This window comes from Varanus komodoensis, unplaced genomic scaffold (genome assembly GCF_004798865.1).
Source record: "Varanus komodoensis strain SLA01 unplaced genomic scaffold, ASM479886v1 scaffold2, whole genome shotgun sequence".
Lineage (NCBI taxonomy): Eukaryota > Metazoa > Chordata > Lepidosauria > Squamata > Varanidae > Varanus > Varanus komodoensis.
The window spans coordinates 39,039,819-39,111,907 of NW_025335568.1; the positions used below are offsets into that span (position 1 = coordinate 39,039,819).

Here is a 72,089-nt window from a genome sequence, read left to right on the forward strand (position 1 = left end):
ATAGTGATGTCCCCCACAACATGATCAGTTAGTGTGTTTTCTGCACTTTATTGCATGGAGTGGAGAAAGTGAGAGAAATATGCTTCCCCATCCCTTTTCTCAGAGCACCAGGATGTGGGCTCATCTAGCAGTATGCTTGGAAGAGGCAAAAGACATGGGAAAAATCAGCTTACGTAATTTACTGTGAGAGATGCCTGGGATCAGGCCCCAACAAAATGACCTGCTGTTGTGTTGGACTAGAGCCCCCATCATTCGAAACCAGCATGAAGATTGGTAGTTGCAGTATCACAGCTAGAAGGTACTAGGTTGGGAAAAGCTGGCCTAGATGGGTCAGTGTAGACTAGGCCTGTCAGTGATTCCTGGCCATGATGGCTCAATAAAATTGCCATACTCCAAGGCAGCTACCAGTGGCCAGAGGGCAACCAGGGGTGAGAGGGCTTTTACCTTCGAGCTATGCCTGTGGGCTGCCTAGGGGCTTGTAACTGGCCACTATGGGATACAGGATGCTGGAAGAGATGGGCCTTGACCTGATGCAACAGGGTACCTCATACTTTCTTATGACCTTCTTGCGATATGTTGACCTCCAGCTGTGGCCTTGACCACAGTTTTCTTTGTTAGAAAGCCTGCCTTCATTCTAAGTGTAGCCTGAGCTTACCTCAATGGCAAGAAGAACAACAACAGAAATGCAGTCTAACAGAGGGAAATAAATAGCCCTATATAATGGTTGTAGTGATGGAATGACACAATATCCCATTTCTAGGTAGAATTCCTATCCTCTTATGGGTAACATTTTCCTCAGACCACATCATTAGCTGCCACTGCTGGGGGTGTGGAAACGCATAATATCCAATGCAGGAACATGGGGAAGAGCATGACCTGGGACAAAAACAAGTGAAGAACAATATAGACAGAGGTGATGGTTTAAAAAGATGGCTTGTCCCCCTCAGAACCTTCCAGAAACCTTCACTTACTAGGCAGTGTAGAAACTTAATAAATGCATTAATAAGTGTCGACTGTAATTCTGCAGCAAACCTGTCCAAATTTTACATCAGCCTTTCCCAATCTGGATTCCTTCACGTTTTGGACTTCAACTCCCATCAACCCCAACCAACATGGCCAATGGGCAGGAATGTTGGGTGTTGTAGCCAAAACATCTGGAGGTACCATGCTGGGCAATGTGGCCTCTCTGGCAGGTGTTGAGTAAGGAGTGAAATTGCTTTAGGCCACAGTGCCTTCAAGTTGTTTTGGACTACAACTGCCAGCGTTATTGGCCATGCCAGCTGGGACTGATTGGTATTGAAGCCCAGAATGTTTGGAGGATGTTAAACTGGGGAAGCTGGAGCAGGGGGCTGAATCAAATGACCTCCAGACTTTCAGCTCCAAAATGCAATTATGCAGATAGTCTAAAGGCCAGACATTTCCTTTTGACCATAAATGATTTGGGAGTTATTGAATGAATGGTAGCAAATATGCTTAAACTTATGGTCTCATAACTGGAAAGGTGTTATTTTTAAAATGTCTGTTTGTTCTCCAGAAATAAATCCCAGAACTTTCAGCATTCCCCAACCAGCCATGCGGGCTATAGAGTGCCAGGCATTATAACATTTCTTTCTGCTTAAACATGCATAGGATCGCACCCAAAAAGTTATGAACCTGATCAGGTGAGAGTAGAAGGGGAAGACAGAATGCTGGCATAAGGAAGCTCCAAGACGCAGCCTCATTATTCTCTTTTTCGTTTCCAGTAGCAGCATTAAAATGACTCAGGTTTATTGCTACTACTTTGTACACAGATGATGGCCACTACAACAAGGGTTGGGGTTTTTTTTGGTAATCCCTAAATGGTCTAGACCCCGCCTCTCCTTCACTGGCTTCCATCCCACAGTGTCAAGATCTATTAGAACACCTTCACTATAAAAAGACCCCAAGCTGCTTGGAACTCTCTCAGCTTAGAATCTGGATCCTTTCACTCTGGATTAATTCACTTTCCAGGTAAAGGGTAATACTAACCTTTTCGCGGGATGGTCAGCAGAGGGGCAAGTGAATGAGCCAAGACAGAAGGGATGCAATGAGTATGTTAAACTTCATGTTTATTTTTAATATGTCTCTTGAATAAGGGGCATGACAGGTGGTTGCTAGGGCAAGCAAGATGTGTAGCAGACCAGAAGCGTATTGCTCACAGCAGCGAGCTTAAGTTTGAAGGGGAGATACTTCAGAGTCTGAAGGAGGCATGAACCGTAAGATTTATAGGGAACAGAGGCGTCTCAGCAGTGGGATCCAGGACTATGGACAAAGCAAACAAGTGCGGAAATGGCCATACGAGGACTCTAAAGATGAGAGGAGGGACACAAAGGAACTGTATTCAGGATTCATGAGCCTATGAGCTATGGGTGCCATGCTCCATCTATCGCCTTTTAAATGCAGTCCTGAGGCAGCCTCCACCAAACCCGTGCCCTTCAGAGCTGCTGGGCTGCAGCTCGGTCGTTGTAGTCCAGCGCATCTGGAAGGTGCCAAACTGGGGAAGGCTGGCTTAAGCGGGTCTTGCTCATTTCTGTGGGGCTTGCCCAGAGGAACATTTCCAGCGAACGTGGCAGGCTTCCCTAGAACATTGCACCACTTGCCCTCATTGGTTTGAGATGCTGCACTGGTAGCCAGGGAAAGCAGGAAGGTGGTTTCTCAACTAGCCCATTTATCCGTAGCATAGCAGTCTTGGCCAAGGGTTTTTCAGTTCTTGCTGTAGCCAAAGGAGGAAGTTCCTCCCATCTACCCTTTGGATAAAGGAATGTAGGAATCTGCTTTTTACTGAAACAGAGAATTGGTCTATCAAGTCCACTTCTGTTAACACTGACTGGCAGCAATTGCTCTCCAGGCAGGATCCCTTCCTAGCTCTTCCTGGAGATACCAAGGGTTGAATGTGGGACCTTCTTCATGCAAAACACCTGCTCCACTACTGAGCTACATTTTAAGGTTCTCCTGAGCAGAACTGTTAATAACTCTAACAAACTCTTTTGCAGCCTTTGGTTTCAAGAAAGGACATATATAACATTACAAAAATGCCAAAAGAAAATGTGTTTCAGTCTAGATAATGATTTGACTACTAAGGAATCTAGGAAAGTATGGAAGCTTCTTTGATTTATTGCATCAGAGGGAAAGTCTTGCTAATACACTGTTTTGGGGCACTTAAAAGATTAATAAACTTTATTGTGCAACATCTATGTGCAACAACATTGAGGACATCTAGTGGTCACCATATAAAATAAATTCAAGATGTTTGGATGTTTTAAAAATGGGGGCAGGGAGCCGCATGGGGATTATCAGTACAATCATGGAGTACAAGGTACTCACTAGAGGACAGTCTAACAAATGCAATTTAAGAAGGACTTCAACATGCTCATGAATAATTTCAGAAAAAAACTAAACATATCATTCTGAACTATTAGGTGAAGGAATCTTGCTCTCGCTGTCTTTTTGGCAAAAGGCTGTCCAGAAGGCAGATGGGCTCCTTCTTGCTCCACAACATTGCAGAATTCCCTGCAAAATGCTTCCCCACCTCTCCACCACCACCATTATCACTATTCCAAAGAGTTTAAAAGATGCCTCATGTAATTTCTTGGAAATCTTAGTTCTGGACTTAATATATGCTTGCTACTTTTGTTTTGCCATTCAAGTGAACCGTGCTTTCACAGGAGGGAGGGCTGCCTGCACAGAAAGGCTGGTTCTGGTTGGAGGTAGAGGGGAAAGGGTCTGATCAAGCATTCTTCTCTAGCAGCCTCACAAAATCCGGTGGCCTCCTGTTGTGTTGGACAGCAACTCCTGTGTTTCTCAGCAACGTGGCAGCATCAAGCCTTGAGCTTAAGCACAAGCACATCTCACTCTTAAGATGTCAGTGAAATAAACGCAGCAATATTGCCAACTTCTGCTTCTCCACCATTCTTGCTGCTACTGGTTCTCATGGCCAAGGCAGACATGAAATTAAATTTACACCTTTGCACTTCACATCAGGCTTTTAAAAATGCAAACAACATCAGCTGGGCATGCGCATGATAATTATAGCCTTCACAGCAGGAATGAATGTGTTATTTAAACCCTTTCTGAAGATGATGTTTGCTGTTTGGGACCCGGACACACCCTGGCCAACGTCAGTGGAACATTTCCTATGAAACTGGCAAAGACTAGTCTCATCGGAAAGGTTTTCCTCAGGACCACAACAGCGGACAAAAAGGTTCAATTTTCCTTTGGCACCTGTTGTGATCAAATAATGATCAACCCCTCAGCTGATGCTGTTTGCACTTTGAAAGCCTGAACTTTAAAAGCAGAGACACATTGACTGTCACACGTAATCTGGCCCTCATACTTCTAGACAAGGCACAGACTCTGAGCCTGTTGTTGAGTTTCCTCTTCTTCCTCCTCCTCCTCCTCCTCATCATCATAATCACATGCCCTACATGTCAGATGAACGCTCTGGTGAACATGGGTGCATTTCAAATCTACAAAATTGCATAGGGGTGGAGGTGAGAAGGTTCTGATCTGACAGTTTTCTCTTTGTAACTCACCCTTCAAGTGCTAATTAACATTTGAATTCTTTTTGGCTGTAGAAACAAAGTTTATTTCCCCTTGATATAATTTTCATGCCCATACAAATACAGAAATGCAGAAAAACATTTTAAGAACTAATATGACACTGCAGTATATGAGCGCAAGCAGCAAAAGTCCAATGTATGTGCAGAGAGTAAGAGGAAATTTTCAACGAAAGAGCTAGTACAAGGAACACAATAGAGCTTGTCTTGGAAAGTTACCAGGGGCAAGTGATATTCTGAACAAAATTAAGTCACCAGGCAGAACCTATAAAGTCCATCGTGTCTTAGAAGAGCACAAAATTTTTCTACTGTAATTCAAGGCAATTATTTCCTAGACTGTCTTTTTGACAGCAGGATGTCAAGCTACCCTGCTCAACGTGGGGTTACAGTATCTTTTAGACTGCCCACTGTGGAGTTCAAATCCTGACTCATAATCACTGAGATAATATGAAGCCATGTGAGCTACGCTGAACTCTTCGGAGGAAAAGCAAAGCCACAGAGTTCATAGAGAATATCATAGGATTGGTCTGTCATCAGGGATGGAAAGACCTTCGCTCTGCTTCTTACCTAGAGCTCAAAGTTTGTGTTTTAAAAATGTGCCATATTCTCAGTGTCAGTATCTGCATTTTCCACATGGGGTAAATGAAGGAGGATGCCAGAGAGTGGAATGATAAAGCCTCCTTTAAATAGACAGAATACCTCATGGTTTGGCTCTTCCTTCTGCAGCATTCCTGTAATGATTTCCACACAGCACCACTTGTACCCCAAAGCAGATCAGACAATAATGGAAGAGAAAGAACTGGCTGAAGAGGAAGAGGAGTTTGCAGACAGCCATGACTGTTCTTCAGCATCTGCCTCAGGTTGCTTTTTGATTCACACTCTCTCTGTGTGAAACACCCCCCTCCCCCACAGGTTCTTTCTAAAACATTTGCTACTTAATAGCCCAACTTTATCAGTTCCTAGGTATAAAAAAGCAGTTTTGTGGTTGCATGTGTCCAACTGTAAAATCGGCTTTCTTTCATTTTTAAAATCATTACAGCCTGTTAATGTATTGTGTTAGTCGCGGCCCCATCCAAGGCCTGCTTACTCTGTAAAGCAGCTCACAAGATCTTCCTACTTTACCCCCTTATCTTGGAGTAAATCACACTGACCCTAATGCAATGCATTTCTGAAAAGAGTTGTATAGTATTGCACTATTGAGCACTTCCCCTGGAATCAGCCCCCTGGGGCTGAATCTGGTAAGGGACCCGTCCTTGAAAAAGGCAAAAACCCACTGGAAGAGAGTGTTTGCATGTGTGCATGGGAGCAAACCCAACAGCAGGGCTGGGCAAAGCAGTTCCTGCCACCCCCACACAGGCACCACAGGAATGAAAATTAATGTTGACCGCAAGCCATTCTAGAGGCCGTTCTTCCACCACCGCATATTCCTGACTAGACTTAGGATAAGATTTGTTTTGCTAATAGTGCAGCAGTAGCAAGTGAAGGAATGCAGCACCCCTAAAGCTGCCCACCCTTGCTCGTCATAAGCTCTATTTGTTGGAATCTGGGGAATGTGCAGACACTAATGAAAACTTCCAGGAAATGGTTTTTTGTACATATGAAAGCGCTCAGTTGTGTTGTACGTGCTAGTAAGATTCTCTTACATTTCCTCCATGTCTTTTGATCTTTCCCTGCTCAGGGCCACCTGTGTTTCAAATACTGCAGAAATGGGTTCCAGCAGCCTCTCACTATTTTGACAAAGACCATTATTCTTATGCTGGCCATCAGATCACCATTCAAGAGTCCATTGAACACTTTGGAGCTGTAGTATGGCCTGGTGTAAGTTTTACACAGGGGAAAATAACTCCCACCTAACAAGTATGCTTCTCTAACACATGAAGCATTGAAGCATTTCATTAGCTTTGATGCCTTCTTTTCTTCCTCAGTATTTCTTTCCCTATCTCCTCAGTACATCAGAGGCATAAGGAGCACCTGTTTCATTTTCCACCTGATAACTGGGTATGTTAACTGAGTAAGGCGTATTCTATGACCCAATCCAGTAGCCTCCGAACGATTTGAACTTCAGCTCCTATCAGCCCCAGCCAGCAAGGACAAAAAATAAGAAAGTTGGGTGCTGTGGTCTCAAATATCTGGAGGACTCAAGGTTGGGGAAGGCAGCTATACAATGGTGGCTCCACTGGCCTTTTAAAAGCTGAAGCATCCGCAGTGTCCCTAAAAGCAGTGCCCTTGTGTAAGTCATAACTTCTGATACCATAGAAATCAATGAAGGGGTAGCCTTCCAGTCAAGGTCAGCCTTTGTGAAGTCAGATGCTGAGCCTGATGCTTTGCTGCCCTTTAATTAATATTAAATATATCCATCTTTGTAAAACAATGGTAATTAAAATAATTTGAAAGGCAACAACACACAATCTCTCCAGTACTGTGGAAAGCCAACTGAAATTCCATTTGGAGGTTATAGTGAAAAAGCAATGATTTATCATTTCAATGAATGCTGGTTCATCTAGAAGCAGGTTAGATTCTCTAACATAATTTTTTCAGAATTTTAGCATATCTTGGATTGGGGTAGATCAGAAACTACTGGTAGATCCTGGGGTGATTCGCAATGGATTAATAAAGGTTTGACTTCCAGCAGCTCAGCAACAAAGCAGCTCACCTCCAACTTCCAACAATTCTTGTGGTGTGGTACTGGAAACACCTATTTTGCCTGACTCTGTGCTTAGAGACATTCTGGCCCTTAATTCTGAGCGGAGGCAAGAACTCCTTTCGTACCTGGTTCTAATTGTGGATCTTGAGCTTCTAATAAAAATGCTTACCAAGAGATTTGTCAAACCCAGCATCAGCAAACGTGTATAGCATAGATATACTATAGCAAAATAGGAACAATCCAATTCACTCTTCATGGAAGAATGAGATACTCGTTTCTAAAATAACTTTTTTACTCTAAAATATTAAAACAGTGTCTATACCACTGTATACATTACATCCTCTATGGCTTCACATTGCTGGTCTGCATTGCCTTGGGTTATCTCATTTCTTCCAATGCATAGATGTTTTTGCTTTGCCATAGCTCTTTTGTTTGGAAGGCAGAGTGGCTTTGTCACGTTCCACTGAAATTACTTTTAAAGAAATGTACATTCTCACAAAGTAATGAAATGTGTAGATAATTTGTTTTTGTAAAAATCAGCTGACTCAAACAAGTATCATCATAGGACCTATGCTATTTATTTTAGGCCCTTGCTTTGTGTCAATACTTGGAATCAGATCAGCAAGAAATCAACCTGAAAGATAAGAAAGTAATTGAAATTGGAGCTGGAACTGGGCTGGTGACCATTGTGGCAAGTATACTAGGTTGGTAATTTGTGACTTCTTCCAGGGTGTTGAAAATGCCTACTGTGTCTATGGTATCTTCACTCACACTTTACATGCATATATGCACAATTTATGTTTCAATACTCAGGACAATACCCTCTTCCAGATACGTTTACCCCACTTAAATATTTTAAGGGACATTCTGGGCCCATCTCTGTAAATCTCCTTCAGGAAAGTACATGATATGATATGACATGCTATGTCTGAATAGGTCAAGTGTCATCAACATTCTGAGCTGCTGAGGTTAATTAGGAGCACTGATTTATGATCAACTGAAACTAATGGTTGCAGGGGTTGCAAACACTAACCACTCCTACAAGCCACATTTTGACGTATTTGGAAAATACACATTTTTGGTCTGAAAAATGGTTTGCATTGTGGTTTCCTGTGGATACTCCATTCACCTGTCTAACTATACCAAGTACAACAGAATACAAGTTTTTTTATTTTCAGTGTTCAATTGACAAAGGCTGCATTTATTGACCACCAGGTGTTACCCAAACAAAAACTTAGTTTGCTATGCTTAAATGATTGATGAATGGTACTCAGATACAAAACTGCCAGCTGCCCTCACTTGCATTAAATACATGTTAGAAGGTTCAGTGTGAAGAGAGCCATTCTCTTATGCGGATTACAAACAAGTGATTGCCTCAGCTAGAGGCATTCTGCAGAATTTCATCCAGCAGTTATCGTGTGTGTTCCTACAAAGAATACTTGGGGAAAGCCTCCTTGCAAATGGGCAGAGGTAAGACATGCTGCTGAAGCAGACCATAAAACAAACATTGTTCCATTCTCTTTCAGGTGCCTTTGTTACAGCTACTGACTTGCCTGAGGTTCTTGAAAATATGGCATTCAATATTTCAAAAAACACATGCAATGTGGATGTTCACAAGCCTGAAGTAAGAAAGCTGGTTTGGGGGGAGAATCTCAATGAAGATTTCCCTAAATCAACTCACCGTTACGATTTTGTTGTGGCTACTGACGTTGTGTATCATCACACAGCTCTGGATCCTCTGCTAGACACAATGACCTACTTATGTCAGCCTGGTACAATCTTGCTATGGGCAAACAAATTCAGATTCAGCACTGATTATGAATTTTTGAACAGAATCAGCAACATTTTCAATGTCACACAACTAGCAGATTTTCCAGAGCCCAATGTTAAGTTGTTCAAAGGCACAATAAGAGAGAATTAAATGCTGGAGACATTTCCAGAATCCCTATTCAATTGTAGCAGTCTAAGTGTTTACAGAGAAGCCATTTTTAACAGCCTCCACTTCACTAAGGCCTGGCTCATTCAATACAGAAGCCTCAACGCTATCCTCTTGACTTTGAGGAGGTGGGGGGTAGGAAGTAACACAGAAACGGTTAGTTATCCCCACCTTCCCCAAAGTAAGGACGTTGCATGTTTGTGCAATAGGTACCAAATTAGTACATGCTAGGAGTGAATGGTTTCCTTTGCCCATGTCATTCCCAGTCCCCAGATGATTAGCAAGATATACACACCTAACTGCATCCTTCTGTGCCTAGCTACATTCTGTTATGCCTCCACCCTCTGGACGGTTCTTTTCAAGCTGGTTGGACTCAGGCTTGAAACTTGAGCTCCACTGTTATGGCTGTAGCTGCATCCTGTAGCTAACAAGAGGGAGAGGACCACATGTATTCTTGAAGAAGTCTCCATTTGAGTGAAGATGTGAAACTCATTAACATGACCTGAGAGTTGTGGAACTGGGGAAACTGCAACATTTCATATTAGAAGTACGTGAATATTTTCACAGAACTACATGGATAAACTAATTCCAGATAATTGGATACTATTATCTGTGGAGAGATAAATAAGGAGCCTGTAGCTATAGCTACTAGATGAATAATATATAATAACACATGCAACTTACACAAGATGATTTTCCTATACCTGTGATCATCTGTATGATATAAATCTATTGAAGAAGCTTTTAAAGTCACTATTGAACTGTTCATAAGCAGGCTTCTGAAAAACTACCATATGAAATACAGGCACAGACCATTATCATTTGCAACAGTGCTAAAAGCATCTAACCTTTTCTCAGCCTTAGTATTTGCACTGATTTTTCTCCGTTTGCTGTAAAATTAACAATAAATTCCTAATGACTTTCCCTTTGTGTACTTGTGAAAAGTTAGAAGCCCCAAAGTCATTGTTTTATTTTAACAAAATTAAACCATGAATGCTTAGTTTTTGATACTGAAATTTGCACATTTATTTTGCAGTTTTACATTTTTCAAACATTATTAACATATATGTATAAGTTTTACAATACCTGATTGTTAACTGACTGACAATTTATAGATGTTATCAGTTTATCCTGATACTCTGTATCACATGGATATTTAAGAGTATCTTCAAGTTGAAGATATTCAAGAGCACCTTTGCACCAGCAATTCAGAATATATTTGCAATGAGTGTGAAAGTGTTGTTTTTAAAAAATTTAAAATGTAAACTCTTGTGGGTGATACTGATAATTAAATTCCATTACTGTTAAATCTAATAAATAATGTTTTAGCTACTCTTGATGTAGCTTCATCTTTTTAAGGCTTTCATACAATTGAGAACTTATGTTTGAACATGTTAAAACCCTGCTCATTGTAAAAAGAAGAGCTTGTACAGGCTTGTGGTTAAAATTACAAACAGTTAAGAACCACATACACATGCAAGAAACTTTCCCAACTTCCTAATCCTTGTGCTGGCCATTCTGAAACATCCATTGCCAGCAATGTGATGTATGCTTAAGCTTTTGTTCGTATGTTTTCATTCCTAGGGCAACCAGGGGCTACCACAAGAATCTCAAGCTAAAAGACTCCTCAATGACAGGAGCCAGGCTAGCACACATACACATTGCAATTCCATGTCCTCAGATTAATACACACAATTTAAGCATTCAATAAAGGATGAAAACATGCATTCCAGTAAGATCACATTTGTATATCAGGTCAATGTAACAAGATCTCAAATTTACAACTGCAGGATTTTTTTAAAACACACAATAATCAGGTGGATACATGATAGGAAGCCAGTTTTTAGTGAAAGATGCACAGTGAGTCCATCCAAGTAACCTCATTAGCTAACAAAAGAAAAAAGAAAATATTAAAGGCAAGATGTAAATTTTTGTTCACTTCTACATCTTGTGTTATTAACCCAAACCAACTAAAAAGTAGAAATTTAATGCTCTACTGAATTTTTAATGAACAGCAGAAATAAATATTTAACTTGCATCCATCACAGTCACTGCAGTTTCTGGAGCTCTAATCTATTAATAAATTATGCTCTTATAGTTCCTAAGCTGTCAGTGAAGTTTGCATACATCTTTAAGTTAACTGGAGACACAATGATGATCACTTACCTGTATGCAGGTCTTCAAATTTTCTTTGGTGGGCTTCTCCTCTGCAAGTTTGGTTGCAAATTTGAGACCTCTGCCATACATTTTATTTACCAGTGCATGTTTATAGGCAAACAGTAAAACCTATGCAAATAAAAATAAAAAAGGCGAGTTTTGTAAGTTGAATGTGCACCTTTGGGCTGCGAGAGTTACCTGCCCGAATTTTCTTTTGGACATGACAGCAACAATGCAAGAACTGTAAGCGCAAGACACTATTATATTTGGGTGGAGGAATAACTGAAGCTGCTCTAAGCTTATCCATGAACAGTATTAAATCAAGCTTTAGCAGCTACTGGATTCCTTCTAGCTGAATTATTCTAAATACCTTATAAAGCTGCACTTAGATTCAAAGACTCTTAAGAACATATGTGATGATATAGTTACAAGCTGCATAGCACAGACACATGATTTTCCCTCAAAATAATGCACAGCAGCTGTATGCCAAGGACAAACAGAAGAACGCCAGTCATCATGCCCTACTTTCAGACTTACTTTCTGCCACCAGACCTCCACTTGATCTGACGCAGCCAGGTGCTTATGTCCAGACATATGTTTAAGATTCTAAAATCAGACTAGCAATACGGAATATTTGACTGAATGCTTTCAGGATCTACATTACAAAAAATTTAAAAATTGTATAAGACTAGTATTTTAGATCAGGAACCAATGTAAATATAGGTTTGGATGCCAACTCTCAGCATTCCTGATCACTAGCTATGCCAGTAGTGTCTTCTGAGAGCTGAAATCTAAAACACCTGGACATCGAGACACACCTATGCCTGCCTCAGGGTGTGCCCAAGCTAATACTGGTTACATTTCATGTTTACTCATTTTATTTATGCTAGGAGTCATCATCCAGTGTTCTTCCTTCCCTTGAAGTAATGCTGAATTGGCATTAACTGTTTCCAAACAAGAAAAAAATAGGGGGTGAAGACTGATTGATGACTAGGTTTTGCTTCTGCCAGTAAGTTTAACAATTTGACTGATGAGAGTAGGTGAAATAGCAAAATTCAGATAAAAAATGAAAGACTTCAGTACCAGAGAAAGAATAAGAGGGAGAATTTAAGATTTATTTTCTCAGATGATTGCTGACTACATGTTATAAAAGATTTCAAAGCCTATTTTAAGATCCTATTATGTGGGTAAATATATTTGCATTGTTTCGGTGTAAATCACTGGTTTACTCCTGGGCTGAGACCAGATAAAAATCTGATTTGTATGAGCAACAAACTAAGGATGATTCCTCCCTTTAGCTGTATGAACCTAATTCTGCTCTCCCAACCGACTCACGCACCTTGCTGTCAAACAGGTCCGTCCATTTTGTTGCTTCCCAGAATGTTTCTGTCAGAGCATCTAGTGCACTCTCTTGGATTTCATCTTTACATTCTTCATCACTTGACACAGCCCCTTCCTGGGCCTGCAACTGCAAAAGCTGATCAGCCAGTGCACACCCTTTCCGACAAAGAGCATCTACCAGGGTGGATTTCTGTTTGTCCATCTCACTAAGTCAGAGACAAAGGAGAGGGTCATGCATTTATAGTAAAACACGGCAGTTTTCTAAATCGTCATTTGTCATGTGTGCATGCACTTTTACAATTATTCCCCAATATTTATTTATAGTTACAAATAAACACACAGTTTCTGTTTGGAAGCACACTGCATTACAAACAAACTCCAAATATTTCCAAAGAAGCTGGCCACTTCTCACTATCTTAGGATGAACCATAGTGCAGACATCATGGCTCTTACCAGAACTTCCCCATGGGGCTGGGTCAATGAAGCAACCACCAGCAAGGGCTTGCCAATGAGAGCTCAGGAAGGGAGATCTTCTCAACCTTTTGGTCATGCCCCTACTTGTAGGATACTGCAAACTATTATCTCTTGAACAGTGCGGGTGAGCAGAAATACTTTTATTTTAGCTTGCATTCTGAAATCTGAGAAAATCAAGTACTTCCAACTACAACATTGGTTCCCACCTCACAAATTACTGGGTCTGTGTGCTACAATACAAAAGCACACAGACACCTGTTCTTACTCTTGCCATCCCAGTAAATTAGGAAGTTTCAACATCCTGTAGCAATAGTTTAAAAGATGCCTCATGTAATTTCTTGGAAATCTTAGTTCTGAACTTAATATATGCTTGCTACTTTTGTTTTGCCATTCAAGTAGAGAAATATTAGTGCAATAGTATAGCTAGCCAAACTTGCACATTTTCATAAATTGACATTTATAAATACACATCAACTGATAATTATCATTTTTAGATAGAGAGGCATGTGACATTGCACAAGTGCCGCTAACAAAATGACACAAAACACATCAACTCATAGCAATTGTGCACTTTTTCAGAAGAACAAATTTAAATTGTGGGTAATATACACTTATGGTTTCCTTGGAGAACACTTGTACACAACCATTATTTCAACTGGTTCCAAATGTGCAAATATGCATAGTACTACATGCCCACTATCTGATGATTATTATTGTATTAGTCCAGAAGTGGCACGAATTGTGCTTTAATTAAAAGGTGTGCTATGCTACCATACTGCTTTCACTCTTCCATCAAACCCAACCGCACCCACTGCAGTCCAATGTTTGGTTAGAAGGTGTGAACTGAAGTATTGTCTCTAGCCACAATCCAGCACACCGTTAAATGTGCTTCACTAACTATAATGACTTAAATACATTCATTCCGTGTTGCTTTGTAGCCAATGTGTTATTCTATCTGAAATATGAAAATTAATTTTAAGCTCCAAGAGAAGACAATTTTAGGGCAGGCTGCTGAAATAAAATGCAAGAAAAAAGTATTTACTGGTTAGGTACTTTTTTATAGTAGCAGCATCAGGCCTGGGATCGGTCTTCATGGCAAGGTAAATTGCAAGAGCAGTTTGATCAATATGAGAGATGACGATATTGGCAGCCTCAATAACTTCATTCAATCTTTTCATTCGTTCCTGGTTGGAACAAACACAGCATGACATTGTCTTATCACACACAGAAAAGGACTGTCATGTAATAACAAGCTAATGCATACATTCATTTGACCTCTTTGATGTGCTAGTATTCTCCTATATATTGGGGTAAAAACACAGCTCCAGGCTCAGAATCCAGTAGGGTAATTGTGCCCCCAATCCTTTCCACCCTTCTCATTCCCCTCCACAAGCGGTAGGTTTTGCTGGTTCTGGGACCAACAGCTCACATACAGGAGATTTCGTGCTTCCTAGGAAGAAGGCCCTAAATGAGTAGAAATGTTTGTTTCAGGTTATCCGGGAAGTGCTAAAGTACCAGTGCACAAGTGGCAGGGACTGTTTCTGGAATGGAATTACCAGAACCTAAGTGAGACCCAGAATACAATATAAGCCTTTCCTGTACGTATTTAAGTCCAGACTGCTCAGAGCACTAAGTTCAAAGGAGATATCTGATTCAGTAAGCCTAAGACTAAATGACTTGCTTTTTGAAAATGGATTGTACCTTTTCTGAATCCAACTGATGAAGTCTTGCAACATACAAGGGGAGATGATTAGGGAAAGCCTCTTTCAATTCATTATACATATCACTTGTGTCAAGCCTAAAGAGAAAATATGTCAATGAATGTGCTGATCTAACAGATCCTTATTTTAACATATCACTGCTTTCAAGCATGCATTTAACATTAGGAGAAATGCTGAACATACTTAGTCATCCATTGTATCTTCAGGTCTCTTAAAGCTTCAGCAAATTCATCCTTTGCATCTTTTTCTTTTTCTGGATCCTTTTCCTTCTCCTTGCTGCCATTCTTATTTTTTATTGGGGATGGGATCAGATGATAGTGAACTGCAATTATATCCTGGGGATAGGAGGATATAATTAGTGACTTGGTCAAAGGCCACAACAGTCTTCCTTTTCTTATAGGACAAACAAACAATCTGCAGCAATTACAGGTGCTGTTATAAAGGCTTTCAGTCCCTTCTGAAGCTTCAGAGCAAAAGATGAGCTTTTAGTCCAATGATAAAATAATTCAAATGATCAGATACCTTCCTCTCAATTTTGATCTAAAGACATTTCAGACAGAAGACTTCCACATAAATTGCACAAGAGACTTCAGTACACTTGCTTAAGATTTGCTTTATCTTACTTAATCTGTGGATCTCATGCACCTATCTTTGTAACTCCCCTTGCCCCTGAAAAAAATGCACCAGACGCAGCTACCTAACAGAACAAAATCATACAAATCCGCAGTAGCATTAACACAGAGGAAAAAATCCCTATTTTAGAAAAGCCTATACACTTTTATCACAGGCTTCTACAATCATAGCTCACCATAGCAATTAAAATGATGCTGCATACCCGCTTGATGCGCTTGTACAAGTGGGATCCAGTGCTTGCACAACAGAAAGCTAGCAGTTCAAAAAGCAACCTTGGAAATTCTTGTTTCTGGACTGGGGACAAATCACTGGACCTTCATCTGCAAATTCTGCTAATGTATCCTCTTTTGGAAGTAAGTTTCCTGCTTGTTTCCAGGCTCTTCCTGAACCCATTTATGTTACAAATAGCTACGATTATGGAAGACGATACAGACTGACTCAAGGGTTAAACAGAATTTTTAGAACACTTTTATTCAGACAGAGGGCAGTTCAATCCAATCCAATTTATTCACTCTTCTCACATTTAAGCACTCTGTCTATTACAGCCACAGAATTTACTGACCAGCTAGATCATACACTTAGAAGCAGGAGATGTTCCAGTCTACTATGGAGTTAGGAGCATCTTAAATACGGGTCTTTCCTAAGTCTGCCTGATATGCAAAAATACACCTGCCGACTCTATGGCCTGGTTGTACACAGACTGGGTTTATTTTATCGAAGCTAAAGGACATCGTCTTCAGCAGTCTTGACTAGAAGTGCATGAGAGATCCAGTTAGGTGGGGGTGGGGTGGAGGGATCCATTGGACTTCTTTGGCCCAGCTCTCTGGACTCCAACCTGCTTTCTTTCTGAGTCCACCTTGGGGTAAATGCTTGCACATGCATCTGGCAGGAAGGGAGACTAAGTGAGTTTGCAAAGCCACCTCCTGTGCATCCTTTGTGCAAGTGGAGTCCTGACTTTCACGCTTTGCACAAAGAACTGCATATTTGTGTATTTTGTGCAAACAAGGGGTTTGGCTAGCATTCCTGGCCTTGATCTTGGCTTGGTTCACCTCCTGGCCAGGGCCAAGCATAGGAAAGAAGTCCTGTAAGCACAAGAGAGAAATTCCAGCCAGATCTTAACAACCCTAGTCTTGAGCACTACTTCAGCATACCTTTGTCTAAGTTTCCAGGTTTATCTTTGATCAATTGTTTTCCTCTTCCTGAGTCTGCTGACCCATTGCATCTTCTTTATGTTTCCAAGTCAGCTTTACAAAACACACATCTTGTTCTTCCCAGTTCTTTGGGAAAAGTTAATTGACCACTACTGGTTTTGCACATTTCTTCTGCTAACTTTCCTTCACTAAGAACGCAAAAACCCATTCACTGAATAAAGTGGGCCATAAATGCAACACTAGCTTCCTGTTTTACTAGCAGTGGGTCTCACTAGCACATGAAGATTAGATAATGCCCAGTTATACCCCAACATAGTGAAAAGTCTTGTTAAACAACACAATGTCTACTTGATATTGTTGCAAAGGATAAGACAGGTGTTCACCACTCTTTTCAGAAACACCATCCTGTAATTTGTGAGTATAGTAGTATTTTGGAGCTCAGATACCATCCCTGTGTACTGGCATCCCTATCCTATAAATAGTATTTTAGTTTTTTAAACATTAAATTGAAATCATTATCAAAACAATTTCATTTTAAAAAACCAAATAAAAAGGCTGAGACACAACTGTGTGTGTCTATATTATTATCATTACACTTTTATACCGCCCCATAGTGATTCGGGCTCTCTGGGTAGTTTACAGATTTAAAAATACACAATGGAATGACAAAATCAGGTATCTTCGATAAGACTGCTACAAGGATTAGCTCCTCACTACAATACAATACAGGACACTGTGCCAGCCCTGTCAACAGACCAGGACTTTCTACTGAACTCCAGTCTGGTTCACAAAGTACCCCAGAAAGCAGGATTTCCTTGCAAGTGCTCACCTACGCTTCCTGCCTGCCTATCAAAGGAGCAGCAACTGATGGTAGGATAGCCATGCTCAAGCCTTATGAAGCCATATCCGCTGCACAATTTTAACAAGTGCTCATGAAACGTCATTCCATCCTTCAGTTGACTACTCATCCAAGAAATACTGATTCATCACACACCTACTGATGTCCGATCAGACAGATAGAAAAGGATGTTCTTCACTATACAGCTAATGCAAGATCTCCACACTATGGATACTTCGAGACATGGTACAACCTGGGTTGTACAAATTCCATATAAATCAGGGAAGAAGATTTCAATACATCATGGGTAGCTTTAAATGCATCTTTCCTAGCCAGTGTTCTGCAAGTGGGGTTTCTCCTCACAGAGGGGCTTAAATGGGAGAAAAAGAGCTGGGGAGAAGCACCGGTGGAAAAGTAGTTTGTATCTCTCGTCTTTACAATGCATCAAAATTCCTTCTTTTTTGTAGTTTATTTTTGGCAACTAAACCCAAGAGCATAAGTCTGCCCCAATAAGTTTGTGGTGTGGGCCTGTAGGCTCCAGCTGGAGCGCACTGCACGATGACGGCAGAAGTTAGCTCAATGCACAGGGCTCAGCCCCCAGCTCTGTTCTACAGCTCAAAATTTAGCTAATAAAAGCTAAATTGTCCAAGCACTGCAATTATTTTCAGTACAAGTGAGAGCTGACAAGACTACCTCCAGTTGATACTGGAGAAGAATCCTGAGCATACAACAAAATACTTGCTTGACTGTAGTACACATAGCACAGAAGAACATTTTCATATTGTTTGTCATCAGCCCCAACCAGATATTGCATGAGTGTATCTTAAATCAAGGGTTAGTGTATACTATTTCCAGAAAGTGTGACATGCCAACTTCTTTTGTTTACTCGTCTTGTTTAACTAAGCCAATATGTGAATAAGTCTTTTCCCCCTGTATTCAGCACCATAGCAACTCTATGAATCACTCCGCAGAAGCAATTCATCCCAACAAGGAAATTATGGTTCCCAGCTTCAGAAATTATGTTTCGAAGCCAGTGTACTAAACCATGGTTTCAAGTTGGTTTAGGATTGTGGCTTCTTCTGGAACTGGCAAGCATACTCGTAGTTCTCAGGTCTGTATGAAATGAGAAATCAGGATTAATTGAAGACTTTTACACTTCATTCAATTGTGCTGAAGACTATTATTGTTACTACACTGCATTTATATCTCAACTTTCTTGCTTTTGCCGAAACCGAAGGCAGCTTTCTAAGTTCTCATCCTCTCATTTTATCCTCAGAACAACCCTGTGAGGCAGGTTAGGCTTAGAGAATGTGACTGGCCCAAGGCCCAAGTCACCCAGTGAACAGATCCCTGAGTCCCTGTTCAGCACTCTTAGTCACTACACCACATTGGATCTATCTTACTTTTTAAAATTAGCACTTTACAGTACAGCTTTTGGCAAACTATACAGGCTACTATAACCCATACCAATGGGCTATTTTAAAAGCAACATGGCTGCTTTGAAAAAAAATGGGAGAGGAAAAACTGCTGCTTCACAGGCACTTGTGAGGCTTCTCCCTGCTTCAAAAAAAACCCAAACCCTCAGCAACAAATGTGTGCTTTATGAGATTGGATAATGACATCAATCAAAGCCACTGAGGACAGTGACCAGATCTAGATCTAGCCATGAAAAACCCAAATTCAAATCCTTACTTTGAAGCAAACTAGATGAGATAGTCTACTTCTGAAACTTCCAAAAGCAGCAAGAGGGTACAATTCCAATGCAGTGATATGGAAAGAAGGCTAAATGCTTACCTTAATCATCGCCCACAAATCCCTACCCTGCTAAAGCCATTTCCCCCCATCTGGTTCTACACGATAAACAAAAAAGCTGGGATGGAAAAGCATGGATAAGCAATGTGATCGCAGCACTTTCTGCCTGCCTGCCTGCCTGCCTGCCTGCCATGTACTCTGTCCACACGTGCATTCAAACAGTACAGGTATTTGGCACAACCCAAATGTGTTGCCATTGCACTTACTTTTACCTCTTACTATAAACTTTACTGGTGATCTTAATCATATTCCTGTTGCTTAACCTACCTTACCCAAGTTGTTAGGCTAAGCCACTTGGAAGAAGGTAGATGAAACTAATTCAATGACTAATTTCTAACACACTTGGAAAAACACTATATAAATGAGTAGAGTGTTGCTTGCTGTAGTCTAACTGTAACAACAACAGCACCAGGAACATCATTATTTTATTTCTATCAGTATGTCTCAACCTTCACAATTCTTTTCATAAGTATTACCGAGCGATCAAATCCTATAGGTAAGAAGGTAATATAGGTCAAAACATTATGTTACATTTGGAGTGGGGAGACCATGCTCAAGAGATGCAAGATGCCTTCAGCCTAATCGTAAACAACCTTCACTGTAAGCTGGCTCTCCAGACTGTCTCTCTAGGATTCACATGTGGACACTGAGAGGCAGAGGAAAGATGGGAATGACATATGAAAAGTTCACAAACCTGCAAGGTTCAATATTTGGCATCTTCAGTTAAAAGGACTAGGTAAAGAGGTGATACAGAAGAATCTGGAGAGTGGCCACAAATTGGAAGAGGCAGCACTGAGTTAGATGGGAAACTGTCTGCCTGAGGTAGCTTCCCATACATGCTGACTTTGCTGAAAAGGCTTGTGGGATTCATCCACAGAGGTATCAGAACTAGTGAAATTCAGTCACTGGGGTAGGAACCAATGACATGAAATTAAGCTTTCTTCAACAAAGACATGGAGGTGAAAGAATGATGGCTTTTCCCATAATTTAGTTCTGCCCTCTAAAAGGTGACTTCCAAATGCAACACCAGAAAAAAAAAAGTATGTAGTTCATCTTGCTTTAAGCTTAAAGCAGGGTTCTGTTGGAGGGGTTGTATTGGAGTCTGTATAAATGAAGTAAGAATTTCAAAGAAAACACACACATACGTGTTTGTGTGTGTGTGTGTTTGTGGGAGGGAGGGTGGGAGGGAGGGAGGGAGGACTCTGTAGGATAAGGTACTACTGTAATGATTCTAAATACAAAATTATCTGTACCTCCACACTATCGCTATGTTATAAGGCTAAACCAGTAATAATGCTTTACTACTCTAACAATAGTGTTGCTCAAAGATATGATTTATTTAGGGTGCAGGACTCTTTTCTGTCCAATCATGCATAGGTTTGTGCCTTAGCTGTATAAAAGGCAACTAAAGATACAAAGAAATAATTTGGTATACTACTTTAAGTCATATGCAAAAAAGACTTAAGTACATCTTCCAAAAACTGACATTCAGTACCTTTTTAAACTTTGCTTGTCGCTTTGCTGCAGACTGCCCCTGGGAGTTAGAACAACATACTGTAAGAAAACATCACAAACTCTAGAGAATGGAGACACCACCTTCTATTATGCTCTTGTTCCCTACTTGTTCCTTGTTCCCTATTTCTAACTTAGCATCTCGTTTCTATCCTTATCAAACACAGTATGCTAGGTTTCAAAAATATAATCATGTAACGATTCCTTGTGTATACAGCTGAGTACATGTTTTTTAAAGGAAGCAGACAAATTTTACATTACTTAGCATACAAATCCTAGCCATGTTTGGATGGAAGGTTCAACAATTCCTAGCCATGGCTGGCTGGGGAATGCTGGGAGATGTAGGACTTTTTCCTTCTAAACATGCATAGGATTGCACTTTCAGGGGACTAATTAAACTGAGCTTCTGACTTAATAGCTTCCAAAAAGTTAATGTGGCAAAGTCAGTCTTTGACAGCAAGTTAACTGATTTTACAACTGCTTTCTATTGCTCCCCAGCTCCCACTATAATAAAATGAAGCTGAATACGTTGGTGGTTATAGCAAGAACACAACACTATTGATGTCATTCCTTTCAGTATGCTATGTCCAAACATGCTATATTATGGCCCATCTCTGATCCAGTCTTCAAACCCACTTGAATTCCTCTTTCTCTTCAAATTAATTCATAGAAGCAGATCTGCTCATAGCTAACTACAATTTACCTAACTTTTCTGTGTAGGGAAATTGCTGAATTCCTTTGGCAAAAAGACATATATCATAGATCAGACAAAACTTAAGGCAAGTCAGTTAAGCTGCTTTAAGCACAACTGTGCTCATCAAATTAAATCCCTTTGAAAAAACATGTGTCGCTTAGGTGCCACCTTGCGGCTAACTTGCCTCTTCATTTGGTATGATCAGAGATTGCTCCTTGGCAAGTGGCTTGTTGCAAATGGTCTTGCAACCACCTTCAAAAATATGTAAGGCGCTGACCCATTTTCTTCAGGGCTCCATTACTCCCAAATCAGCTTATTGTAGACAAAATACATAGAAGAAGGAAAATACAAGAAGCTCTGAAAAGGTATCTGCTATAACCCCTATCAACAGCTACCATCATCTTCTGCATCTACAGATGCACATAGACGGAAGAAGCTGCAAGATAATGAATGCAACAGTGTTCTATGGGCAGTGGCAGTTCAGATAAAAAGAGCTTAACAGTGTGCAAAAAAACCCACTGCTGTTTTAGCCATGGCTAATACTGTCTGCTTCCCGCTTTAGCCCCATGCCATGTGCCATCTTTTTGACCCTGTGTGCCCAGATGGACAGCATGAACAATTGTTAAGCAGCTTCTTAATCGTGTTCCCTACAAAGACTCTGACCTTTACAGCAAAACTGCAAGTCCTATAAGAAATGTCTCAGTGACCTTTCCAATACTTGGCTTGACAAGCTGTTCAAGCAAAATATAGGAAGAATTTCTGAAAAGCAGATACATATTTAAAAGGAACTAAATGGCTGTTGAATGAATGCCTACATCCATTATAGTTAAGCAAATGTCTTGTGGAAACGCATGGTTCAGTCATACTCCCTGCAGTCCTATAACTGAAGATGCATTTGGCTGATTTTTTTTTTGAAGTAACTGAACCAAGAACATCCATTAAAATGTGGAATTTAATAAGAAAAAATGAGGTTGTATCGAAGGGTGTCCAGGGTACTTTTCCAAAATGCAGATATCTCCATGGCCTAAAAAAGTTTTTTTTAATAGCATTTACTGTTTTAATGGAAGCTGCATGCTTAAAAGTAGAAAATTTCATGCAAGCTGAAATGCAGCAACATGCATAGCATAAAAGAAAGTGGTCAATAATAATAATAATAATAATAATAATTATTATTATTATTTATATACTGCCCAATAGCCAAAGTTCTCTGGGAGTGTACAACAACTGATAAAGTACAATAAAATAGAACATTAAGTATAAAATATAAATGATGGGAAAAAAATTTAAAACAAGATATATAGAACTAAATTTTAGCAACTTAAATGGTGATATTTCAAAGCCCATAAACATATGTGAATTCAAGTAAATCTTTATACTCTGAAACTACTCTTTTCTACAGCAAAAAAGTGTTGGACATTCTTGCAAAGGTAACAAAAATATAAGTCTAAAATGAAATGGTAAATAAAGCTGCTCCAATGTTAAACAAGCACTACTATTTGCATTAGAACAGCTTTTAAAGCGTCTACCTTCCAAACCCTAAAAAATCTATACTATATAGTAAAAACATTTTAACAAAAAGTTAGCCATTTAAAATACAGTTCCCTTTGTGGAAAATATAAGCTTTTGCATTAATGATCACTGTACTCACCGCTTTCTTTCCAAGTTCTGTCTTTGAAAGTGTTAGTGACCCTACAAGGTAACAGCCTGGACTTGCTCCTTTAGGAACTCTAACAAAGGAAAATATAGAATGCAATGATGGTTATATCCTGAGATTCCCAGTACATGTAATGGTGAAAAATGCTAATGCACTAGTGAAATGGGCAGCTGGAAAATATGGCAGGCCACAGTCAACTGTGTGGCACATGCTGATGCAAGAGCAGTGAAGCTAAGCCAAACACACCAACACACCCTCATATTTCCTTTACTGCCTGGGGTTGGCTGAAATGGGGCAGACAGAACTGTTTCATTCCTCTTAGGCACTATTACCAGTTCCAAAGCCCAGGCATGGTTTTAAATTTATTGTAACTCAGTTATTCTTTCTTCTTCCTCCCAACAGCCAGATATACAAATGTTGAGCAAGCCCAGAAATCTACCATCAGCTCATGGTGGAGAGAGAGAAAAGACTGGCTGTTCTGAGGGAATGAAAGATGCCTCTTGGTGCAGGGCCCTGGCCAGGTACCAGTGAAAAAGCTGCCTCCCAGTAGACAGAGTGGGAGAACACCCAACTGGACAGCAGTAAGGATGGACAAATAACCATTTCTATTGCCTAGTCTTGGAGGGTCAGATGGTTGACAACATTTAAACTGTTATACACCATATGCTGCAAAGCAGGATATAACTTACTTGTCATCTGGCAAAGATGTAACGAAAAAGGGCTGGCTGTGTTTTGGCGGAAGAGACATACTATTTGCCTTTTTCTTCCCTAAAAGAGCCTGGTTGTGGTTTTCATAAATATCTAAAGGCAGGGCACTAGACAGTCTGTGTGAGACAATAAATGGAAGGTCTTTGATACGATCCAGCTCACTGTTCTGCTCATGACGTATTTGTAGGCGAACGGTATAATCTCCTTTCTCCAATTTTACAGAATACTAAGGAAAAAACATTTGTTTAGTACCAAGAACCATAAATATTTACAGAGTTACTGAACAATAAACATTTCCTTCTGAAATATGAGAGTTTAACACTTCCACTTAAGCTCTAATTTTTCTTTTCCCCTCCAAGTTTATGAGATATTCCACTGATAAATACTAGAAAACAAGAATGTACAGTGAATTTATATAATTAAAAGGGCTAAAAAGCCAGAGGAGATAATAATTCCTTGGAAAAGAAAAGAACATTTAATTTAAAAAGGCAATACCAATTACAGAATAGAAATACTTTCGGTTTTAAATGTGCCTTCTAGGATACATTACTCCAATGTAATTTTTCCAGTGCTTTTAAAATGGTAGCTCTGCATTATCCTGGTCTCCTTGAACCAGAATAATGGCTGTTTATGGCAAAATTGCATAAAATCCTAGATCTTTATAAAGCTTTCATCAAGTGAAGGTATTGTTGAGATTTTCCACGATGCAGCAAACATATGGTCAACCTGTCACTTTAAATTAGGTTGGAGAAAGAGCATGAGCAATTCTTTATTGCCTTGATCTTCCTGTATTAAAGATAAATGTTAACGTATAGTGTATATTATTCTAATTATTCAGCATGCTCATTATAGTTCCCATTAATAATGGATGTGGTTTTACTGCAGTGATAATTCTTTGTTCCCTTCCTGTATTAACTATTAAGGTTTGAACAGTGCAAGAATTACATAGTCTGGATCGAGAGTATTTCTTAGGCAAAAGGAAGGAACCCTTCATTCAGAGATGCAGCAAAAGCTCCTGCTGAAGGAAGGAAGGGAGTCAATTTTTGACAGTCATCTCTTCCCTCTGTAGTCCCCCATATCACACCTCCCATATTCCTTCAAGTCTCTGCAGCAGCTTTTCCAAGGAGCATAGAAGGCTCCAGGGGGAAGGAGAAATGGATGAAAATCTTTCCCAGCAAGAGCATGCCATTATTATGGATCCATGTCATCCTTATTCTGTGCACTGGAGAAGATTTATGTCGGGAATGGAAAACTTAAAAGATCCAGGGGAAATTTTTCTACCCTGTGGAACTGCAACCCACAGGCTACACTCTGCAGGCCCTAGGGCACAGACTGCCGTTCTGGGGCAAAAAACTATTAGGGAAGCCTAAATTGGCCAACTGCCCCTTGTTCTGTCACTTCAGGCTTCCTTAGAAGTTCGCCACTAAGATCAGCAACAATGTTTTTGCCACCATTGCTGATTTCAAAAGTTAGAGGGGACAGTGATAGCTGCATGCAGCTTGAGCACAGCCCATCCCTGAATTCAGTCACTACTAGGATGACAAATTTTAATCACTGACATTACACTGATACAGAAAACAAACTAACAAACATACTGTTTAGGTCCTACAAGGAAGCTCAGATACTAAGATCTGAAGCTCCTGCACTTTTGCCAGCCATGAATCATTCTGAAAGATTTCTTGTGAATCTATTATAAATTTCAATCATATGTATGTGCATACAATTTCTTGTAACTGCAAGACAGCCCACTTTGTGTTGCTCACTTGCATCCCCTTTGCCAGCCATGAGACAGGATTGCCTTTGAAGGACATGGGATTCCCCAGTGCCCATCGTTTATACTGTGGCCTGTGTCCTACTCCACTCACTCCTTTCTTTAGGAGGATACTGCTGCCTGTTAACTGGTGGCAGAGGTAAGTAGCGGCTGTAGTGGCCTACTTTTAAAAGGAGCCATTCAGCCCCTGACATGACACATTAAGACATATGGCCCGGGAATCACTGCACTGAATGAATATGTCAGTTTTAAGCCTATGCTCAACCCATTCATACACAGAAATGAATGACAGAGCTTAGTGAATATCACTTATATATCTACTGCAAGTGAAATAATGCAGACTCCACTCATTTATTGATGGAAAGAAGGAACGTACAAAGTTTATAGTGGAGGTAAACTTTCACTGTAACATACTAACAGCTGCTTAGTTTCTGAGGTCAAACTGCCTCTCCAAGTATGCAGTTTTATTTACCTGAACAGGAAAATTACTTTCCATAAGAATATTGATGCACACCACTGTACGAGAGAAATAGAAGACAATATGCAAATAACAGAGCTTTCAACTAAAATCAGATTGGGTTGTTTGGCCTTTGCTTATGTCAGCTTGAAAATAAACTTAGCAAAGACTGCAGAAGTAAATAAATAAATTTATAAAAGCAGTAAATAAATCAATGTTGTACAGATATCCTTGCGTACCTGGTGAGGATAGGCATCCCCTGACCCCATTGGCTTTTTATTCTGATCAAAGATAATCCACAACTGGCTGTCAAATTCCGATTCATATAACAGTTCACACAGCAAGGGGCAACTTGGAGTTACTTCTCCACTCTTAGGCTGAAGAAAAGTGAGAATGTTTTAAGGGTGTTCAATAATTTTAAAGCCTTTTTAATACACAGATAGCTTAGGATTAAGTCTATATTTTAGCACATAGCAGCACTTAATCAAATCTATGTATTACTCGCCTATCAGTGAATTAAATTCAGAACTTTTACTGGTGTAAGCAGATTAAAGTTATACCTAGATATTATATTATGGGATATTCTTTCTTTGGGAACTTCAGTTGAACAATTCAAACTTACTTGATGGAAGTTGTATGTCAAAATCATCTCATATAATTGTCGATTATTTGGCAAAACATCTCGGGATCCTAATGGTTTTATTTTAGCACTCAGAGGTCTGTAATTCAGTAATACAATGGTATGCATTAAGAAATGATTCAGGTTTCAATTTTAACACAAAATGCAGAAAACATTACTTTAGATCAATTTTCTGGGGGAAAAAACTCATATAAAGTGGCCACTGTAAATTACATAAAATACAATAAAAATAAAGTTTGAAAGTCTAAAAATACTATCAGATAGCAACATAAAAATAATTTCAAAGCAAGCAACAAGAAATAAAACCTTAAAAAGAAATAGGAGTTTTAAAGGTATACTGTAAAGTCTGTTGAAAAAAAAAAAGAACAGTTTCTAAACGAGGCCTAAATATGAAGAATAAGGGAGACTGGCAGACCACCAAGGGGAAGAGTTCTACAACAAAAAGGCATTTTTCTGATACATTCCTGACCAATATGCCATACTAAGTAGGACTTCTGAACTTTTATTTGTGTGTTTCATTTCTATACCACCCAACACCTTCATTTTTATGTAGATAATAATACACAAAAACACAAACTAAAAATACAATAAAAGGCTGTATAGAATGTCTCCATAATCTTCAATTCATCTGTCATTGTGAGACATAACCTGCTCCCAGAACAGTTTAAACAGACCTGAGAACTTTATAGGGAACTAATAAAATGGGAGTGAAAGTGGATAAATATAACATGTTATACAATTACTGCATCACTTAATCTAGATAGTTGACAATGTGGTTTCCAATGCCAAACAAGTTACCGCATCTGCCTTAATGCAAAACGTATGTTGAAAGGTAAAGTTGAACTATCCACTGTTGAACTCTCATAATGTACTACTTCTAGATAATGATAGAATACAAACGGCTTTTCAAATAAATACTGCAAGTAAACATGTATGCATTTGTTGACTAAAATATTTTGGCAGTTTGTAAGAGGATCAATTCCTTATACAGCTATGAAAAATACATTTATATAAAAACTCATGGCAAAATTGTAAGCCATCCTGAGGCTTTTTGCAACAGGACTGTGTATATTTTAAATAAATAAAATAAATAAAGGAAGACACAAGGTACATTTCCTTTTTGTTTTTATTTATTTTCATATTTCACCTGAAGAAGAGCTGTGTCGTAGGAACTTATGAATCTTAACAAGGAGACTGACACTCAGATGACCTGGGTTCTAGTCTCCACTCATCCATGCAGTGAACTGGATAACTTTGGGCCAGTCACAGAGTCTCAGGCTAACCTACGTCACAGGCTTGTTGTTGTGGGGATAAAACCGAGAGTAGGAAGAGAATAATGTAAACCACTTTAGGTTCATAAGAAAAAAGGGGGATCTATCAAATAAATAAACAAACAGTGCTATTATTTTCTCTAATCCAGTGAATTTTATTCATGCAGCTGCCTGGTTTTTGATTTGACTGTACCTTAGTGTTTGAACCCAGCTTTTGAGATTAATGCAAGGAGAAATGTCTTCATATTTTAGTGCTGACTGAACATCAAAGCGTGCTATGCCTTCTGATGCATGCTAAAAGGAAAAACAGGTGTTTGTTATTATCAGCTTTGTAGTTCTAGCAGTGTATGTGCATATATATACATGGAAAATGCATTTTAGATTAATATTTTAAAAATGAGTACATTTCATTAGATATTAACTAATTAGTATGCTTTAAAAAGTTTAAATGTGAAATGGCATATGCTTTTTTACATTTCATATAGTAAGTGTGTAAGGAACCAATATTCTGAACTGTTGACTTCAGAACAGGTCTTTAGTTTTTTTGTCTTTAATATCAACAAGAATAAAAGGGGTAGGAATAAGATGCAAGAAAAAGAAAAGCCATTTATATTCCTTTATGAATAGGAGCTGATAATACTCATTCAGCCTACATAAAAGTTTGAGGAGGAGAAAGGTCAGTTTGATGGTCAGACTGATTCAACCTACATCAGTCAAACACATGTTGACTCAAGCACAAGGTGCAAAAAAAGTTTTCGAGAACAGTCCTTAATTGCCTGTTTAATACAGCAACAGAACAAGCTTCCACACTAAAGTGATGGAGATGCCTTTGCAGGCCTAAGACAACAGGTATGCTGCACCAAAACAGGAAGTTGGACCTGCTAACATCTTTAAATTCCTTCAGTGCACAGAATGTCTACATTGACTGCATAACTGTATATCAGAAAACCATGTATCTCCAAGTCATCTATTCTATTCTATTCTATTCTATTCTATTCTATTCTATTCTATTCTATTCTTCATTCATTCATTCAGGAAGCTTCAATGTCGACCCATTCACTGAAGCCTCGGGGCGGCTCACAACAATAAATAAACATAATATAAAAACAATATAATTTGAGACAACCTGGCCAGAAATATAAAATAAATAAATATTAACAATTAAAATGACATTTAAATAAAAAGGTCTTTGCCTGGCGCCGAAAAACAAATAACGACGGTGCCAGACGGACCTCTCTGGGGAGCACATTCCATAGGTTGGGCGCCACTGCGGAGAAAGTCCTCCTCTGAGTACTTACCCTCCTAATATCCTTCATGGAGGGTTCCCAGAGAAGGGCCTCTCCTGCAGATCTCAAGGGGCAGGCGGGCAGGCATATATGGATGTAAGCACTCCTTCAGGTAACCAGGACCCAAGCTGTTAAGGGCTTTATAGGTCATATCTAAAGGAACGCTTGCGTCCATATATGCCCTCCCGCCCCTTGAGATCTGTGACCAAGGCAGATTCAGTACTGTACCCGGGTCTGAAGCCGGACTGAAATGGGTCCAGATAATCAGTTTCATCCAAGAGTGCTTGGAGTTGTCCCGCCACCACCCACTCCAACCCCTTGCCCAGAAACGGATGTTGGCTACTGGTCTATAATTAGTGTCCATCTCTGGATCCAGTGACGCCTTCTTCAGGACCGGTCGGACTACCGCCTCCTTTAAAGGGGCAGGTACCCGGCCCTCCCTCAGAGAGGTGTTAACCGCTTTTGGCAAGATTTACCAAAACATAATAAAAGGCATCAAATGATACTCACAATGTTTAATGGAGAAGGGGAGCACACTATACCATGGAATGAAATGCTGTAGTCAATGCTGACATCACTGAGGCTTGCCCACCAACGAGCAATGCAGAATTCAATTGTTCTTCCACCCTTTGTGTGGGAGGGAGAAAGGTTGTGATTTATACATAGGTTCTCACATTCCATTAACTCACCCTGTCTCCAAAAGTCAAGGAAATCAGTCAAGCTGCTTAAATGGCACATAATAGTGGGTGGGTTCACGTGATCTCCTTGCCCTGTTGTTTTATCTATGTACTGTGAGTAAAATGCCCCTGTGCCTAACAGATAATCAGGCACAGCAGCAATCGGGTTCTCCACTCTGTCATCCCACTGGTATCCCACAGGAGATTGTGGGAACACTGAGCGGAGCACAGATGACTTCACTTCCCCACTCCCATGTTCCTGCCAATGCTAGGAGGGCGGGATTCCTTGTGCAAACCCAGTCACTCCTGAACTACCAACTTTGGTCTATGTGTTTTATAATATATAATGTTTACCTTTCTAATTAAGAATAGAAATACTAAAAAAGCTGTTAAGCAAATAAGTGCTATATAATGAGGAATGATGGCATTGACGTTTTTGTTTTAGTATGCTGAAACAGTCTGCTAAATTTTAATTCAAGTAGCTACAAAGGTAATTACCATATTGAATCATTGAATCAATAAACCAAAATCATCTGCAGAAAAAGATAACTTGCACTAAAGCCACTGTTTTGGACATGGTAAGCTTTCAAGTGAAGCAAGAATGAAGAAGTGTTTTATCAAACTCAAGAGCTGTTTAACCTATTGTGCCAAAGCTAATACACAAGAAAGCCTTTGCTAAACATTGACCCACAGTCTCATACCCGAAATCAGAATGTGAATCATCAGCACAACCAGCACAGGAAATCTCCCATGAGTGCACCTGAAGTTTAACGGGATGTGCATGAGCGACAGTTATACTTTTGTGCAAGCTTCAGTCATATTTAAACCAGCTACAGTCGATGGCTTCAGAATGAACCCAAGAGGGTTTCATTAGTTTCAGCAGAGCTATTGTTTTATGCAAAGATGCACCTCACATATTCCCTCCTGCATCTGCTTCTCACTGTGCAGAGTCAACATTGCAGAGAAAAAGAAGAATATACCTGAGCCTACAATTGGCACAATCAGTGCCCACCAAATCCAGTTTCAATCCTGGTATATTTAAATAAACCTGAAGTAATGAATATGCAGTATTCTAAATCTTGGCAAGAACATTGTTTTATATTATAACACTAAACCAACCATTTTATGAATCTGAGAGTCTCTGCATGAGTAACAGAGCTCATTTTTTAAAAAAAGATACTGCCTTATAGGCCTTATTTTGTTTTATCTACCCAATCAACCTGTGTGGCAGGTCATGATTGTTATTCACATTATTCAAATAGGACACTAAAGGTAAAAGGAAGAATGAACCCACAGCCATCTGAACATTGAAGGTCCAAGTCCAATGTGAGAGATACTCTGGAAATCATACTTGCTTTCAACTATTATATCCCTGTATGCAGTAACACTTAGCTCTTTCGATTTTGGACTTACTAAGACCGGAAATGCTTCAGTAATGGATCCTTTTTCTGGAATCGAAGAGAATTTGTAGAACTCATGACTTCGGTATGCTTTTTGCTTTACTAACTGAACCGCATGGAGAACGAACTTGGCAGTTACATCAGATGATGATGAGCACACTGTTACTTCTAGGTAAGAGAAAAGGGTGCTGCTTCAGTTCTAGTGCATGCATCCAAGGAGTAAGCCAAAGTCCAGGAGAAAGAATTATAACTACTGGCAAGTCTGCTTTAGAAAATAATGCATGATAATCCCCTTGATAATGGCTATACTGATCATCCATAAAAGTTAAATGCAAGTATCAAATAGACACCAAATTAATGAACTCCACTTTTAATCTAGACACTCAAAGTGACATGCAGCTATAGAAAATACCGCACAGATCTTAAACTGTTCAAGAACTGTTTACCAATAAACATTCATCAAGTTCTTCTAGTGAGTTCCCAATTTGCTATATTACTTGACTTACCAGCCCATGTTGCTCCCGAAGGAACTTCAACGAAGTGTCTTTGGACTTGACCAGGTTTAAAATGAACATCAGTAAATTTAAGATCATAGTGTGAAGCTTCATCTATCCTGTAAACATAATCACAGTGTTTTACAAAATGCAGAATGCACATGTATGGAAAGAAAGACTAAATATTTATTTTACAAAACATCCAGCATACAGGTTGGAATGTGCATGCTATTTTAAAGATATCCAAAATGATCAGTTCCTGTAACTGGTTTAAAGAGGTTTAAATGGCTACAGGAATACCCTTGACCAAGAAACAGAGATCTTTCAATAATGCTAACTTCTGACACCTTTCCAAAGATGCCATGGAATTTCTTTCTTGAAGCCCTGGTCTCCTCAAAATATATGTGTTCTTATGTTCTTAATATGAAACAAGAATAACTCAAAGATGTATACAACAGTGATCCTCAAGTTCTAGAAGCATCCCACAAATATGTTTGTCCATAGTTGGAACTTGATTGTCCACTGGTACAATTCAACAAAAGCCTCCTTTTTTTTACTCCTGTTACAGATTTATATGGAATTGTCTTACTCTGAGGTGAGTTATTCCCATTTCACAGATGAGAATTTTTGTAGTCTCCCAGTGTGCTCAAACCAGGGCTTAAAACTTATTTATCCAAGCCCAGCTCTCTAGCCCGGGGACCACACTGGTTCGGACTCTTGTACTGTGACTTTTGCAATACACAAAAAGGCTTGAGTTGGATTTGAATTCTGCCCACCATTCAGTGCTGGGGCTTCATACAGATAAGCAGAGATAGAGGCCAGATATACCAATCAAGATTGCTTAGAAAGGTTTCACATTAAAAAGCAAGCAGTAAAAACTCATTTACCTTGCTGGTATAACAACAGTTACTGGAACTCTAAACAAAGGACCTGCATTAGGCATTGATATTTCATAACCACACACCTAGAAAATTGAATGCAATAAAATTAGCCACCATGTTTTAACAGCTTGTTTCCTTACCCAAGCTTCATCTGGCAGATGATCAAACAAAATAGCGCTTGTCTTCTGAATGTCTGGGTTGTTTATTATCCCCCTACTTGATCCTGTGTACCAAATGCCTCTGTACTACATACTGGTATGCAGAATGGCTTTTTAAAACCACTCTTGACTGTCCATTCTGTTGCTTCACATAACAAACCATGTAGAACTCACAATTCTGATGTAATGTGTAGAAACCAGAATTCAGAACCCCACAAACCACAAGCTCTTTTTCTGGGTTGTTCCTGCTTAACGAAGCATAATTTGTGAAGACAGCTGGTTTTGCAAAATGTGACAATCTAGAATTTAAGAACCCATATCATAGGTTAGCATTATGTGCAAATTCACTCATCTCTTCCTTAATGCACTTTTTAAATTATTTCCTGTTGATCTCATTTGTGGAAAGCTCAAGGAATCAACTCCTTCCAGCCCTACCTCTACACACATCACTTCGAAATGGCTGAAAGTTACAGACAATTATATCAGGCACTGCTGTATTGTGGTTCTTACCAGATCTAATTTTAATAGAATGGGAAGGACATAGCTCCCATTGAAGACTGTAAGACTGGACTGTCCTATCTGTAATACCTAGATAACTTTTAGAAAGCTGGGGATGAAGCCCACACCGGTTTGAAAAGAAAAACACTCTAACACTAAAGAGGTCAGAAGACCATACCTCTGTATAGTGAACTCCTTCCCGTAGGCCACGTGGATCCACACGAATGTTAATGTGCCTGCACTGATTCATGAGCTCCAGATGAGTAGGGCACTGAACCCAGCATGCATTTGAAGTCAGTGCTAAATGAAGCTGGAGGGATATCCTGTCACTATTTTCTGAAACAATGTGCAAATACAGAATTTTGTTCCATCAGTTCATATCCTAAAGACTGTTTTAAGTAGAACAGAAAACAACAGTGTTCCTTTAAATTCCACAATACATTTTTCTAATGTTTTATGGTCCATACCCATTATATACCCCTTAAAATAATGGGTCCATACCCACCCACACCCCTTAATACAAGCAGCTCCTTTCCTACCTGTATTTTCAGGAAAGAATGGTTCTATGCCAACTCCATGGTCCGAAGGTGCAGCTACCTGAACAGGTTCCCTGAGGTAGATTCCACGGTTGTTGCCACAGGTAACAGTAAAACCGATGTTGTTTGCAAAGGATGAATTCTGAGTGAGGTAGTCATAGGCTTTATCAACCTGTAGAAGAAAATAAACAAAAATTAACTCTAAAATGTGGAAATATAATTCCATTCATGTCCATGTCTGTAACTGAAAATATTGCAGAACTGGCCTGCCTGAGCTGCTGTTCAACAGTAGCAGAACCAGCTATGCATATTTTAATATTTTTGATGCCAACAGTATATATGCAAATTTTAGCAATGCCTTAAGGCATATTGTATATTATAACATACTTAAGCAAGAAACAATACTTAACAATTCGAGCACAAGACAAAAATTACTTGCAATCTCTAACTGGGAACAGCTTTTGGCATGACTGGAGGACACTAGGGCCAAGCCATTCACTACTGCTGCAACTCTTGGAATGAACCCTCTTGGAAACTCATTCAGTAATCACAGAGTTTTAGAAGGGGCTGAAGACTTCCTTGTAGAAGGGATTAGACTGGCACTACAGTGGTTGTTTTAACTGCAGTGATTTTACCCTCTGCTCCTGTTTCACTGATTCTTTCAAGAGCAGTTAAAGTTTCAGCTGTTTTATTCCAATTTTATTTTTGTTTTTAATTGTGTTTTAAAAGTAGGGTATACATATAAAAAAATAGTCAAACCACTTGACATGAAATAGAACTTAAAGGGTTTTGTGCAATCTGTGCCAAGTAGCATAAGACATATAGTAAAACTACACAGTGTAATTCTATCAGAAGTACATCAGAAGTGAGTCCCACTGTGATTGTGCAGAATTGTTCCCATTTCAGCATGCATAGGACTGCATCCCATAGAAAAGAAACCCTGAAATAGCAACATGGAAACTCAGAATATGGGAGCTACTGAATCCCCATAAGATAATAGAAGCTATGTAACAGTCAAGCCACTACAGCAAAGGGACATGATACAATGTACACCCAGCAACTTTTCTTGCCTCCAGCACAGCTTGAATCAAGCAATTTGTTTTTGGACAAAGCAGCAGCAAACGTCAAATAATGGAGAACAGGAGCGATAGAATAGCTGTCCTAAGAGACTAGTAACAAAAATTGTTTCTTTGAGAAATAGTATATAATTACCTGAATAACACCATGTCCTTGTGCAAATACATGTATGTTTTCCACCTTCACTGCAGTATTTTCTAGTGCTCTCCTCACTGAATGTACAGTGTAACACACACCATTAGCTTTAAGTCCTGTAACACAAGCCCATGGATAGAAATCAGATAAATTGTTGCATTCAAATTACTGATTTCTTCCTGCAAGTACCACTTGTTTTAAAGGAGTGGGGTTCCACATTACCTGACAATACTAAAGCAATGCCACCACATGCATTAGGTGAAGACATGGATGTGCCATTCATGAGCTGTGTCCCTCGTAAGGTCCAGTTTGGAACAGATGCAATAGCACCTCCAGGTGCACTAATGCTCACCCCCAGTGCTCCATCCGTACTGAAAGACAGAAGCATGGTCAATGTGGCAACAATTCACCTTTTGCCTCCTAAGCTATGCCACTTTCTTTCCTAGAGTTATGCAGAAATGGCATCATGCAAGATTCCCTTCTACCTAACTGCCAGAAGGGCATCACCTTTAAGTGGCCCAGTAGTTGGGAAATGCATGAAACCTAATCCACCCATGTCTCACCAATTCACACAGATAAGCACCTACCAAATCATGACTTAAATAATAAATAAATAAACAAGCAAGCAAGCAAGCAAGCCACCCAGAGAGCCTCTGACTCTGGGGGTGGCGTACAAATTAAATAATATAAATAAATAATATTTATTTAAATTAAATAAATCTATGATGTGCACATAAGCGCATGTTAACTGGGTAATCTATGTTGCCCTGCCAAGATTAGGATTAGGAGAAATTATTACTTGCTTCTCTCAGACTTCTGATCAGATGCACAAGTGTGGCCAAAGCTCATCACTAATTGGATATTGCATACAACTGACTTCTTTCATAGTGGCACATACGGAGCTACCACGGATTTTCAAGCCGCAAAATCATCTGCTCTGACTGACAGAGGCCTTCTCTAGCTCCTGCTTAATGAGACTCTTTTAACTGGCAATCCTGCATCCAGGGCAACATGCTTTTATTGTGCCACTGAACTTCTGTCCCTATGAACTGGCAGGAGGAAATGACTTGCCAAGATATTGCTCACATAGTAAGTTTCTACATGGTAAAATGCTGACTGTACTTAGCAATTGCTTAAAATGATTAAAATTTCTTTCATCCTACTGTTGCTTCCCCTGGATTATCTCCATTTCTAGCACTTTCCTGTAAAGCCAATCAGGATCTATTCATATTGCTTACTAGACTTATTAAAATAAATCTGAAACAGGAAAAAAGAACTCAGTCTTGCACCTGCCAAATTAATCACATGGGTTTCTGGGTTTTGTTAGTTATTCCGCTCATGGTTAGGGATCATGAGTTCAGTTTCTCAGTTTTCTAATCTTAAATTCATTTTGTCCCATTTCCACATCAGTTTATGCTTTTAAAAAGTTCACAATATTATACAGCTAATCAATTGATTAAAATCAACTCTTCCAAATTAGAAGGATCCATGTTAGATCTTATTTTTAAATACAAAAATAAAAATATTATTTAAAAAGTAGAAAATCCTTTCCTTAGAAATTTATTTTAAATCGGAAACAAGTATAAGGAACATTTATGCCATCAACCTCACCATTATGCTCAATTTCCAAATTACAAGAGTTTATTATCTATTATTAACTTTCCACAATCAGGAAATGTTTCTATTTCTTATTTTCTGAAATGTTAAATGGATAATACAAACAACATGATGGAACTCATATGAGCTCATGAATCATTTACCTAGGCCCTCGAGATGACCAAGTATACTGATTTGCAGGTAGTTTCTCTCGCAGCGAGTATTCAGCGACCATCATATCAGGTGATACATATGCACCAACACCTGTAAAATTATATGGCATGAGTTTGAACTATTACCTGCTACAGCTGGTTCTCAAAACATCCTTAATTATTTAAATCAGTTATGCTCATGTTCAATAGTTCTGATCTCAGGGTAGGCATTCTGGTGCCCTCTAGTTATTTTGGATTACAACTTCATTCAGGCCCAGCCAGCAGGTCCAGTGATGAAGAATTATGGAATTTTAGTCCAACATGTCAGAATGGAACCAGACTGCTTACCCCGTGATTTTGAAAATGCAAGACACTGGATATAAAGCATTTTATCTCCTTATGCCTGAATATCAGACTGCTGAAAAAGTAAAGGGAACACACACTACGCTAAGAAGTACTGATCAATTAATAACCTGTTTGACATAAGCACTTCTGAGGCTTCTCTTCAGGCTGGTCCATCTGTTCAATTGTGCCATTTACATCCGAGATAGACATAAATCTGAAGAACACAGAAGCTAATATTTTGAGAACACCCCATTCTTGCAGAAAAGGATGCAGCCAGAATCTCTACAAGCTACTTGGACATTCTTCTTCTCCTATAATGCTAGGATCTAGGGTCAACCAATGAAGCTGAATGGTGGAAGATTTAGGGCAGTTAAAAGGAAAAAATTCACACAGTGTATAGTGAACTGTGGAATAATTACACCACAGAGTGTTGCCAACTGCTGCCAACCTGAATTGCTTTAAAAAAAATTAGACAAATATGAATTCGTGGAGGATAGAAGCTATCAGCTATCTACTAGCCCTGATGACTATACATTATTTCCAGGATCAGAGGCAGTTTACCTCTGAATGTGAATTGCTGCAGAACATTAGCAGCAAGGTGCTTATTATATTTAAATTCTGTTTATGGGATTCCAGATTCCATTAGGCAGATGGCTGGCCACAGTCAACAGAATACTGGACTAGACCAGGCTTTGCTCTGATGTATCAGGACTATTCTTATATTTTATGACTTACAAAAAACCTAACATGGGAATGACTTCAAGAGGTCTGCCCCAGACATTTCTTTCATAGTGGGGTGGTGGTGGTGAGGGCAGTCTTTTGTTTGGTAGTACACAGTATTATTCATTCCAAACACAGTATTGTTCTAAATGCCCAGTTAAGATATTTCATGCTATTCCATGTTCTTAAGATGCTTTAGAGGCTAGCAGATCAGCTATTAACAGTTTGGGGGTCTAGATTTTTGCCAGATTTTACTGCCTAATTTTATTAGAACTATATAAAGCAACAATTTAGAATCATCTGAATAAAAATACTAATGTCCTGAAATCACCTGGCCCCAACAAAATACCAATTCCAGCAATAACCTGTTCACCTGCTCCATGGCACAATGCAAGTTTGATGACAATGATAGTTCTGACAAACAAACTGATCAGCACAATTGGCTTACAAGTTACAGACTACTTACAAAACAGTCATATGCTCCCTGGGTCAATATCCTGGAGACCATAGACTTGGGATTCCTGCTTTTGTGGCAAGACACTCCTACAACCACCGGAGGGAAAATCTAACCCTACCCCATCACCTTCTCAGCTGCTCTAGGAAGCACTGTGCTTTGTTGCACAGCTGCACCTGAGGGCAGGAAGGCTATCAAAAGGAGAAACCAGGATCTGTAGGATCCGATGGTCAGCCCAGCACCTATCCCACTCCATCACCAGTAAGTGACCTAAACAGGCTCAGAAGTCAGTCTATCAGATTCTTCATTTCAGGAAGGAAAAAGAGATGCAATTGCCTCCATCCTCCACTCACTGTACCTGGAATACCCAATCCCATATTTATTCCTGATGGATATTTTGCACTTCAAAACAGAAACAGTGCGAGTCAGAAGGGGTTTCCCGGGCCATCTAGGACCACCCCCGGCTCCAGCTGGCTCCACACATTATCCAGCATGTGCTTGTCCAATTTTGTCTTGAACACTCACTGATGGGGCATCCTGACATCCAACCTGAAACCCAGTTCCTTGAGCTTTGCCCCACTGGACCGCATGCTTTCCTCTACCACAGGGCAAAACAGGTCATAACCCTCTATGATGTGACACCTCTTCACACCTGTATGTCGCTATTAAGATCCCTCGGACTCTCCTCTTCTCCAAGCTGAAAAGCCCCAGTTCCCTCAATCTCATCTCATATGGCATTCCCCCAATCCGTCTTGTGATCCTGCGCTGAACTGATTCCAACCTTGCTATGTCCCTCTTGTGGACACACCAGAGTCTTAGAGAGTAGTACCAGCCCCTCTCTCAATCTGGAAGCCATGCCTCTAGGTATATATCCAAGGCTGATGTTTGACTTCTTAACCACTGCATCACACTGCTGGCTCATGTTTAGCCTGCAATCAAAAAGTACCCCAAGATTTCCTTCACAAGTGCTGTTCTCCAGCCACCTGTCATCCATGCTGTACCGATGGCATCTATTCCTGAGTCCCAAGGGAAAGATCTTGCACTTATCTGCACTGAACACCATCCTGTTTTCCCCTGTCCACTTCAACAGCCTGTCCAGATCCTTTTGGATCTGGAGTACCTGCTCCCCAGGTGTGGCCACCACCCCTACTTTGGTATTGTTCATGAATTTGGTCAGCAGACTGGTTCCTCCAAGTCATTGATGAAGACACTGAACAGAATCAGTCCCTGAACTGAGCCCTGAGGGACTCCACTCATCATTAGCTGCCATCCTGATGACATCCTGCTAATAGTCACCCTCTGCTTGAAGTCCATCAACCATTCTGTGATTCATTGGACAGTACCTTGTTCTATCCTGAAGCTTATCAATTTCTCAACCAGGATGCCATGTGGCACCTTGTCAAAGGCCATGCTGAAATCCAGGTAAACCATATCCACCACGTCCCCTCCATCGAGCCACATCGAAATCTTGTCCTAGAACTCCACACGGTTTGTCTGGCTGGACCTATTTTTGTGGAAGCCATGTTGTGTGGCTGCCAACCCCCCTTCCCTATCTAGGGTTTCTAGAGCTTGCCTTATTTATAGCCTTCCAATATTAGGGAGACTGAAATCTCCCATTATAACCATATCCTTCCCTTGGGATAGCCTTCCAATCTGATCTATCAGATAATCGTCCAGGGTCTCAAGTTGATGCAGTGGGTGATAACATACTCCTACTATCAGGTCCCTGCCCCTGTCTAGACCTGTCAATCTTACCCAGACCACCTCTACCTTCTACCCTGCCCCCTATCTCATTACACCCTATCCCTTCCTTAACATATACAGAGCATACCCTTCTGTGTTGACATTCCAATCCTGCTTATCATCCCGCCAAGTTTCTGCGATCCTCACTAAGTCATACTCTATTCCCAGAAGAGCCTCAAGCTCTTCCTGATTCTTTATCATGCTCCTAGTGTTGATGTACACACATCACAGCTCTTTCCTGCAAACCCCATTTCCTGGCTGCCCCAGCCTCCTTCCTCCCAGACAAGCAGAAACCCTCAGAGCAGTAGCCATGCCAGCCCCTGCCACTTCTGAGAATCGGAAAACCAGATGAGTGGGCAGAAGATGCAGACACAAAGAAGCAGTTAGAGAAGAAAGTGGAATAAGAGTCCATCTTAGTGGAGGCAAATACAGGATTGGGAATACTCACTTATCACCATAATTTATCAGAATTAGATAAGAACAAATATGACTCAGAACAAATTTCTTTATATAATTTAAAATACTTGCCAATCACACTAGATGTGGTTCCTCCAGGACATCCAACAGTGGACAGACAAGGACCATTGTTCCCAGCACTTGAAACATAGATGACATTGTGTTTCCAAACAGCTTCATTAATTACCTCACATATTCTCCTAGAAGAGGCAAGAGAACAGATTAGTTCAGTGGTTCTTTCTGTCTCCCACCACCACCCATGATAAATACTACTGAGATTTACACACTGCCGCCTTCCTAAAGTACATTAGGCAACTGACCAATTTTGCGGTTTGCATCATACTGTCCAGTTCTTATTTGTTACATTTTTGTACCTCCCATCAGCTGACAGACCCTGGAGTATTTCACAACAATTTTGGCAATGAATACCCCTTATGCAGCACCATGACATCATTTTGGGATATAGGAGTTCTCTTGGAAAAGTGGGCAGTTTCATGGTAGTGTCCAAATATTAGCCCCCCAAACTATTACTCCAAAGTTATTAAGAAATGTGGCCAAAAACAATGTTCAGAAAACTCTCCAGCTGACATAGGTACTAACACAGCCAAAAGTCACTGATTAGAGTTGGAGCTGAACCAAAACAAAGACCATGATTCAGTTAGCAACAAAATTTTCTATCATCAAAAAGCAAGCACAAATGAAATATTTAATCATGCATGTCATTCCTCTAGTGTTTCGGGTCAGGGTATTTCAAGAGTGCTGTGCACCATAATCATTCAAGATATTCCATTACCTGATCATACCCAACCCTCCTGCAGTTTTCCTCCCAGTTATCTGTGGCTGGAGGACTCACTGGACTGGAAAACCCAGTGCCCATCTACCAATTTTACAGTAGTTCCCACTGTAATTGCTATCACATAATTATCTCAGGGTGAGTGGGTCTCAACCTTGGATCCTCATAAGCTGTTGGCCAGGAATGTGAGAAATTGCAATCCAACAATATGTTGGCTACAGTGATGACTGCCAACTTGAATAACTTTAAAGGTGGATTAAACAAATTCATGGAGAAGAACAGTAAGGCTATCAATGGCTATATATTACTTTAAGTATGGGAGACAAATTAAGTAGGTCTTTAGTCTGACTGAGAGAGGTTCTTTTTATGTTCATATTTTGATTTGATTTACAATGATGAATAAACAAATACAAATTTAAATCTAAATTGCTGACAGACATTAATGCATTCAATGTATGTTTCCCCTTTACAAACACAAATACAGCTGGAACCCAAACCATGCTTGGTGGTTTCATTACAATTTTCCAATTTAAGAAGTTGTATTTGGTCCTTTTCCTATAATCTGAGAAAAGGGTTTCACAAATATTGCTGGGTATGTATATGATTTGCATATATAATAAATCATTTCATATTTTATAAAATCAGATAATTTTACTTTGCCTTTAGCAAATTTCAATTGGCATGCCAATTTTTTGGTTCTTATGACCCAAGGTGGGAACTGCTACCCCGGTAACCTCACAATGCTATCTTGTTCTCTTCATACATCCCTCCTGCAGCAACCTCTTCACCAAGCCTTCCCCTATCCTAGGCTGACTTCTAGTCCTTGCAAGTGAAATAGCTCAGTGGTCCCAAGCATAACAGCCAAACTCAAAGACGGTGGTCATCTGTGACATATAAGAAAGTAGTAGTCATAAAAATATAGTGTACTCACCCAGCATTTGGCCAGTGGGTTGCTTCTCCATAACTGTAGTTGACAAGGTCACACTTATATTTTATTGTTTCTATCATCTGTTAGAAAGGCAAATAACCATCAGTGCATAAACAGCATCGTTCATTTATACAGAACTCCCACATTGCTAAATAGCATTATTTCAACAAGGACTAGAGACTCCTATTTATAAATGAACATGCCTGTTTCCTTTATTATTTCTTTTCTACAACACAGTCTTCTGTACATCAAAGATGAACCATTTTTCTAGAATTATGAGTGTTCAATGGGCTATCTATGTATTTATAACATTCACTGGCTGTCCGTCACTTTTGTCTCAGGATGGCTTACAATATAATCTAAATCCTAAACAAAATAAATAACTAAATTAATAAACGGCTATGCTGTTTCAAGTCTCCCTTTCAGTGAACAGCATTCCTAGGTTGGTGTTGGCCAGCTGGGAGGGAAGCCTGAGATCAGCACTGCCCTTTGCCTGATGGGTACCACTCTGGTTTCCTTCCCAGAGTCCCATTAATCTTGCAACATCCCAGCACCACTGCTTCCCAAAAGACATCTTAGAGACCTCAGCAAGGAGCAGATGCTTCCTGGATGAGACGTGGTGCCTTGTGAAACATTACCCAGGTAGCTGCTCTTGACCCAGCAAGCACAATGCATTCTGCACATGGTGTTCACTGGTCTGCAGGGGGCACTGCTGCTTCCCAGGCCAGAACTTACATGAAAGCAAGGGGAGTGGGACGAGGGACAAAGTAGGAAGAAGCATAGGAGAGCATGCTGGAAGGGAAGCCCAACTACTGGCTAGGCAATAGGAAAACCTCCAGCCTTTCCTACCGCCAGCCCTCCATCTTCTCACAGCAGCACTGAGGGGACTTCCCAGAAGCTTCAAGCCAAGGGTCCAGAGCCTCCTTGGCCAATGTGCACAACTGCAACGTCATGGCTATGCTTTTGTATGAATTTACTAAGCTACCCCAATAGCATTTTTGCCTGGAAAGTGAACACTGCATCAAAACAAGTATGAGTAGCCACCACCAGCTTGGGTGGAGATGACATGGCATTTTGGACTCGGGGAACTGGCCATCCTGTTATAAATTAAAAACTTTCATGACTCTTCACTCTTTGCCATTAGACCTTCTGCTTATGAGTATTTTTAGCTTGCTGCTGTGTATATTCATGCTAGCCACTTGGCTGCAAACAGTGAAAGCAGTCTAAAGAGTGCAATTGCTTGCTTTCAAGTGCTTAACTGAACTTACGTTGCCTTTGCAGCAAAGGGAGATTTAATGAACAACCCTGGGAGCATTCTACTTGCACTGCCTCCTGGCAGTGTCTTTTTCTGCATGACAGGTATTCTAGAGCTAATACTTACAGCTCTTATAAGGCCCGTGCCAGTTTCCATGGTGCTTAATCTTGTATCACCAATCTTGATTGCAAGAATTTGTGCACCAGGGGCCACACCATTTCGATCTGGATCATCTGGAAAATATCCAGCAGCTATACTAGCAACATGTGTTCCATGTGCTCCTGAAGGAATAAATTAAAAGAAGGAATATTAAAAGAGGAGAACTGATCATTTCCACAAAAAATAGCTGCTCAGTCAGATCCATGAAACAGTCCTGACAGGTTCTTCTATTATTTATTGTCAAAAACCATCTTATTATCACACTTAACATGATAACAGCATGATGTTCCACAACTATACTGTGCCTGCAGTATGTGAAATTCCAAAATTTTGTCTTTTCAGTTTGGTTCACCTGCATAGCCGTCTAAATGGTCACAATTAGTCACTGTGGGTAAAGCAAACTTGGGAGGAGCCCTCCATGCTGAATAAATAAGCACACTGGTACACCCAACCCCCAGGAATTGCCTTGGGGTGGTCAATACATGCTTGAACCATGGACGGATCTACCCATGGACATCCCTTAGCATGCATGCAATGGGATCCTGTGGTCAAGAATAAGACAATGTTGTTATTTGTTATGTTTTCTAATTTTATCGCTTTACTATTAGTTTTCAGGGTAAAGCAAGGTATATATTAAGCAAAATAAAAAAAATACTTAAGAATTGCTCTGCAACATTAATCTTACCTCCACTTGTCACAATCGAGAGCAAATTCCCCTCATCGTAGACATTGACAGAATAATTCAACATCTCTGATGTACCAAAAGATCCATATTCTTGGCCTTCTTTGTAGTTCCGTAGAACAGTGCAGTTAGAAAAATCACCTGTTTCACTTAAATCAATACAAGCTCTATAGATAAAGGAAGAAGCATATGCACATATTATCAGTTTTCTTTTCATAGGTGGTTACAGAGATCTTTTTACATGAGATCTGAAATTCATCTTTTGCAATTTGATAGAGGCAGCAATTCCCAAGCCTAATTCCTAATGATCCCAAAAATGACCACATCAAGATACAAAGCTGATTTCAATTGTGCAAAAAGCTGATAATTAAAAGATGTGAAAGGTCCCTACTCTGCCATAATCCTTGATATCAGCTGACAAAAAAACAAACAACAAATACCTATACCTTTCATTACGCCCTAGCCAGCACAGTTAGCTGGACCATGGTGCAAGCTGTAGGGGGTTTTTTTGGTCTATACATGCACAAGATTGCACTTTTAATGGCTTAGAAACAACCCCCTGTTCCTCCCATGACCCTCCTGCTGCTCCTGATTTCAAATTCCTAACAGAAAGACAGCCCTGGCACACATTTGCCATAACCTCATGTTCAGAAATCACCAAAAAGGGCAACAACCACTTCCCTCCATCAATCTGTGCTTTGTTTAACAATATAATACTGGTTACAGCAGGCAAGTTACAGTGTTAAAACAATTAGTATTCCAATAAGTTCTTTTCCAAGCAAACTCAAAGAAAATAACAGGAAAAGGAAGTGGCAACTCAGCAATTATTTCTAAGCACTTTCGATAGTTCATTGGAATATTTGCAGCAGACAAATCAGATCAACAGGTGAAATACTAACTAGAGGCCTCCAAACCGATTTGGCTGGTAAGTTACAATCAATATGTAATCCCAGCCTGCTCCAGGATACCTGTTTCAGTTCTCTTATTGCCCTTAATAAGGGGAGTTGCTCTAAATATGAGGAGGCCAGAAAGGCTAAGTCATTCTTGATGAGTACCAATTGTGCAAGTACTAAACTTTCACCTCTATGCTCAGTTCTCCTTCTGGCTTAAAAGCAAGTGAAAAGCACGTTTTCCTGCTCTGTAGCAAGTTGCAGAGCAGCAGCTGGATGGAGGAGGGGGGTAGATGATTCTTTTCATTTGTGTGGGCATCTAAGGGAATAAAGTATACCACCTTCCTCTCTTTTTGGAAGCCCTGCCTGCCCCCACCCCCATGCCTCCCCCCATGCCATGGAGTGTAGTGGAAGGCTGAAAACCCAATCCTTTCACTTTGCTGCAAAGATCCTAAGGAAACAGCCCTGTCTCAGCACCCTGAAGATTGTATCCCTGGAAGCCATTCTCTCTCATTCAGGGGAGGGAGGCATGGTCAGGATAATACCCAGCTCAGGTCGTACATGCACTTGGCTGCCAGGCTTCACAGTCACATATCTATTACCACACAGGTGTGCAATAAGCAAAGAAAAAAAAATCACCTCCAGGTTTCACCATCATGCCACACCAAGCAGTCATATACAGGACCAGGATCATTATATTTTTTCTCAAAAGAATTCAACAACTCTACTTGACTCTGAAGCTCTTCCTTCATTAGTTTGCTTTCCTGCAAGAAGAAATACTTTAGAAAGTATACTGAAGTATGCCCCTATCTAGCTAAGGAATCCACACACATATCACTAATATGCTCAAAACGTAAGACAAGAATTGAATACATGTCCAAGTAAGTATGCACTCTCTCCGTACTGAATGGGATCCTCATTCCTTGAGTTCCCCTCCACCTCCCACTGCAGCCAGTCATAGACCTTATAAATCTGGATCACGTCTACAGTTCCAAGATGCAAAACGTATGTCATCAATCACTGTTTGTCAGTTCCCCAGAATTTGCACCACCCAAAAGAGAGCAGCAACTCTCAAAAACCAAACCAAAGCAAAAAGAATATGCACTAAAGACAGACTGTATGCTCTTACTATGAAGCCTTGTACCTAGAGCATCACAAAACATCCCAGAAAGTAGAGCTTAAGGTCTTCTTAGGACATTCTGGAGATGCTCCAGTAAAACAGTTTCTATGGTAGAATTATACAGTCCAATTGCTAAAATCTGAAGTTATGCCCTGTCTAAAAGATCACTAGAGACAGCCAATGTTTCCCACCTGGATCAGGTGGCTAGGGTGGGGAGCCTACCCTCCTTCCACAACATGTGTAATTATCACTGATGTGCATGTGAGAGCTAAAGACCAGGAAAAGTTTCATAAATATCATGCAATTGTGACCACAGTAACAGATTGTCAATAAAAGGTAGCTCTCCTCTTACATATCAACACATTTAAAACTATTTATAAATGTTTTAAGGCACTAGTTAGTGCAAACCTGTGAGGGAGAGCTGTGAGTGGCTTCAAACTCATCTTGCTTCCGACAGGCTTCTGCTAGCACCAACCTATGAACAGGATCCCAGAGCTTTTCCTTGCGTTCTTTCTGCAACAAATGATAAAACTGATTTTAGATTGACATCCTCATGCCATTTAGTACAGACAGGTCTTATGCCACAGTAATTCAAAAAGAGTGAAATGGTCCAGCTCTGTTAATGCTTGGCTTCTAAGAAAAACAAACAAAAACCCTTCCAATTTCTTACAGAAGCAATCAAGCACTAAGCAAGGAAGATGGTCAAACTCCCAGAGTGCTCAGGATGCTAATGCTGGGGCAGCAGGGCTTTCTTCAGTTCCAATTATCCTAGCAGAAGTGGCAAAAGACCATTCTGGGAATCAGCATTAGAGAACAATATTGTCACACAAAATTGGAGTGTGGATTGGTTTCCATTTCACAAGCTATGAGGTGGTGTGGCATGATCAAATCCTGCACCTAGCTTCCTTCTCTTCCTCCTGCACATGTTGTGCTGGTGACCTGTTTCTGCTTTCATGGAAGCTAAAGTTTGGAATCACAACTGAACTGGCCAACTATGGTATGAGTGAGCCCTGCAAATCAAGATTCTTCTGGCAGGATGAACAGAAAACAATCTGTTAGGTTAAACTAATGAGAGATTACATTTAAGAGGACTGTGCAATCACAACATAGGTGAGCCCACAAGAGCCCACACTTGTTCACATGGTACCAAACATGGTCTGGCATTACTTTAGAAAAGAGTCTATTTGAAACCAAAGAATGACAAAGCTAAGGCAAGGGAGTATGAAATGAAAATGCAAAGATACATTACTTGTATTCGTTCCTTAAGAGCTTTAGGATAGAAGTCATAACCATTTTTTAAGCCGATATGATACTTCCCTGAAGGATTTATCCAGTCTGCTGGGATCTAAAAGGAAAAGAAAAAGAATTTAGAAATATACACAATTTTGTTCACTCTTTTCAGCTTAATTAATCATGCATTATTTACATCCATTGCCAAAACCAATGCATATATAGTCCCAAGCAAACCTCACTATGTTTAATCCTACCCTGTGAAAGTATGTATTGACTGCAGAAATAAGTAGATTACTCGTAGGCTTTCACAAGAAATTCAGAATGTTCTCAACCTTTAAGAACACAGGTTGATATTCTCGGCCTGCTCTGAGGAGTTACATTCTTACCCAAGTTTCTCACATGCAAAGGAGCTATAGAAATACTTACTTTCTTCACAGATTTGTTAGGAAAAATGGTAAGTATATGAATGGATCTGCGTTGTATATCCTTTCTTGAAAGTAAACCCTATTTTACTTTACAAATAAACATATGTAGGAGGAGGCATTAAGGTCAGTAATGCCAAAGGACCCTGAAGCACAATACTACACAGCATGATTCAAATCCCTTTAAGAATGCGCAACATACTACATGCGTTAGTGCTAAATATTAGAACATTCTCTCCTATCAAAAGTGCACTATTGCCTAGAATAAATAAAAGACCTCTGGGACTCTATACTTTAAAAAAAAGCACATGACACATGGAGGGTAGAATAAGTTCCCTTTCATTACACCTACAAGACAGGCTGGCCTCCTTGCCATGGAACACAAATTGACTACAAACAAAGATGGGCTTCATGTGTGGAAAAGGCAAGTATTCATTTAACCTTTGGTTTGCTTGATGGATTTGCAGTGAAAACAGCAGGCAAATATCTGGCTATATGCCTGGTTCTGCCCTGGAGGTCCAGTCTCTGTATTGTAGCCACGGGAGCGCAAAAGAAAAGTCACAGCTGCCAAACTGTCCATGCTCTTAAGTGTTTGTTATGATTTATTTATTTTGAATCTGACAACAAAGTTACTGAAATTTTAAAATGCTTCTAAGAGTCCTTTAAAATGGAGAAAATTTTAAAATGAATTTAAACATCTCTACAAAAATCCTAAGAATCTGATTTTTTGCACATAAGACTGAATATTTTCACATGCCTGCATTTAGATCATATAGTTTAATGCACCTGTTGCATTCTGAATTGATTAACCTATCATGCATGTATATACACTTATTTCTTGAAACTGCTTTACTGAACTACAGAAAAAGCTGTGAGTTTAGAGTAAAATACAAATCCCAAATGAAAGCTATAAATACCATGTTCATACTAAAAAACAAAGGAGGACAGAGTTAAAGACAGTGCAGGTTTAAAAAAAAAGAATTCATTAATGAGCTCTTTGAATTAAAATGGTTTTTGCCCATCACATAAGAGCAAATAAGACAGGAACTGGGCCACCGGAGTGTTCTTTAACCTGGGCATCACCACCAAGCTAGCTTAGGTCTATGACCACCACCTGAGCAGACCTATTACAAGAGGTGGGGGCATTCACAAAGGAGTTTCCTCATATAATACAGAAAGAGGCATTCTTTCAGATACATAGGTTCTAGGTTATTTAGCGCACCGAAGGCCAAAACCAGAACTCTGAACTGGGACTGGGAAGAAAGAACTCATGTACCTCTTTTTTGTTATATGGACAGATTTTATATGGTCTTAGCAAGTTCTCATTTTCAACCAGTTAAAATTTATGAAGTGTCCTCAAAATTTCACAGTGGAGCACATAGTTAATCCGACAGTAGAATGGAAAAATGAGGCAAAGTCCAAATATTCCAAAAGAGAATGCAGCCCATGTACCAGGAAAAGGGAATCCAGCTGCTAAGATTTACCATGAATGCTATTAGTGAGGAAGTGAACTGATGTTAAGATTCAAAATATGTGGGTAGAACTGTAAAGCATACCAAATAGATTAGCATCAATACTATTCTTGCATTGCTGAGAGTATTGCTAGCTTGTATTGTCAGATGCATCCCACTCACACAATTTTCACAAACAAACACTTAAGCACAAATTAAAAACAGGAATAGCAACAAAGAATTTTAGTGTGTCCAAAGGTTGCATGCTATTTTATAACACATAACTGGCTCATACTTTGCTCAGGGTCCATATATTCTGCTCCCGAATTTAAACAAGGTTTTTTTTTTTTTTTTTAGGAGACCACATTTTATTCCAAATAAACTTTACCTTCAGGGTTCTTCCTGAAAGACCAACAACTTCGCCATCTTTTGGTTCTACAACAGTTGAAGTGTTTACATCACCACTGCCTGTTGTATCTATGATGTCAATTATCTTGGGTTTCCCATCAGTTGTAATCTAAAACAAAAACAAACACACACAATCTTCACTCCCAGTAAAAGAGTGAACACAGTAAAACAGACAAGATGTAACTGAAAGAATCAGAAACCTTCTATGGGCAACATGTAAGTCTTTTACTTGGTGTGGCAAAACCTGACAGTTTTTTAGAGCAAACAACACAAACGTAACTAACAGTCAGGTGAAAACTAGGTTGAGTAAGGTAACCTATTAAAAAGAACAAAAAACAAAAAAACAAAAACCAAACACCTTTCTAAAGGAGATCTTGTAAAAGGCACAGCTGGGTGGGGATGCAGGTGGGTAAGACAAGCCTCCCTAAGGAGGAAGACACTAATACTGGGAAAGCTCCCTCCCTGGTCCTGCAAAGACAGGCCACTGCAACAGATGGAAAACTTAAGAGGGTCTCCATGGATTATAACCTTAATTAGCAAGCAGACTCATGTGGAAGAAACCAGAAAATATATTAGAACAGAGGAAAAACTGTGGCCAAAAACTAATAGCCAAAGATGTTAATAAACTGTTATTTTCACCAAAATTTACACTGAAGGTTCTATAGCAAGAAATACACATCCACAAGTGCAATTCCCCCCACCACTCTCTCTCTCTCTCTCTCTCTCTCTCTCTCTCTCTCTCTCTCTATATATATATATATATATATATATATATATATATATATATATATAAGGTCCTTTTTCCTTAAATAGCAAGGTGTTTGAAAATGTTTCATTTTTACCTATGACTAATTATTATACACATCAATCCAATAAGAACCTCAGGGAAGCAATATTGGATCAGAGCAAAGGCCTCTCTTTTTCAGCATTCTGTGCCCACAGCTGCAGTTTCTTGTAGAGTTCTGGATAGCAACAGTACCATCCCTTTCATGTTCCCCAGCAACTGATATTTGGAAGCCTGCGACCTCTGATGCTGAGGATACTATAACAATTGGCCATAGCTAGTCTTACCCTCCATGATGCTACTTAACCCCCATCAAAGCCATTTAAGTTGGTGGGAAATGCTATACTCTGTGGACATGAATATCTATAGTTTAACCCAGCAACCATACTCTGAACTTCGTAAGAAACAAGGTTTCCCAGAGGTAAAATTTAACAGTACAATTAATGGATAAAATCAATGATTTTTTAAATGGATATTTAAAATTTAAATTGATTTTAAAAAAATGGATTTTTAAAATAAAAATGTTGAGGAAAAAGCTATCTACAAACAGTTTTCTATTTAAGATACACTATAGTCCCAAGATTATCCAAAGGTTATTCATCATGAAATAAGAATTAGTTTTTAATTATGTAGCATGAGGCTATACATTCATGCAATACTTAAATTCTTTTGGTAAATGAGTTCCATTAATCCATTCACAATGTCATGTTCTTCCAGAGGTTTCTGTAATATTGGGTAATCTTTCTATCAAGAAGAGATTTTCAAAGATGCTTAGGTTTACAGTTCTCAAAACTGTGAATTTGTGTCTGCAGAGATCACATGCCCCTTCTTCACAGCAAAAATATTATGAAATAAACATACAAGAGTTGAGAAAAAGACCTTAAATCTTTTGTTCCTCTGCGAATCTATCTACACAGAATCAACTGCTTGTGTCCTAAGCATTAAATTACAAAAACGTCAATAAATAGACGATTACAGAGAGTGAAACAGATCTGCACAAGAAGCTACATGTGAGGATGGAGGGCCAGGCAGTGTAAATGAAAGTGAAACCTTTGAAGAATGCTTCACAAATCTTTGGATCTTTTTGTGAGCAGCCTAACGTTTATTATATTATTCTTTCCCTGGGGGAGAAAACCTATAATGGCAGCAGGTCATAAAATAGACCTAATTTGAGAATATTTTAGTAGCATTCATCTACCTATGGGTAAGGCAGGCATGTGTGCAAATTATGTAGAAAACCATGGTTTAAATCTAGTCTTCCTGATAAGTGATTTAAAACAAATCCAACCTAGTACAATTACAGTTAGACCTAATCCCAACTCATCCTTTGTAATCATTCAAGATACTTTAATTTCCTTGTATACACTCAGATACAGGGCATTCTTAAGACAAGATCAAAGTCTCATCACCATCATATTGCATTTTATACCCAAGCTTTCTCCTTCTCGAAAGGTATCTCACCAACTTGTGAGAACCACCAGTTTAAACAAGAAAACAGCTTCAGATCAATTAGCTTTATGAACTAAATTAATTAATGTGATCAGATTTAGAACAAATTCCTATACAAAGGTGGATTCTTCACTTTTAATGAACATGCTTGCAAAGGAGGGAGAACGGTCATCGTGAAGGAAGAGATATTATTGAATGTTGGACTAGGATTTGAGAGATCCAAGTTCTAGTCTCTATTCGGCCATGAAGCTCACTGGGTAGAAGCTGACTTAAACCTAGCTCACAGGGTTGCAGTGAAGATAAAATTGACAGGAGACTAATGCGAGCCACCTTGGGTTCCTTGCAGGAAAAAAGGCAAGATAAATGTATAATAAATAATAGAAACCTTATGGAAATGTGTTACATAGTCTTAATATTTATATGTAATATTATAGTTTGTATATTACCCTTAATATTATCTTTTTCACCTGGACTCTACCATTTCTTTCCTTTAATGATATTTCCTTGGGAAATGAATGCACCTGAATTGTGGTACAAAAACTACTGAGAACTTGATGTAAATTGATGTGCATGCATAGTAGGCTTACTTTAAAATAGGCTACTGTGTCCCTATTCACAACAAAAGGCAACAGTCACACTTGAGCTCAACAGAAGCCAATGGGTTCTTGTGCCATTACTATGCTGTGAGACCCACTGGTTTTAATCCAATTTCACAAGGATAAGGCACATTTAGCATGCAGACCACCCATACTTTAAGCAAAACAAATATAAACTCTTTCCTCCTCATGCTCATTCTGAATGAAGGTGTTCCACTAAGATTTAATCCTGATTCACAGACACACTGAATACATTTAAACACAGTAAACATAACCATAGTTACAGCATGTTACCCGATCTCTAGGATGACAGAAATGGTATGCTTTTTTCAGCATGAGTAATTTATCAAAGCAACCTTAAGCTTAAGACTTTTTTGACAATACGTAGCTTTACCTTTATTCCTCTCGATTTTGTATTGTTTTAAATAATCCACATGAGATAAAAGAATTCTGAAAGTGAAATCCCTGAACTTTCATAATTCTGTACAAGATCAAACCTAAGTTTACATAGTTGTCCAACTTCAGTCAAAACTTAACAAATAACATAACAAAACCAACGGAAAGACCTGTAGCACCATCAAAAGATATTTATAGTTCAGATAACCACAGACAAGAGTACTCAGAAAAAAGTTCATACTACAAGACCTTTAGCTTCAAAAGTTACATAAAATTCTTGTCAACTTTACTAACATGGAAAAAGAGGGATATTTTCCTGCTGTTTAATTCTGTACTGAGGAAAATGAATTATCTTGCACACTTTGTTAAGGACCTCACTGTATTTTTGCCTAACCATAAGCTCCTTCAAACCTGCTTACTTACACAAAGCCTTTTACATATAACTGATTTCTTTTTAATTTATTGTCATATTTATATTCCATGACATTTCTTCCAGGCAGTTTACAAGAAATTAAAACCAACAGTGTTTAAAATTGACTAAAGCAAGATATTAAATAAGACTGACATGAGAACTAATCTGGGAAGTCCTGACAAAAGAGATACTTCCTATGAAAGTCCATAATATGGTATAATCTTCTGTGGCATACCATATCCAAAGCAAACCACATCCCCACAGAAAGGGAAGGTAGCTTGGTTCTCTCTAGATGTTTGTGAGTCCATCTAGCACAGTCAATTGTCAGGAATCCTGGTACTTGTGGACCAGAAGTTCTGGAAGGCAGAAGAGTGTTTAGAAATGTTTTAGTCTTTAAAGTTCATCAAGACTTTGGTGTTTTGGTGCAAGAAACCATGAATGGTCCCAGCTCTAGATATACTAAACCTGTAAGCCTTTAATACCAGGAAAATGAGCCTATCAGTGGCCACGGGTTATCATGGTTAAATGCTATCTCCAGTATTTGAGGCGATTCCAGTTGCTAGGGAAGAGCAGAAAGAGGGGATTACTGCTTTCATGTCTTGGCTGTCATCTTCCCACTGGGGGCAATTCGTTAAGGTCTAGATAGGCCTTTGCACTGGTGTGGCAGGACTCTTCCTGTGTTCTTACCTTTTGCTGCTTTTGTGGACTTACTTATCCTCTGCCATTTAAAACTGTATTTTTCAAAAAATCTGGGCAACCCCTTACAGAACCCCTGCTTCTCCCACACTGCTATGTTCCCTTACCTATCCACCATAGGGTATTTACAAACCACTACAGGGATCCTAACCACCCCAACTCAAGCACCGTCTTGCGGAACCACTCATCTTCCACCCCACTGCCTCCAGCAACAATAAATCCGAGTATCCCAAACTTCCTACACTAGCCCGAGTCACGAGGCGGCCGAGGAAAGGGGACGGTAAAGCTAACCCGTCCAATGTGCCAAACAGTACACAAGCAACACATTCCCGTCCTACCTGCATGCCCGGCGCTCCGGGGTCCACACCCGTGTCTAAAATGGCCAGTAACACTCCCCGTCCATCATATTCGGGGTACCGGGAAAGGAAAGAGGCAGCACCGGTCTCCTTCTTGGGCAGGAGCCCTTGAAATGGGAACTGCTCCTCTCCGGTGCCCGCCGCCATGTTGGAGAAGGCGAAAAGAGTGACCAGGCACGCACGCGACACGGAAAAAGGAAGGGGGGGAGAACGGACCGAGTGACGTAACAGCAACCCGAGAAAGGAACGCAGGCGCCTTTCCTTGCAGGCGCATGCGCTGATCCTTAGCCAGCAAAGCGAGTCGGTGCATGCAGGGGAGAGTAGTGGGTGAACTCCGTTCAACGCATTTGCGGGGCTGGTTCAGAGTACGAATCAGTGTACTGGGGAAGGTCATCTTTTATTCCGTGTTGTAGGGGATATTGCGGGTTTTATTTAAGGGGAAAGGAAAATCCCTGCTTGTGTCTTCCCTATCTAGAAAGCGAAATTACTTATTTTTATCTCTGTTCAGTAAAATATAAAGAAACAGTAAAGAGGCAGCCACTACGGTTCCAATACGATTACCAAGCCGTGAGGTTCAATGGGGGAATCTTCAGGCGGTCCCTGCCCTGCCTTTCCCGATCGAGTCTCCTGCAGCTGCTTTAGACTTAACCCTATATAAGCAATTGTCAGGCATGCTTGGGAATTGTAGCCTGAAAATCTGAAGGTTTCACTCCAAACTATGAAAGTCTTTTGGGAGGTAAAATAGGAAGCTTCATGCTGCTCCAAAATTCTCGAAGGAAAAGCAGATACAGATGTAAAAAGTAGACAATGATAGCTTTTAAGACAAAAAACTAGTGATCATTGGTTCTGTGCTTTTTCTTAGGTTTCTGTGTTTTTATTTTATATATTCTCTTTAAATTTTTATGTTCACTGCCAAGAAAACCTTGGGCTATTGGGTGATATAAAAATGAATGAATGAATAGCAAGTGATAACTATACAAAATAACACACATTATAGCTTTAAAATTTAGTGTCCAAAAAAAAGCACATGAGTTTGATTCCAAAGGCCTGGATGAGTGAGGCAAATTTCTTGACTAATTCTTCAGCATAGCCTACAGATGGTATGCCAGCTAAGGTGTAACTTTTGGAGACTGCAAAAATCATTAACTTTCCTTGCTCTGGTTTAACTTGTTTCGTGTATGGCAAGACTGCCTTTTTTGAGACTGTTTTAACTACTGGGACCAGGCTGAACCAAGGCACTCTACTTTTGGTTTGAGGAGCCCACTCAATTGAAGAAAGCAACACCGCTGTGACAAAGATGATATGGTTTATTGATGAAATGCAGATTATGAACAAACAAAAGAAAGCTTACATTCCCCTTCCCTGGGTTGGTTCCCTGAATAGGCCAAGGGATGGCTCAATAGGCCTCCAAAGGTGCCAGGATGAGCAACTGATCAATTCCTCTCCTATAGGCCTAAAAGGAAAGACAGTGCCTAAGGCCAAGTTCTTATCTCTTGCTAGCAGTGTGTTAGTATACATACAGCTGCTTTCCCCACTTTCCCAGCAATGAAGCTGTTTCAGTAAAGGCAGACAGCTTTGTTTTAACTGCAAAGGCAGATCTTTATCTATTGAAAGACTGGGGAAGGGAGCTTCAAGGCAATCATCTCTGATGCTCTTTTGAACTAGCTGAGGTCCAGCAAGTCTTGGCATGCCTTTGAGGAACCGTTTGGCTTTTAGGCACTGGGAACATTCACTACACCTGGTCCTCAATAACCTCTTTGCCATTCTGCCAGTAGATACTCTACTGAGACTAGCCAAGGAAGTTTACAAAAGGCCCAATCTGTAATCAAATAAGGCATAGTAAGAAAATAAAACATTACAAAACGATGACAAGTTTATAAGATTGCCTTGATCTTTGTGGATACAAGAGGAAATGGAAATCATTCACAGCCTGAAAGCAATTCGGCCAAGTACCCATTTTTCCATGCCCAAGAAGCAGGCCACCTAACTCCCTCAACCCTGCTCATACAACCTGAAATAAGGACATATAATCACTGGGCTGCAGTGCAGGGTTTTATATGCTACTCTTCCAGCCTCAGACTGATCTCTATCCTTTAGGTTAGACTATTTTGCAGTATTGTTGTGTGCTACCTGTTCCGCACAAACCCCCAAGTGGTCAGGAAGACTAGTGCAACCTTATACCTGCTTGCTTGGAAGGCTCACTGAGTGAAATAAGTTTCACTTCCAGGTAAATGTGCACACACTCTGTGCATACCATAGTGGCCAACAGACTGCATAAAATGCATATACAAATGATGTAATAGCAGTGGATATGATCCATGATCCAGATGACAATGTCTTTCTTCTTGTTGTTGCTAGTCCCGTCCGACCCATCGCGACCCCATGGACAACATTCCTCCAGGCCTTCCTGTCCACCACCATCCCCCGGAGTCCACTTAAGCTCACACCAACTGCTTCAGTGACTCCATCTAGCCATCTCATCCTCTGCCATCCCCTTCTTCTTTTGCCATCAATTGTTCCCAGCACTGGGGCCTTTTCCAGTGAGTCCTTCCTTCTCATTAAGTGTCCAAAATATTTGAGTTTCATCTTCAGTATCTGGCCTTCTAAAGAGCAGTCAGGGTTGATCTCCTCTAGGACTGACCGGTTTGATTGCCTTGCAGTCCAAGGGACTCGCAGGAGTCTTCTCCAGCACCACGAATTCAAGAATTCAAAGGCCTCAATTCTTTGGCGCTCAGCCTTCCTTATGGTCCAGCTTTCACAGCCATACATTGCAACTGGGAAAACCATAGCCTTGACTATACACACTTTTGTTGGCAGGGTGATGTCTCTGCTTTTTAGTATGCTGTCTAGATTTGCCATAGCTTTCCTCCCCAGGATCAAGTGTCTTTTAATTTCTTGGCTGCAGTCACCGTCTGCAGTGATCTTGGAGCCCAAGAAAATAAAATCTGTCACTACCTCCATTTCTTCCCCATCTATTTGCCAAGAAGTGAGAGGACCGGATGCCATGATCTTAGTTTTCTTAATGTTGAGTTTCAAGCCAACTCTTGCGCTCTCCTCCTTCACCTGCATCAAGAGGCTCTTTAGTTCCTCTTCACTTTCTGCCATGAGAGTGGTATCATCTGCATGTCTGAGGTTGTTGATATTTCTCCCAGCAATCTTAATTCCAACTGGTGATTCATTTAGCCCCGCCTTTCTCATGATGTGCTCTGCATTTAATTAAATAGGCAGGGCGACTGTATATAACCTTGCCAAACTCCTTTCTCAATTTTGAACCAATTAGTGGTTCCCTGTCCAGTTCTCACTGTTGCTTCTTGACCTGCGTATAGGTTTCTCAAGAGACAAATAAGATGATCTGGTACTCCCAACTGTTTAAGAACTTGCTACAATGTCTTAACAATTTTTAAATCTAACATTTAACCATGTGCATGGCAAGGTTTTGTGGACCTAGATCTATTTGCATGCTAAAAGCGTTGAGTGCTCTGTTGAGATTATTGCAGAAACTTTGTGTTTTCTATTAGAATTTTGAGTCTTCCTTATTCTGAATACAGGGCTCTTGAGCCATGGTTACTGGCAGAGAGAAATCATGACTTCAACTGAAACACAGATTTTTACAAAATCCCAATATTCCCCCTTTTAAAGATAAATATGAAAACTTGGATACAGACTTATTCAATACAGAGTACTTTGAAATTAGTAGAATTTAGGTTAGTCACAACCAAATTTCATTTATTTCAATGAATCTGCTATGTATGTCTAAGCCTGGAGCCAACCTCAAATACTTCTATCACTTCTTAATGCACCATCCAATTTCTAAAAGAATATTTTGTTGTTTGCTAACTCATTTGGAAGTACTAATAGGCCTCCTATAGAAAAAGAACCCTTTTGAAGCAGTTTACACAGTTTAATATACAATTATAAATGTATATGCCATATATAACTAAAACAGAATTAACTCCTTACTAATAAAATCCAAACAAGACTAAAGGCAAATACAAACAGTAAAATCATCACACATGGACCAGTTTGCATGTAATTGCAAATCATGGGTTATGAGAATTTATCTAGTGGGTTGGGACCGATGACCTTGATAGGAATCCTTACCTCTTCCTACACATGCAAAGCCAAACAGGTAAGTTTTCCTGTCTTGTTAATCAAAATTGTTTCTCGGCAGATAATCAGGCCTGTTTGGGGAAAGGCCTGTGTGTGCCTTGATCCAGGCTTCATTCCGTTTTTAAAAACAAAACTTGAAAAATTTGAGAGCCAAAATTTTTATTTATTTATTTATTTAAACATTTTTATGCCACCCCATTCGCTGAAGCCTCGGGGCGGCTCACATCATTAAGTTAAAATAATTATAATATAAATTAAAAATATAAATATTAAATTAAAAATACAACAATACAGTATAAAATAAGCCACCCTGGCCAGATAAAACCAATAATGTTAACAGTTAAAATGCCGCTTGAATAAAAAGGTCTTCGCCTGGCGCCGAAAAACAAATAACGACGGCGCCAGGCGGACCTCTGTGAGGAGCGCATTCCATAACTTAGGCGCCACCGCAGAGAAAGCCCTCCTCCAAGTACCCACCCTCCTAATTTCTTTCATGGAGGGTTCCCCGAGAAGGGCCTCCCCCGCCGATCTCAAGGGGCGGCTGGGCATATATGGATGCAATTCTCCTTACAATTACTGATTTCCTTATAAACAAAAGAACACCCTGCATATTGTTTTCTTGAATTGTAACATTAGCACGTGTGCTCTCCCCACGGCACACAAGTATTTTTGGAGTATTTTTCAGCTGAATTTCACACACATGCACTGTATCTGTTTTGGTTTACACACAGTCTTAACATGCATCTTAGAAGTCAGTCCTACTGAGTTCCGTGAGACATAGGTAAATGTGTAAAAGATTAGTGCCTTCATGATCTACTCTGTAAGTTCCTTGCAATGGTTGTGATGTAATAGCTGGAGTGTGAGACTGGGCATCTAGGTTTGATTTTTAGTACTAATTCAGCCATAAAATGCACTGGCTGACTTCACGTTTCACCTAATCTATCTCACAAGGTTGTTGTGAGGCTTGAACAGAAAGATCTTCTAAGCCAAATTGGGGTCCTTGCAAGAAAAAGGGTGAGATTAAACTGTAACAAAACTGATTAAAAAAGCAAGCCATTAGGTAGTTGCATTTCAGTAAGTTAATAGTTTAGGGGTGGGAATCAGCATTTTGATTCAAGGGACAATTAAAACTAACTAAATTGGTATACTCAAAACTAATAGCTGAACAAGCATACTAAGCGCTTGATCTCATGAGAATTTAGACAGAAAAACGGTCTACAATTTTCACCATGCCTCAACCAGGTACAGTGGGGGTTGTAGGCCATTTTTTCTGCCTAAATTTGCATAGGATCATGCCTTAAGGTTCTACACCCACTAACTTGAGAGTAAAACCCACTGAACGTAATGGGACCTACTTCTCTTTAGATATATATAGGAATACACTATCAGGCACCTGTGAGATGTTTACACTTCCTTATAACTTCACAAGGTATGCCACAATAGTTTATGTCAATAAGCCATGGGTCTTCAAACTATGGTCCAGGGGCTGGATCTGGCCTGCCATGCCCATTTGAACCCGCCCCGCACACCCACCGCCCACCCAGCCCCATCCCTGGGGAGGCAGCGATGTGCTTGCCCACCTCACAGAGTGTACCTGCCCCTGCCTGCGCCTCGCCTCACCCTGCCTCGCTGCACCCCGCCGGGACAACGCGCACTGCTGGCACCACCTTTCTGGCCTGTGCCCAGCACGGGCAGCTATCAACTGGCCCCCTGGTGGAAAAGTTTGAGGAACCCTGCAATAAGCAGAGCATGTGAAGGGACAGAGAATACATAGAGTAGCAGGAACTCCCAGCTCTCCAATGGAGCCACTGGAGTCAATGGGCTTACGAACAACCCAGCAGAATGTTACCACTCCTTGAACACCCGCCCAGGGCAAGTCAGATGCTTCCAATATCCTTGAGACCCAGAGATAAGGAAGCAAAGCTAATGATCCTCCTCCCCCAGCCAAAACTCAAAACAGCAACAAGATCAGAGCAAGAAGCTTTGAACCTAGTACTGAGCCCTGATCTGGAAGCAAAGTATACACAAGTACATTGAGGAGAAACAAAGGATATATACAGCTGTATGAAATTAACAGAAGGGGGAAATCCAGAAATGCTTCTTTTGAAGGAGTCTGAATAAGCAAAGCCATTCTGGATCAGACCAAAGGACCATCCCGGCTAAACACACAGTGGCAAACCAGCTGCCCCCAGGATCCCTCAAGCAGGATGGGTACAAGACCTCCCATCCTGCCCAAGCTCCTCATCAACTGGTGTATGCAGGCATGCCACCTCTGGTCAAAGATGCAGCACACAGCCAGGCTACCACTTCTTTAACGATGGAGAAATTCTTTGAAATCATGCTGCAGGCAAAAATAAAAATCCCTGCTCAATTCTTGTAAACTCAAGACTGAGGCTTCCTTTATGAGATCTTCTGCCAGAACAGGGACTCAACGAGATTCCAAGCTCACAGTTAAAGAATGTAACACCTTCCTGGTGAAGGCCAAATGAAGAACATCTGGCAGTGGTAACCCATCTAGCTTTACACCCCCAACAGTCCTTCACCAGTATGAGATGTGCCTTCAAAACCAGTCCCTGTCCGACAAGATATGTCCTCAGCTTCCAGGAGGGAAAGAGTGAATAGAAAACTCTAGAAAAGACCTGGAGACTTTGAAAACAAAAACACCTCTAGGTGGTGATAAGCGAGTTAGCCCCTTCTCACACAGGGAAGCTTTTTGTTAGCAACAAAAGTCCACATTAAAAAAATCAAGTATTGGCTAGGAAGGATAAGAGCTGCATCCAACACCTCTGGAGGGACACCAGCTTGGAGAGGCTATCCTGAGGATTGTGCAGTTGAAACAGAGCGCCTTCCAAAGTACTGGGTAATCCAGTTGTTGATGCTAACCTTCTGAGAAATCACCATAGAGCGTTTAAATTGATAATGATGCAGTGACTCTTCTCCAGCATAAATTCTGATCTGAATTGCGGCATAAAGGAGATTAGGGTAAGCAGAGTTTTGAAAGGCCTTCTCTTGCTTTTGTGTCCCTAATGCAAATGTCCATCCAGCCCATAAGTATGCAGGCTTCTCTTCCGCTGTTTCCTCTCTAGGGGCACTGTCCCCTCCTGAAATATCTTGGAGATACTTGATGAATTGTCTAACATTAGCTAGTTCATCTTGGCCTGTTCTTTGAGCGATGAGCTCACACAGCTCTTGCCAAGGGAAATCATTAAAAGTACACATTGCCTGTTTTATCGTGAGGATCCCAGTTAGCCCCTTGGATGCAGTCCCTTCACACATCTGTCTAAACTGTGGTGAGAAGGGAGCAGCCTCCTCTCCTAGAGCCTGGAACAGGTTTTTGAAGTCAGTGGCAGTGTGTTGTCCTGTCCATACCTTTGCAAGGAAGTCCCAGCCACTGACAATAACTTCAGGCCGCACGTGGATCCCTTCAGCCCCTATTCCTCTAGAGGTAGCAGCCATCAGTTTGCGAAGCTGGGGGAGGCTGACCGATCCCTTGCTGGTTATAATTGCAATACTTAATGCCATCATCTCTACCAACTGGATTCGTGCTTGTCTGGCGACATCTTGCTGCACCCAGACAAGAGTGAGCAACTCAAGGAGGGCAGGATCAGCACTGGGATCTATGGGGTCAGCAAAGGCTCTTCCATTACTGATTGCAATATGAAGGAGACCGCCAAATGCCCATGGATGCAATTCTCCAGCAACTGGATGGGGCTGTGCCCCAGGGGGTGCAGGTGAGGGGACATTATTCTCTACCGGCTCAACACCTATTTGCTGCATCCATCCTTCCCAGCGTTCTGCATTGAAGGTGAATTTACCTTTGTCATCAGGAGTGAGAATATCTGCAAGTTCTGGGGCATGGAATAAGCTTGTGGCTTTCAAAGTCACACTTTGCGACCATAGGGTTGTATTGAAGGAGTCTTTGCGGATGGAACGCAAGAGCTCAATGCGCTGGAATTCTGGCAGGATGTATTCACTGTTGATGGACAGACTCCCTGAAAAGACATTTAGGGCACCAATAGCATCCCAAAGATCTGCATTGGTTATAATTCTCTCTTGACGCAAACGCAAAGCCACCTGGGCACCTATTAATCCTCGTATTTGAGGATGGCCCCCTGGACCCAAGAGGCGAGCATAGCGGCTTATGCTAGTGGGGTGAAAGCATTTCAGGGACCCCAAATTCAGGCTAAAGGGATGGGCCATAGTTTATCTCAAGGCAGTGAAACAGTGCAAACAAAATTAAGCGAACTCTTGAAACAGCTGATCGCCGAGGTTTGCGAAACCAGCTTGAGAAATCCTAACGATGAGCAAGCATTCCTCAGGGTTTCCCAGCTTGCGTTTGGAAGCAGCGATCTAAGTTCGTGCGGAGAGCGCAGGACGCGCAGGAACTCGGCACTTTCGCCGCGCAGCGCCGCACCATGCCTGCCTACAAGGATGCTGGGGTGTCTTCCCGCGACGCGAGTCCGAGGTGCCTTCCAGCGATCGGCCCTGGGCATTTGGAAGTCAGCGGTGACAGAGGAAGAGGGCACCGATGCGGGGGTAGGGTGGATTTCTAGGCAGAAAGGAAGGACGCAACCAAGTAGAGTGAAGGAGTTGGATGTGGGGAGTTGGCTCACCGGAAAGAGAGAGGAGGCGGCGGAGGAGGAGGAGGAGGAGCGCTGGACTTCAACTCCCAGCATTCCTGACCAATGGCCATGGAGACCAAGGCTGATGGGAGCTGAAGTCCCAAACCTCCGGAGGCTAGCATAAAACCTCTCAATGCACTCATTGTTGCTTGTTGCACCGATGCCCTCGCGCTGTGCCAAGCTGTAGACCAATGAGAGCTCTGCTCGTTCCCGGATGCATCACTTCAAGACGTTGATTGAGACGCGCCCAGCGCTGTTGTGGAGCTTGCAGGAGCAATTTCTAAATTTATTTTCTGCACAGCTGGGAAAGAAAACAAACAGCCCATCCCCCGCCAAAATGGAATTTAAACGGGAATGCCTCTGTTTTAGCAGCACTTTATTTCCTTCTATGTGTGCAATGAAGAACTCTGCCCTACTTTTGCTCGGATGCTTGAAAATTCGTTGCTAATCCCCTAATCAGTTCTTCAAAGATTTTGGCAACCAGGCAAGGGGGGGAGGGGGTGATAAAAAATACAGAAATAAAACTCCAAAACAAGGGACTAGTTAAGGACTAGCCAGGAAGTTTTAAACAACCTTGCAATTTGTAATTCATTCCCCTCACCCCCATTACAATTAGTATTTAATCTTTAATTGTTTTCCTTCTTGAAGGAGGGAAGCCTGAAACTAACAATGGCTGCTCCATCCGGAAAAATAACTGCAGGAGACCAGACAGTTACAATGCATCCCCAGTGAAATGCAGTAACCTGCAGCCAGTTGACTGAAAACAACCCGGCTTAGAGGAAGCTTACTCATTTCATTACATTGATAGAATAGTAGGGTCAGAAGGGGCCAAGGAGACCATCAGGTCCAACCTGCTGCTGGTGCAGGATGCCAAGCCACACAATTGCACTCAGATGAATGTCCAGTTCTGCCTTGTAGGCCTGTAGTTTATACTCTTTTCAGCGCCAGGCCAAAACCTTTTTATTTAAACAGTATTTTAAACTCTAATAGTTTTTTTTTTAGTTTAGTCGTTCTGTTTGGTTTGTTTTGTTCTGTTTTATTATTGAAATTGTTGTTTTAATTGTCCTTTTAAAAATTGTAAGCCGTCCTGAGATCTTGTATAATAAGACGGCATACAAAAGCTTTTAATAATTAAAAATAAATAGTATGGGAGAGCCCATGACCTCTCCTGGCAACTGGTTCCACTGTCATATTGCTCTAATAGTTGGGAAGTCTAGTGTGTTGGGAAGTCTAGTTTCCTGGTGTCTATTGTGCTGCAGTTTAAGTTTGTTGTTCCATGTCCTACACTCAGTGATGAGTGAAAACAGGTCTTCTTCCTCTTTGTGACAGCCTTTGAGGTACTCCTCTCTAGTCTTCTTTTCTTGTGGCTAAAAAGCTCAATGACAAAAGCTTTATCTCAGTGCCCATTTGAATGTTACTGGGTGCAACCCATCATACTATTTGCTCTGGCCAAATCTTATGTTAAGACAGCAGTGCCATACACAGATCATTAGGAGTAAACCTGCTGAACTCAGTGGAACTTCCTTCTGAGTAACCTGCAAAGGTTTGGCTTATTGCTCTTACGTGTTGCTTTGTGGTCCAGCACAATCATGTCAACTGCTTTTGGATAACAGAAAAAAGTTCAACATCAGTTGGTGGAGAATAATAAGCTCTTCTCCAGGCACAAACATTCCTTTCCTACTCTTGCAAAGTGAATTCAGCTGGAAAACAGAAAGTTCATTTTTCAGGGAAGGATTTTTTTCCTAAACATTCTCTATAGAAAAGTAAGGAAACATAAATGAAGCAGTTGGAAAGAAAAATGTCTGTGATTGCAGTAAAAATAACAGTCTTGTAGCACATTAAAGCTGAAGGAATATATTTGTTAGAAGCTGTTGGGAAAATTCAGATAAATCCTGGGAGAAATGAGTTGTCCCTTTTTGTTATAAAATCAAACCTGCGCCTCTTTCTCAGAAAGCAGCAGAATGCCAAGCCAGGTTACTGTTTAGTATTATTGTTGCCTTAAGATAGAATTTCTTAGCTTGTCTGAGAAGCTGCTGGAGGCTAATACTATCAGTGGGGAAATACGCAGTGCTAAGACAAAGACATTTATTTGTTTCTGAATGGATTCATTTAATCAACTAGTTCCACAGAGGCAAGTGGCTGCAGCAGTGTAGTTGTCAAAGCAGTTTCCTGAATGGTTCCTCAATCAGACACAATTGTATGTTTAAGGAGACACACTGGCTGACATGAACTATCAATAATTTTCTAGGTTGACATATCAATAAAGCAATAAGTAATATTTTTCATACTATTATTACTAGTACTTCTGATCGGTTCATAATATTATGTCATGCCTAAAGACATTCAGATGCCTTTATAATCACAGTTTCTGGAAACATAACACTCTGTATTGGTGTATGTGACTAGCAGGTTATAAAAGTGTCTGTACATAGGCTGTGATTTTGTAGTCGAGCTTGCTTCTACCTGGTAATGCATTATCATTAGTTACTGCAGGTACTGGGCCACCAATCAATAAAGCCGCTGAGGTTCAAACATTTTGATCTTCCCAATGAATCCGAGTGTTCATTCCTCACCAATTCAAATTTGAGATTCTGTCAAAGCTTTCATGGACATTAAGCACTACATCAGATGCACCAAGACTTAATCTCAAACTCTCCCCCCCCCCCCACGCACACACACAGTAAGATGCAAACTCTGCTGAAGAAGAACCAATAAAAAAGTCCCCTCTGGTAAAGACTGGAGCTTCAGTGCCAGAATGAGAGCTTAGACCTTCTGCATGGCACACAAAACAACCTATGGGTATTAACCATGTGCAGGAGAACTCGCACAGTGCAGATGCTGGATCACTGAGGGTGTAGTTCCATGAGCAGAACTTTGGGGCAAAGTTTTGTAACAAACTGTACAGCAAAGCTGTACGTGGACAGACCCTAGGCTTGAAAGTAATATAATGAGAACAACCTCAGGATTGTCTTTGATTGCAAGCTGGCTGTGAGGCAGCATTTTGATGTGGCTGCAAAAGAGGCTAATGTGATTTTAGACTGCAGTGATACAGTCGTAGTTTTGAGTCACAGGAAATAATAGTTCTACTCTCTTACGTATTTGTCAGACTTCACCTGAAGTACTGTTCTGAGAATTACACTTTAAAATGGATACAGACCAACTGGAATGGGTTCTGAAAACGGATGAAGATAGTCAGCAGTTAAGAATTATATAGTTAGAAAGTCTTCTAGTCCAGTCCTCTTCCAATTCTGGCTGCTCTTTACTACAACACCCATCCAATCTCTTTGCAGCCATCAAACAAACAAACCAGAAGTATATTAACATTTATCTACCACACTCTTTTCTCTACTGTCCTCTGAAACTATCTGCCAGTTTTGATCCTGAGCAAATATCCACAAGAAAGCAGGCAAATGCAGGTGCCTTGAAGGATTAACAGAGGAAACAACTGTTGTTCTTTCCAGCCTTCTCATTGCTTTCTACTAGTGCAATCCTCTGCATATTTTTTCTCAGGTGCAAGTCCCATTTCACTCACTAGAATTAATCCATAATGCCAAGAATTGCACCCTGTGTCTCTGAGTTTCCAGTACAGACTCCTTTCTTGCTAGGTGCAATGCTGAAACAAAGCTGCCCTCTTGTGTTCATTATTAAAAATAGCAGTGCAGTATAAAAATGTTCCATGCCCCCATTCTTCTTCTTTTGTTTCTGTTTTCCTATTTTAACTTTCTAGGTCAAACTCAGCACAGTCAGCTTTTCCTCCTGAGCCCTTCCAAATGGATAGGATCAGGGTTAGGATCAGGCATTCAACTTGCATTTTTAGTGGGGCAAAGCATTCATAAATCCATTGGCGTAAGCCTTATAGGAAATTCATGTATCTGCCCCAGTGTCAGGTATTTGGGGTTTGGGACTATATCTCCAAGCTGTGTAATGTCAATGGTGTTTATTTTACTGATTTAAAATTTTTAAAATTAAGTCTATACTTAACTGAGTCCATTCTGTACATGTTCAAAGGTACTCAGCACCTTGACTGGGGGCAGGCAGGGGGTCCAGCAAAATAACTGGCTGCCTGGAAGAACTGCCAGCAAGTTCCACACCCATCCTCAAATGCAAGAAATGGATTTTCACGAGGCCAAATTCATTACCGCAAACCTCAGTATCAGGATATTTAAGGGCTTCTCTCAGTCAGAGACCACTGGTTTATAACACAATATGATGTATATTTACTTGTAACTAGTTTCCATGGAGTTCAGTGGGACCTTGCTATTAAGTGCACTCAAGGTTACAATCCTCAGCCATTTGAAAGGATGGCAGAAGTGAGGTCACACTGCCTCTCCATTCCACAAACAGCATCTCAATATCCAGGAATATATAATTATTAAAAGTGCCACAGAATGCTGCGTGGGAAGTGATGGGCAGCAGAAGCTACGAGAAGGAAGTTTCTCATTAAATGCCTAGTGGCCCCTCCTAACTCGTCTTTCCAGTCAAGAGTGGATCAATGGGCATTCAACTTTCATTTTTAGTGAAGGGGAAAGAACACAAGACAGGAATTTAACACAGAAGATACCAAAATGGAATGTGTTAACAACAATGTCATTGGGCTTCTCTAAAATGTGAGTGAATGAAGGATGGCACTTCCCATCTGAAAGAGAAGCAACCTAGAAATTAGCTGTGGTGAAGAGCAAAATAGGAACAACAGAATCGTTGCACAAGTAAAACAGAAATGAAAATTAACGCTGGTAAGGCAATACAGAGATGATCTGCAATGTTAATAACACAAGCAGGGATCCCAGAAGAAGACATTAGAACAACCACTAGAGCTGGAACACAATTCCTATCATCCATAACCAGTGTCTGGGTGGGGCTAATGGGAGTTGTAATCCAAGAGGTCGGGAAAACTCTAAACTGGGGAAAGCTGCTTAAATCCAACATACAGATCTTTTATTGCAAAGACCCTGAGAGGTAGTTACTTACATTAGGATGGGCATGTCTAAACCAGAAGTAAAAAGAAAAGGGGAGCATGCACTGCTTGCATAAAAGAGAGAGGATACGCTTAAAAGGCTGGAAGCGTTTGAAGCAGCGCAAAACAATGTCCAGCGACACAGCTATTCCTGATAATGTAACAATAACCTTGTTCTATGTTTGAAGGTGAGCAGGGACCCTTCCCAACTTTCCAGCGTAAATGTTGCTCGAGCCCTTCTGGCAGCAAAGCAATGGTCGTGACTGGTTCCTCCAAAGGATACACTTGTGCAAGCACCTACTTTTATGAGAGCTGGACTAGCAGTGCTTGCTGAAGACTGGACTGCGAAGGTAAGCCCTTTCATCTCCCACATGGAGGCTTTTGGCGCAGCTGTAAGGTTCCCACCAGATTCTGATAGCACTTTCCATCCTGCTAAAGCTGCTCCTTGGTGCACCTACATTTAATTAATAATACGCAAACGGCTGCTTTCCCTTCCATTCCTCCAGGGATAACTTTACTTCTGTTATGAGTGAGAGAAGCAATAAATTTTTCATCAATTATTCAAGTGGTCTGGAAACCTTTTAAGTATCTGATATTGGAAGAATGGGGGCAGAAACCATCCTGAAACTCCAGTTGCCTCATCTTTATGCACCAGTGTCACTTGCTAGGCCACGTGAGGCAGTAAACCAAACTGACTAGTCATTTTCTAATATTATCACACTGCGTTTCTATCCTGCCTGTTTGCCTCTTGTGTGGAACCCATTTTATTCTCACAGGGTTGTTCCCTGTCAGTTATGCTGAGGGAGCGAGTGTGGCCTAAAGTCATCATGTGAGCTTTATGACTGAGCGGGGATTGTAACTCGGATCTTGATCTCACAATCAAACACTCAAAACACCACACCACATGCTCCGAGGTAGGAAGCCCATATGCGAAAGAGGCTGAGGCGGCTGCAGTTTTAACAGTTCTGCTGAAGGGGAAATATTGGAAAGTATCCTTTATATCATGGGTCCTCAAACTACAGCCCGGGGGCCGGATTCGGCCTGTTATGCTCATTTGGAACCGCTGCGCATGCGCCCATGCACATGCCCGCCGCCACCCACCTCGCCTCGCCTGCGGGGAGGTAGCAGATTGCTTGCTTGGAGAAAACAAACTCCGAGCGAGCAAGCCGCTGCCTCACGCGCCCACCTTGTGGCACGGGCCTGTCCCGCTCGCACCTCGCCTCCTCTCACCGCACGCCTGCCCGCACCTTGCCTCACCTTGCCCCGCCGCGCCTCCCACCCCCACCTCGGCGCACGCACCGCCCTCACACTGGCCCGCGTGCACCGCCGGCACCACCTTTCCTGCCCGCGTCTGGCACTGGCAGCTTTCAACTTGGTCCCCTGGTGGAAAAATTTGAGGCCCCTGCTTTATATGGTAGGCCAGACATACCCTCTTTCACAGCACTAGTAAAGGTGCAGGAACCCAGCTGGCAGTTGCATCCGGCACTCCTCTGGTTATCTAAGAGGCTTCAAGGCAACTTTCAGCAGAAGGTTTCCCAGGAGGTGTGGTTATTTCTATGATGTGTTTATTCATTTGACATGTGCCCCACTTTTCTGCCAAGGAAAGGGGCACTCAAGGCAGTTCACAATCCTATGTGACACTCAATTGCGACAATAATAAAAGAAATGCACGAAAAAGGGAAAAATAAAGACAGGCAAGAGTGGGATAAAAGCACCACCCAAACCAGCAGACCTGCTTCCATGCCAGAGGCCTGCTTGAAGAAAGATGTCCTGGCCTGCTGGTGGAAGGAGAGCACAGTGAGCTAACTGAGCCTCCCTCAGCTGGGAGACCCACGGCCTGGGAGCAGCCACTGTGATCCAGCCATTCTGCTCCAGCTGTTATCCCGACTCATCCGAGGTCCATCCGAGGTCCTATGCTCTCAGAAGAGGCTTATTCTGTGCAATCACCCTGCCCCATTCTCAGAAACATAGGTGGAATAGGTGGGTTTCCAGACACTGCCATCTTCCATTTGTAATTCTATTTTTTAAGGGCTTTCCCCTTCTTTTTTTCTTTAGCCCAGAAAATCGAGGGAAGGGTGAAACAGCTGCACTCAGAACCTTCTATCTGGAAGGGTCCCCACAAGTCTTCCTCCCATGACTGTAACTTGATCAGCCTTTCCTGGTGTGGCTCCATCCAGATGCTTTAGGCGTCTACTCTCATCAGGCCCAGTCCAGTGGGAATTGTAATCCCAATGTCTTAGAAGTCCTCACCTTAGAGAAAGCTGTGGATGGGATATAGAGGCTGGCCAACTGCTCTATGATAAGAACAGCACAAGACTAGGAAAAATACTAGCTGGTGGCCTTATTTTGGATTGAGATTTATTTATTTTTTTATGCTACCCCATAACCTGAAGGTTCTCCAGGCACTTACAATGCTAAACTGGACAAAAACATAAAGTACAGTAAAACAATTGACAATCTAATAAAATAGAAAAAACAATAAAATAGTAAATGACATTGCAAATAAAATGTATGTGCACGCACCAGTAAGCACAGTCAATAAATTAGCCAAAATTAAATTAAATAATCCATAACAAAATATAAAGTATTAAAGTAATTAACCAAAAACTTGTTTAAATAAAAAAATCACCTGGCATCTAAAAGAAAGAAGAGTTGGAGCCAGCCATATATCCCTGGGACTGATTTTCAAAATGAAAGAGCTGAGGGACAGAAGAATCTGCTGAAGAATTCTCTTTTTTCATATCATATCCAGGGTTGGGTGGGGGACAGCCCTGAGAAGGGAAGCTAATAGCTTGTTTCAACATTTACTCCAAAAAGCTCAATACAGCTCACAGTAACAAACTATCAATTAACAGTTGAAACCATCTCTTACAACCAAATGTCAAAACACTGAAATAACAATGAGAAATAATCAGAGAATGATTTCAAAAAAGTCCCAAACGAACAAAACAACAACAAACCCAGAGTTTAAATAATCCAATGATCCAATAGAACAACAATGTACATGTCACGTGCCTTTTAAAACATGAAGCTCCTTATACCAACTTTCAAAAGGTTGCTGTAGAGGAGAGGACAAGCTTCCCTTTAAGAGAATTCCAAAGCCAAAATACAATTGAAAGGTTTTCTCCTTGGGCCCAATTAATTGTGCAATGCCTTTTCATAAGTAAGTGATGTTGAATTCAATAGGGTTACTCCCCAGTAAATGCACTTAGGATTTCAATTTCTGTTGATGTGAAAAAGGCAGGATGACCTCCAAAGGGGTTCTCAGCAGGTGGAAGGGCTCATGCAGGATGGCAGTTTCTCACGATTGCTTGAAAATATATTCCAGAAGCATGAACAAGCCCGCTGCTTAAGGTATTTGGCTGGCAAAGACAGATAGTCCCCCCCTGCCCCCCCGCGCCACCCTCTTGCCTGGTGCTTGCTGTGTTGCCCTGAAGGCCCCAGTCACAAGCAATTTTATTCTGCTGAGTTTTTCCTGGACAATATTTTGTGCTATTTTACTGTTTTATTGCTGCTTTGCTGCTGCTGAACTTATTGCTATCTTTCTCTTACTTTGCTTTGTTGTTTCTGTTGACATATTTGTTTTCAGTGTTTCATGTAATTTGGTAGCTGGGCTTGAACGTTTTATTTAATTATCAATGTGTTAATAATAAAGATATATATCTTAATATGAAGAAAATCAACTCCAACAATGAAACAACTATATTTAAATGTACTATTGAAAAAAATTAAAAAAACAATGCAAAAATTAAACAATATGTTTTACACAAAAGCAGA

The 72,089-nt window shown here is 40.6% G+C and overlaps 2 protein-coding genes across 3 annotated transcripts; one reads left to right on the plus strand and one right to left on the minus strand.

Moving 5' to 3' along the window:
• Positions 1-5,310: 5,310 nt before the first annotated feature.
• On the plus strand, positions 5,311-9,139 carry METTL21C (methyltransferase 21C, AARS1 lysine). Its single transcript, XM_044428202.1, has 4 exons — positions 5,311-5,434; positions 6,253-6,392; positions 7,805-7,922; positions 8,745-9,139. Exons 1-4 carry the CDS (start codon positions 5,311-5,313, stop codon positions 9,137-9,139), a joined length of 777 nt encoding a protein of 258 aa, XP_044284137.1.
• Positions 9,140-10,155: 1,016 nt separating this feature from the next.
• On the minus strand, positions 10,156-54,793 carry TPP2 (tripeptidyl peptidase 2). Of its 2 annotated transcripts, XM_044428196.1 has the most exons (30): positions 54,609-54,793; positions 49,918-50,046; positions 47,673-47,768; positions 46,832-46,936; positions 45,943-46,067; positions 44,417-44,580; positions 43,699-43,853; positions 42,321-42,397; positions 40,669-40,796; positions 36,891-36,990; positions 35,353-35,501; positions 35,131-35,246; positions 33,922-34,090; positions 33,561-33,718; positions 32,733-32,809; positions 31,858-31,964; positions 31,365-31,519; positions 29,785-29,901; positions 28,182-28,282; positions 26,700-26,796; positions 26,317-26,454; positions 23,831-24,075; positions 23,136-23,214; positions 20,777-20,815; positions 15,031-15,182; positions 14,828-14,924; positions 14,180-14,310; positions 12,651-12,858; positions 11,321-11,440; positions 10,156-11,041 (listed from the first exon to the last, which is right to left on the minus strand). In XM_044428196.1, the coding sequence occupies exons 1-30, from the start codon at positions 54,771-54,773 to the stop codon at positions 10,952-10,954; spliced, it is 3,789 nt and encodes a 1,262-aa protein (XP_044284131.1). In that variant the 5' UTR covers positions 54,774-54,793; the 3' UTR covers positions 10,156-10,951. The 2 variants fall into 2 exon arrangements, with proteins under 2 accessions (XP_044284131.1, XP_044284132.1); XM_044428197.1 differs by lacking the exon at positions 20,777-20,815.
• Positions 54,794-72,089: the final 17,296 nt, after the last annotated feature.

What these genes read in the sequence shown, in the direction of transcription:
- METTL21C (XM_044428202.1), top strand. Translation starts at nt 5,311, where the DNA reads ATGATTTCCACACAGCACCACTTGTACCCCAAAGCAGATCAGACAATA. An exon ending in GAGCTGTAGTATGGCCTGGT is followed by an intron (nt 6,393 to 7,804) that starts GTAAGTTTTACA and finishes TATTTATTTTAG; the next exon opens with GCCCTTGCTTTGTGTCAATA. An exon ending in CATTGTGGCAAGTATACTAG is followed by an intron (nt 7,923 to 8,744) that starts GTTGGTAATTTG and finishes ATTCTCTTTCAG; the next exon opens with GTGCCTTTGTTACAGCTACT.
- TPP2 (XM_044428196.1), bottom strand. Translation starts at nt 54,773, where the DNA reads ATGGCGGCGGGCACCGGAGAGGAGCAGTTCCCATTTCAAGGGCTCCTG. An exon ending in AACCACATCTAGTGTGATTG is followed by an intron (nt 36,991 to 40,668) that starts GCAAGTATTTTA and finishes ATAATTTTACAG; the next exon opens with GTGTTGGTGCATATGTATCA. An exon ending in AAGATACAATGGATGACTAA is followed by an intron (nt 14,925 to 15,030) that starts GTATGTTCAGCA and finishes TTTTCTCTTTAG; the next exon opens with GCTTGACACAAGTGATATGT.